At 35.2% G+C, this 72,089-nt stretch overlaps 1 protein-coding gene across 1 annotated transcript; it reads right to left on the bottom strand.

Annotated features, from left to right (window-relative positions):
* Nucleotides 1-11,995: 11,995 nt before the first annotated feature.
* LOC135843372 (zinc finger and SCAN domain-containing protein 30-like) lies at nucleotides 11,996-69,042 on the bottom strand. Its single transcript, XM_065361238.1, has 2 exons — nucleotides 67,115-69,042; nucleotides 11,996-14,811 (listed from the first exon to the last, which is right to left on the bottom strand). Exons 1-2 carry the CDS (start codon nucleotides 67,458-67,460, stop codon nucleotides 13,607-13,609), a joined length of 1,551 nt encoding a protein of 516 aa, XP_065217310.1. The 5' UTR covers nucleotides 67,461-69,042; the 3' UTR covers nucleotides 11,996-13,606.
* Between the last annotated feature and the right edge of the window lie 3,047 nt (nucleotides 69,043-72,089).

Genomic DNA, 72,089 nt, shown 5'->3' with positions numbered 1-72,089 from the left:
TCCATCATGTCGGACTTTTGAAAACAAATTTGAAAAGTGGTATGTATTTTCAATACGTCTTCAATAGTATGGGTAAGTATCAAATGTTTAAAACTTTGAAGAAATTGTATCAATTAATCCCTGCTGGAAGTCCAATTTGAAAGTATTTTTTAAAATCTCTGTCCGAAACGGGACTCAGACGGGACGCAAATGGGTCTCAGATGGGACAAGTATTTGAAAATTTAATTTGGGAGTTATACTTTGTACCTAATTTGAATTATGATATTGAGTTTGGAAAATGAATTTGAAAATACAAATAGAATCGGAAGACCTACGAGTGTTTTGCAATCACTTCTGCCATCAACTTACAGTTTTCACCAGTTTTCTGATGCTTATCAGGGCAACGTGACGGTGGGCCAAATTCAACGCCATCTATACACATATTGATAATCTTTTCTGTTCATTTTGTTAAAAAAATTTCCAAGACTTATCTTTGTCTTTAATAAACGCTCTCATGTGATTCTGAATTTGAAAACTAGTTACACCTACAAACACAAACCCAGATTGTGAGAAAAATTTCATAAAAGAACATTCAATTTGATACAGTAAACGAAAGAGAAAACGCAATGAAAGAAAATTCAGCAGAAAAACACCTCGTACAAGATATCCCTCTGTACAATGTCTAGATGAAGAGATGAAAAAGAAAAACAAACTACCAACACCGAACCATACAGAACACCTTTCGGTACATATTTGGCGGTTGGCGCTGATAGCTCTCAAATTCTCATTATCTTTTAAATACACCAATACACCGCTGGCCAGGCCAGAGCATCTGTACGGCAAAGTAGGCTACACCTGCCACACATGTACACTTCGTGCTTACACAGGGAAGAAAGAGGGGAACGGCACAACATACAACAAGAGGAACGAGCCACGAGGAAATTGCCAGAGATTTTATCGCTTTCATTATGGGTCTTGTAATGTGCGCCGTGATATACGATCTTTTCAAAATAACGATAGGGGACGCGAGGTCACACCTCCGGTCTTCTATCTCACCTCTTGGCCCTCGTACTCTTCGTCGGTTTCTATAATTCCCCGAAATACCTACCATCGAATACCGGTGCGCCGTGTGGCGGCAGCAGCCGCCAACCCGCGATACAAAAGCCAAAAGATGTGAAAGGTTACTTTCCTCGTTTAATTCCGCCATCCAGCCAGCTCCGTATCTATAGGTATTTTCTTCTTGCTCTATACCTCTCGTGAGAACAGACAGTTTTCTCTCTTTTACCTTATGTTCTGATCGGCAAAATGTTACCACCCTATTGCTTTTCTCGATGCCAGGTCGCGTCGGTTTCTATTACACTTTCTCAGTGTTCTTTTTCCTCCTTTTCTCTTCCTCATCGCGTCTTTTCACTCAACAAGATGTAAGTGTCAACGACGCGCGGTTTTTCACAACTTTCTGTTGTGGTTCCCTTTTTCTTTTTTTTGCTTCATTTCTGCTTTGTTACATATCACCTACACCGAAATACTTGTTAGTGGCGAGAGATGTAATATCTTCATAATGTTTTCTCATTTCTTGTTATACAAGCTGTGTCTATATTGCCATCCATTACAAACACGTAAAATGTGTCGATATACTTACGAGTAAACATCCTGAATCCAAGAAAATCTGACATCATGCTGGAGACTCCAGAATTGTGAAAGTAATGGAACTTTGTTCGGAGAAGTCGACAATATTAGCTTCAAAATTTATTTTCAGCAGTTCCACTGAAACAACGACATTTTGAATCCTCTACTTTCAAAAATTGTCCCATCTTTCCAAAAAACAAACACGAACACGAACATGACGTCAGATTTCTGATTGGACCCCATCCACAGCCCCCAACACAAATGAAACAAACCAAACTGATTTCGGGTTTCTTTCTTATTGGATGGGTAGACACTGTAAAAAAAATTTGACCAAAATCGAAAGACATGACTTTCAAAATCTCATTTTTTTTGGTCGAATTCACATGGAATGACCGCAAACGCAGGCCAAACCTTCGAGAAATCCCAACCCACTCGTCACAGCAGGTTAAAAAAACACTCGAAAAACAAATCTCGCACCCGGAACATGAAAACAAAAAAGGTAAGTATATACAGGTATCCTCTCGACCAAAATTCTTCTTCATTCAATTTATCGTACTTATTTCAACGATACCCGAGACACTTAATAATAGTCCACCAGCTTCGAATACATCAACTTGCACACGCAGTATCTTTAACAAGTTAAACTATAGGTAGGTACCTACGCAGCGAGAACGTAACCAAAAAAACAGCACCTCTTCGTATAACCCACTAACCTCAAGGTGTGAAAATTTGTTAACACTTGAAGAGAAGGAAGAAAGAAGAAAACGAGAAAAGAAAGAAAAGGTTTAACGAGTTTATTACTCGATCCCACGAGTCGTATAAACTGTTTAAAATTCCTTTTACGATACTTCCAAAAGAGTAGGGCGGAAAGAAAAAAGTTTTTCGTTACGTAAGTGGTATATAAATACGTACGACGATATACTAGATGGGTGTGTGTGTGTCTGTGTAGCTGTCGTGAATTTTTTTCCTCGAGTTTTTGCCATTATATAGCATACTGTTTTGGCGTATCATAAACACGCTAATAATATGTACTGCGATATTATACGATGAGAATACCACATTGGACTCGAGCAATTTCTATGATAATCGCTTTATTCCTCGTCTCGTGTCTTTGTCTGGTTGAATATTAGCTGGAAAATAAAGCGAAGAAATCTTTCAGCGTGAAGCTTATACTCACCCTGTTTACTCGTCACCTTTTGTCGTACTTGTATAAAATTTTGAGACAAAAAAACATCTCAAGAAGCTAAAATGCTTACAAATTCTCCCTAATTAATAATTAATAAGGTCTCTCTATAGGTACTAAATACATACAAGGCCACTTTCGACTTCATTCTACATATCTGTTCCACTCACGATGAAGCTCTTCGTATGCGAAAAAAATCCTGAAAATAAGCCTATTGCGAAAAATATGCCAACTTTTCCCCACAAGCACTTTTTTTTCACGTTGCTTTCTTCGGTCGCCGCGATGAAACAAGTGGGAAAAACTGCTACTCGAAACAAAAGCCAGCTTGTAGCTCGAGAGAAAAAAAGACAAAGACGGAGAATCGCCCTTGTTATAAGATACAACAACTAGTAGTGAAATACCTGTGGCGTGGTAGTGGGGTTAGAAAAAAAAAAAAAAAAACGAAACGAGGAGATTTTTATCGAATCGTGATCGTCGAGTTTCTTCTCCTCTCGAGAAAGAAATTATTATTCGCTTGTTACATGCGAAATACTTGAGAGAAAAAGAGGTGCAAGCGCAAGAAGGTATTTTTTTTGTTTTTTTCAAACATACCACCGGCGGGAACTTCCTCTAGCGAGTTATTCGGCCTCTCAGTGTTGTTGAAATTTCAAAGCGTTAATAGGCTGCTGCCTGCGCCTTATACGCCTCCGAGTGTCGAACAAGAGAAACAGACGGAAAGAGAGAGGCGAAAAAAAAACCATCTCAGCTCTCTCGTGCAACACGACAATAGCTTACCAAGTACCATATACTCTACCTATATACTATAGTACCTCTATTCAACACACCAAAGAACTTTAAAGAGCTCATTAAACGCTATCCATTATTCTGCTGCGCGCCAAGTGCCTCAATTTCGCGGCGTAAGAGATTCTCACTGCTTTCGCCGGTGTTGCTGTCGTTGCGCCTCTCGCATTCTGCTACCTACTTACACTTGGTCGTCGTCGTCGCGTTCTGGTTCTTCAACGCCTACCACGTATTTCCTCGCACCAGCGAGTCGATTGTTCCAAGCTAATTCGAGATGGAAAAACAGAGAAAAAGAACAGCCGACGTGCAATTTTTTAAACCACCAAGGATACTCGACTTTCGTAATGTGAAATATGTAGCTAACAAGCTACAATGCACCACTGCAATGCACGTGTTCGTTCATTGGAAAGAAAAGAGAATAGGGTATGAGAGGCATGCAGCTCAAATTACCTAACAAGAGAGGAATTCCTCAGCGAAGATTTACAATCTCAGTGTTCTGGCTTGAAGATCACTTTTTCATGCATGAAGAAACGAACAAATGCACCTCTCGCCTATTGCTCGTTCAAATGTGATCATTCCTGGCGCCGAATCCGCTTACCTTCTTGGTAAAATTTCTTATTACAATTCTGCAGCCACTTGTAAACTAGAACCGAACATCTATTTTACATAATAATGGTATTTTTCTCAAATCTCTAAATGCAATTTGTTATGAATTATCGTAACATGATTTGTGAAAAATTGTCATATAGGGCAGGGGGAAGGAGGCAAAAAAATTTTCGATTCCGAAATTCCAATTCAAGAGATTACTTTTTTCAAACCGACATCTTTATTCTCTGCTCATTCTGAGGCAAACGAGGATTAAAAATTTTTCATTCCAGGCGTACGACCATCAGCTTACCTTTTAGGTAAAAATTTCTCATCACATCTCATCAGAACTTCTGAAACTAGAATCAAATATCTACCTATTTAATTATATTTTTCTCAAATCTAAAAACGCAACTCGAAACCGTACACGATCGATTATCGATCATTCAATTTCGATTTTCGATTATTCAATTTTGTTCTTATCGATCATTCAAGTTGATTCTCGATTATTCAATTTCGATTTTATCGATCGTTCAATTTCGATTATCGATTATCCAAGTTCAATTATCGATTATTTGATTTCAATTATCGAATATTCGATTTCAATTATCGAATATTCGATTTCGATTATCGATTATTCGATTTCGATTATCGATTATTCGATTTCGATTATCGATCATTATATTTCGATTATCTATTAATAAATTTCGATTTCATCGATCATTCGATTTTGATTCTCTTCGAATTCAATTTTATTGATCATTCAATAATTTCTATTAATGGTCACGCAATTTCGATTGTCGATTATTCAGTTTCGATTTCATAAATTATTACCTACGAGAATACCGATTTTTGAGAAAAACGTGATTTTGATCAACTTTTTACAAATAAAAGCGAAAATGAATTTGAAAAAATCGATCACTTCTGAAATTGAAGGTCGAAAAATCGATTTTCACAAGATCACTTCTCGGTTCTTGGGATGAAAAACGAAATTTGGCCAATTTTTGACAAACAAAAACAAAGACAATGAGATCGAAAACAGGGGATAATTCAATTTTTGGGGCTCAACTAGGTACTTGATTATTGATCATAATAGTCTTTGAACTTATTTTTTTTTGGGGGGGGAGGTCTATTTCTGAGGATAGAATTGAGTTTTCATGTTCAACATGATCGATCATGTGAGATCAAAAATCGAAAATTTTTTCATTCAAAACATAATAGACCCTTATGGAATCCAAAATTGAAAATAAATAACTCGATTTTTGTGATTCGATTAATCGATTTTTTGTGATTCAATTATTCGATTTTTGTGAATCGATTGATCGATTTTTGTGAATCGATTGATCGACTTTTGTGATTCGATTGATCGACTTTTGTGATTTGAATGATCGATTTTTGAGATTCGATTGATCGATTTTTGTGATTCTAATGATCGATTTTTTTGATTCAATTAATAGATTTTTGTGATTCGATTAATCAATTATTGTGATTCAATTTATTGATTTCTATGATTCGATTGATCGACTTTTGTGATTCGATTGATCGATTTTTGTGATTTGATTGTTCGATTTTAGTGACTTTAAATTACTCGATTTCTGTGATTTGATTAATTTATTTCCTATGATTCGATTGATCGATTTTTGTGATTCGATCAATCGATTTCTATAATTTGACCAATCAATTTTTGTGATTTGATCAATCGATTTTTGTGATTTGATTAGGTATTTAATTTTTGATCAAGAAAACCATTTTTTAACGTTAAATTGATCTATTATTTTGAATATGATAGATCAAATGGGATCAAAAATTGCTCATATCAATTTTTTTTTCAGGTTAGATTCAATTTCAATTCTCGACGCTTTCAATTCTAGATTATTCAATTTTGATGTTCAACTATTCAATTTTGATCTTATCAATCATTTGATTTTGATTATCGATTATTTAATTTCGATTATCGATTATTCAATTTTGGTTATCGATTATTAAATTTCAATTTCATAGATCAGTATTCGATTTCGATTTCATCGATCCTTAGATTTCAATTTTATCCATCTATGTATGTATTATTGATCATTCAATCTCGATTATCGATTATTCAATTTCGATTATCGATTATTCAATTTCAAATTCATCGATCTTTTGATTTCGATTTCATCAATCATTCGATTTCCATTATTGATTATTCAATTTTGATTTCAATTCTCGAATTTCGATTTTAGATTATTCAATTTAGATTTTTGAATATTCAATTTTGATCTTATTAATCATTCGATTTCGATTCTCGATTCTTCAATTTCGATTTTATCGTTCATTGGATTTCAATTATCGACCAATCATTTGATTACGATTATTGGTTATTCCAGGTCGATTCTTTCAACTTACAAATTCATAAATGATTTTTCAATCACTTGGTCTTTGAATCAGGACTCAGATTTAGTCTCATTGTATTGAGCCCCTCAAACTGTAAAATATTAGAATTTTTAATTTTTGTTCATTTCTTGTTTTTTTCTACAGGAAGGGGGAAAGGTTTGCGGCACAATTGATTTAAAAATTGAAGAAAAAAAATGGAATAACTTTGCCATAAAATCCTGCAACATGAGAGGATGGAAGTGCAAAAAGCGAAATCATATCTCATTTTGGATCACGAGTTATGGATCTAAACAGATGACATTAAATTATTTTTCATAACATTAGAAACCCCCGTCTCCGATTTGATTTAAAAAATATGATCAAAAAAGGCCCACTTTTGATGGTAGATATATTGCAAACATTATCTCCAATTCAGTTTTACTCGATAATTTGATAAAAATGTCATAATAAAAGTTAAACCAAAAATAAAACACACTCGTCGATAACTTTTTTTTATTAATAAAAAAAAAACTGAATGAATAAAATTAAAACGTAGTAATGATAAAGTACCTATAGAATAATTCGAAAAAATAAATAACAAGAGAAAAACATAGTACAGTATATAAATAATAAATATAGTACGTAGGTACGCATTTAAACAATGAAAAAATTACATAAGAGAGACTAGAATAGATACACAATATACATAGAGAGAGACTAGAAAAAATTCCACAAAAAGGACAAAAACAGAGAGAAAAGAAAAACAAAAAAGTAGAAATTTTTTATAGTAGACGAACAAAAAAAAAATAGAGAGAAGAGAAAAAGAACAAGTAAGAACAAAATATCGTACATAGTGTAGGTAGGTATGTATAAGTACGTAGTAGGTACGTATAAAATACAATACAACAATGTACGAATAGTATATAGTATATAAGTCGTGAAAGAATGAAACATTTATAAATCGCGAAATGAGTAAAATAAAAACACAGAGAGAAAAAAGACATGTAGAATATAGTATAGAGGAACGGAAGAGAAACTTTGTTTCATTCTCCCGTCTACCCGCTTAAGATAAAAACATTTAAAACTTAAGACGAACGAAATATATAAGAGAGAGAGAAAAAAACTATATAGTTTTTTTTAAAGATTATAGTATACGAACCTTGGCGTATACTGCAGTATAGACTACGTATATATACATACGATACGTATGTGGTACGTATAGTACATATAAGTACATAGCTTAAGAAAAAGTAAAGAGGAAATACTCTCCTCGTACGTTCTCATAATACCAAGTACCAAGTACGCCGTGCTATGGTACACTAGACACTATATTTTTATACATATTTAAATAATGAAGGTACCATTAAGAAGTCCAGATGACGAGGAAAACTTTATTCACGTGGGAAGAGAAGAGAGCGAAACTACAGACAGAGGAGGCAAGCAATACAACAAGTATATATTCAGAGATCTGAATTTGAAATTTAAAAAAAAAAAGAAAAAAAAAGAAATAAAATCTAAATTGTAGTTGATAAGAAAAAAGTTGAGGTAAAAGAACGAAGGCATTACTACGAAAAAAAAATTATTACGAGCTATGATATGAATCTCGAGTACTAAATAAATACATCAAATTACATAAATTACAATAAGTACCTAATATACTTATTAACGTGATCACTATACGTATGTTGTATAATATTGTATCTAAGAATAATAATGTTTAAAAAAAATCTTCATCGATCGTATAAATATATAAAATAAGTATAAAAAAATTCGCGTATAACTATCGCGCAATCTAATTCGGCGATTATTGGAGAGACTCGAGGTTGGAGGGGAATGAAACAGGACGCTTATACGAAGCAAAGCTGTGATAATTTAATACTTTTTATTGTACTATGCATTTGTGGATGGTTGAACATTGAAAAATTTGAGCTTCTATGACTGAATCAAAATGCACTTCTTGAATTATTTTTATGCATTTTGGTCAAAACTGAAATTTTTTTGGATTGCCTCATTTTTAATAAAATGATTTCAAAAATGTTCCCAAACAAGAGTACACAATATTTTGAAGGTGATATTTATACAAATCGCCGATTTAAAAAAATCATCATCAAAAAAATTAAAATTATAATAAGAAAAAAAAAATTGAAAAATGCATTTTAATTGGGTTGAGCAAGGATTTTAAGCTCCTAATAATTCGACTATAAAATAGCGTTGTTCTTTGAGAGGTTCGAAGAGCGGAGGAAAAATACTGGGAAGAAAAAACTAAAGTATTTTTTTTAAGGGTCATTCTCATTATGAAGCTTGAATATGAACTATTTGTAAATCAGTACGATTGATGGTTGAAAAATCTGTTCAGTCAAGGTGTAAGAGCTTACCAAAGACCTAAGTATTTTTTTTATTAAAAAAAAAATACGTAATAGCTAATGTAGGCAAAAAGGATTAATATAATTGGAGCAGACAACCGAAAACAGGTATTACGTACATTTGATAAATACAAATCAATTAAATATTATTCCTGAATTTCTTTTTGAATTATTAATAACACTTTAATGAAAGAAAATAAAAAACAAAAAAAAGGAGAAAAAAAGAGACTGAACTGTAAGTAAAAAATTATTGCTTAGTGAAAATTTAACAAGAATAAAAATAAATTCATCTGCCTTATCTCTGGATATTTTCATTTTTTTTCTCACTATCACCTATGCCATTGCTTACCAAAAAATATCTAAAACAACCGTCTATTTTTTTTTTTGAGTTTCAACTCAATTATCTATACTCGAACTTGAATAATTCATGGCGAGATTTTTCCCACTGTAATGTACATATCTTCTCTTTTTCTTACTTGTACATATTTTACTTGGATTTTTTGAGGGATCAGGGGATCTGGATCATTAGATTTATATCAGTTCGTGAAAATTATTGCTAAGGTTCCTTTATTCTACTCAATCATTTTTTTTCAAGCTCATGTCATTAGACAATAAGTGGAAAAACACCATACTTAATATTGAAGTTAGAAGCTCACTCCCTTCTCGAATGAGCTAAACAGCTCAATAAAGACATTGATAAGTGAGGTGACTTAACAGCATTTTGTAGGAAAGCCAATTTGAGACACTGCATTTCATTTTTTTTAAATTTTTGACGAATTTTTGAAAATCTGACGAAAAAAATTATGATTTGATTAAATTGAAGTATACTTAAAGAATTGAAATTTGGTTCATGGTTTATTTTTGAGCTCAGAAATCGACTGGAGGTGATATTAAGCTATATTCTGGAGCCTCCAGCAAATTTTCAAATTTTATAGTTCTGGAGAAAAATTAATAAATGAAATTTATCACCGATAAACTAAAATTTACTGTCTTATTGGTGATCCCCTTGAGCGATTTGGGTTCCGCAATCCTAATCCGCATTTGACATTTTTTTTTTTGAGAATTTCAAAATCCAAAAATTTATTGTAGGTTGCAGAATAACTGAAAGGAACCACTTATTGATTTCCGAGATCAAAAATAGAGCCCAAACCGCGAATGACTAAATTTTTCCATTTTTTTTTCAAATGGAATTGCTTGAGAATTTTGAATACGAACAGATAAGAAACAAATTTTGAAAATTTTTAGGTAGCTAAGTCGATCGAAAAAATTGGAAAGACGACAAAATCGGAGTTTTCAAACTCTAAATTTTACTTTTGACTTTTTTAAAAGCAATTTTTTCCAGAATTAAAAAAAAACTTCAATTTCACTAAAGGCTCCAGAAATGGTTCAAAATCAGCACCAATTGATTTGTATGATTGAAAATATCCTGGTTAAACTGAATTTCAGCTCTTTAACTTTAGATTCAGTTGAATTTTGATTTTTTTCACGAAAAACGAGAAGAGTTAGATTTATCTACTGAAAAACCACTAATTTGAAAAAGATCTTGAGATCGTAAAATTTAGCCTGGTGAAGTACTTAGGTATTTTTGGTCATTTTTTCTATTTTTCTGGATCCAGTTTTTAAAAAAATCAGTTATTTGGAATGTTTTTTTTTGTCAGTGTCCCTGCAGCTTCACATCTTGAAAACAAACGAGCAGGCGAACAATTTTCCATAAAACTGGGAAATTCAAAAAATCTGGCGAAAGCTCCACAAAACCTTAAAATCATCTTTCTGAGGTCAAAACCAGGCCATAAAGTGAATTTCAGATCTCCCCAACAATTTGATCAAATTTTAATTTTTACATAGAAAAGGGGGCCAATTTGTAATTTTTCCAAAAAATCAAAATTTGGAATTCAGAACCTGAAATTTGGACTGGTGGAGAATTTTTGGATGCTTTTTTGATTTTTCTGTATCTAGTCAAAAAAAATTCAGGTTGGGAAACAATGTTTCAAATTTTTTAAAAATTGAATACGGTGGGAAAAAAGTAACGAATATTTAGAAATAATTATATCTACAAAACATTGAAAAAGCGTAAAATTTCTCAAAATTTGTTTCTGTGGCACAAAAAACATCAGAAAGGACCCATTTTGCATTTTTGTTATAATACAATATTACTGGGAGGTGAGTGGAGGGGGTGGGAAGAAGGAGCACAAAAACCGAAAATTTTAAAATGGGATATCATGCAACCGATAAAAATGGGTTAAATTTCACGAGAAATTCACTACCCAAATTTCTTGTGTTTTGATTTTAATCCAAGAAGCAAAAATAAAGTCGAGATGGAGAGGGTGAGTAGAGGAAGGAAGGTGCATTTGGAGGGGCAGGGAGGGAGGGAGTAAGGGAGAGAATTCAAAAGATCAGACTGAAAAATAAGCGAATACATATTCGAATTCACTGTCCTAAAATCAGTAACAAAATCAATATTCCACTTCATTTTTGATTTTTTGTTTGAATTTCGTCCAAAATTGGGTACTTTTCTTCATTCATCATGAAAAGTTGGACTCACGTCTTAAGAGTTCAGCTTCGAGCTTTTCAAATTCGTATCACTGCATTTGAATATTTTTGTCAATTTTTTGTTTACTTTAAAAGCAGAGTTTTCGCTCGGTTCAAGCAGTATTTACTTTTCAGATGTTACTTATTTTCCTTCAAATTTCAACACTTTTTCAAGAAATTACATCTGCATGAAAATTACAACCTCTTCAGTACCCCTCCTCAATTTTGTAGGACTGTAGTTAGGAATCGTGAAAAGTTCTTTGATATTAAGCTATCGAACAGAACTTGAAAAAAACGAGCCAATTTATGTTGTTCTTCAAAATTGACCTCAGGTGAACTTGATGGATACATCCAATGCAAATTTCACGTTTTTTAAAGAAGGATGGAGGAGACGGGAGTGGCGAAATCAAACTTTAAGTTATGTTTCAAATTCGATCCCTCTTATTCACCCTACAATGGTCCGGATAACAAATTTGACCAAACAACTCTGAGTAAGTATTAGAAGTGAAAATTTCAGTGACAGAGGTTTTCGAGGGCGCTGATTTTATTCATTGATCGCAATTTGACTCCAAACCCTGAAATATCCCCCAAAAGAGGGTTCTAAAATTTCAAAAAAAAAAAAAAAAAAAAAAAAAATGCAGCATTGGTAAGTACCGAAATAATACTTCTACTTTTTTAAAAATGAGTCAGAATAGGCGAAAAATCACAAAAAAGTGCTGGTTTTTGTTCACACATGGTTAAGAATTTTTTTGAATGTCTGGCCATATTTATCATCAGGACCACTGTGGTGTTCTTTCTTGCTCTTGTCAATTCATTCGCCAAATTGATAAAATAAAAAAAATATGTACTCGTTTAAATTTTTATTGATGCCAAGTTTAATTTTTGAATTTTTTCCCAAATTAATCCAATTCAGTTTCAGTAATCCTCTGCCAAACAGCCAAATATATACGCCACAATTTTAGAAAAAATATTAAAAATAATTCTCAAAATTGAACATTTGGAGAAGAATTTTCGGATTTCCACGTTTTTTAATGACACATGCTTGCTAAAAATTTTCGAATGAAATCAAGGAACACAAAGCATAAAATTGAACGAATTGACATCTCATCTCATGAAGGGAATTGATAGGTTCTTATCAGATCTGAACATAACGAATTTCATCAGAACTGTGATTAAATTGGGTCTAGAAAATGTATGAATATGGCGAACTATGATCTAATCAGGTCGATCACATTCTAGATAGTTAGATCGGTACCTATTCAAGTTATGATTTCAATCTTTTCGGTATAAAGTTCATTTTAAATCAGATCCTGCTCAGACAGGGGAAACTTCTTGATCTCAATAAGTAAATTTCATAAAGGAAGTGAAAACAGGAAGAATTTCACAGTTTAAATTTCGGACTATAATAATCGAATCATTTGAAACTCACCACGAGCACAATACATAATAAATAATGATTAATGCACGATGCAATCGTCCTAATGATAACAAATCTTAACAAATACGTAGGTAAACAAATTACAGTGCAACCATCCGTACTAATGGTTTTGGAAGAACGAAAAAAAGTACTTACGCGATATTTTCTCCTCGTAAATGTTACAATTACATCCTATAACATACGTACTCTATAATATAACGTAAGTATCGTACCAAAATAAGTACATACGCTAAAAAAAAAAGTCTTGAATATTTTACGAATAGTGCATCTATATAAAAAAAAAATCAATCAATGAGTAAAAAAAACCAACTCGATATACGAGACTGTAGTATACACATCCTAATCTCTAAGTAATATTCCGGCGCAATTAATATAAAAAAATTACTTTTGATTCGAAAAAGGTAACAAAATAATCGAAATTGGGAAAAAAAACCATTATGATAAAAACTAAATTAGGTACTTCGTCTATTACCTAGAATTATTTACGAATACGTTGCTTATTCTATAAAAATGAAAGTTCACAGCTATATTATGCGGCACAGGGGCTAGAGGGAGACCGGAAATCCGGTATTTTAGGAGAGGAGCCTACAAGGGAATGGGAATTACGAGTAATATCTTCGACTGGGGTATCGGCCCGATCGTCGTTTTGGGAACCACACAGACACACTCTCGAGATGGCAAAAATTGAGCATGATTGTGTATTTTTCACGACGATTTAGAAGACGTGCCGACAAACTGAATGACGCTGAACCTACGTTCAGCTGACCCCATATGCTAATCATCTATATCGATAACTAGTTCGGAAATATGACTATCATCGTTGTTATCAATAACATCGTCGTCGGTTCGATCACCTAGACTTTTGTTGGAATTATCATCGCAGCCATTAGTCAATTCTTCGTCATCTTCGTCATCGTCACCAGGCTCACCATCGGCTCGATCTTTAACGCAGGCTATCTCCAGATGCTTATTGAGGTATGATTTCAAAGCGAACGTTTTATTGCACCTGGTACATTGGTAATTCTTATCACTCGAATGGGTTTGCATATGTGCTCTCAGGTTCGACCTGTCGGCGAAAGCTTTTCCGCAATGAGCACATCCGTAGGGTTTCTCTCCGGTATGGGAACGTTGATGACCTTGCAGCAGCCAAGGTCGAGAGAACAATTTACCGCAGATTTTGCACTGGTGGTTGAGCTTGTGGGTGAGCAGATGCATCGCTAGAGCAGGCATACTGACGTAAGCTTTGCCACAAGTCTTGCATTTCTTCGCAGATTGCGAATCCAGGCTGCGATGAGTTTGCTTATGTCGAGATAAATTCGAAGAAGTCGCGTACTGCTTCCCACACTCAGTACATACGTAATTGGCTGCCTTACCCTTTGAGCTGTTCACTGACGAAGGAGTCTCAACTGCTGTATTATTATTCGTATAGCTCGTCTCGACTGCCTTGTTCTTAGTTCGACCGTCTATCAGCGTATCGTAAGTGTAAGAGACGAATTTCGTATTAGCCGATGAATTGGAAGAATCATTTTGATGGTTCGGATTGTTCTCAATATCAGAAGAGCATTCTGACGCAGGAGGTGTAAGAGCTGGCTCACTAGCGATACTGTTAGATCTACCAGATGCAACTACCGCCTCTCCGGTGACTGGCTGGATGTAATACTCTTGGTAATCGGAGCTCGTTATCGATGAGCTGATCGGGCTATAGTTGTATTGACCGTTGTTCGCGACGTAAATGTTGTTTGACCACGTGTGCAATGTGCTGCCATTGCTGACTGTGGCTGGCATCACACTGCTGACTGGTAAAGGTAAGAGGGCTGGGAGCGAACGGGAGAGCTCGAGGAGGTCGTGAGCTGCTTCGGTTTCTTCTTGGCTACGTTCGCGGAATATTGGAATGCCACCGTCTTCCATGTAGACTGTGCCCATCTCGGTTGACTCGTGGTGCTCGTATCGGTCGTCTGGGATGTAGTTGGTGATGTATTCTGGAACAGAGAGAAAAATAACGAGGTGGGTTAGTATTGTTTGAGTGTGATTGGAGGAAGTTATAATTGAGAAATCAATGCATGGAGAGAATTAGTGTCTTAAATGCTACCATTTCATGTAAACACGTGTTTTAAAAACGTAAGGGAAGAGAAGGTAAACATCACATTATATTTAATAAAATTAATGGTTTATTCGGATACTGATTAGATCTGATTAGGGCAGGTCAAAAAAAGACATTCTCCCGATGAAATTTAATCAGATCAGATCCAACCAAATCTGAACATTACTTCGATTTAATTCAGTTTGATCAGATCCCATCAGATCTGACCACATGCATTTAAGTTCTAATCAGATTACACCAACTAAGCTCTGATATGGTCAATATAAGCAAACATTCCTCCAATCCAATTGAATCTGACTAGATTCAATCAGATCTATTTTTATTGGATCGGATCCGTTTTAATTTGATTAGATCAGATCAGATAAGATAAGATCAGATACGTTTGAACCATACATATCAGATTACATCAGATCATGAGATCAGATCAGATCATGAGATCAGATCAGATCATGAGATCAGATCAGATCATGAGATCAGATCAGATCATGAGATCAGATCAGATCAGGAGATCAGATCAGATCATGAGATCAGATCAGATTAGATAATCAGATCCGATCCCATTATATCATCAGATCACATCAAATCAGAGTGGATTATCAGATCAGATTAGATTAGATGGGATCATCTGATCAGACCAGATGTATTAGATCTTCAGATCAGATCAGATCAGATCGAATCATGAGACCAGATCAGATGGGATCATCAGATCAAATTAGATTAGATCTTCAGATCAGATCAAATTAGATCACAAAGTCAGATTAGATAAGATCATAAGATTAAATTAATTAGATCATAAGATCACATCATATCATATTAGATCATCAAATCAGATCAGATCAGATCAAATTACATAGATGGGATCATCAGATCAGATCAGATTGAATCATGAGATCATATCATATTAGATCATCATATTATATCAGATCATCAGATCAGATCAGATCAGATTGGATCATCAGATCAGATCAGATTGGATCATCAGAACAGATCAGACTGAATCATGGGATCAGATCAGATTGGATCATCAGAACAGATCAGATTGAATCATGAGATCAGATCAGATTGGATCATCTGGTCAAATCAGATTGGATCATCTGGTCAAATCAGATCGGATCATCAGATCAGATCAGTTGATCAGATCATATTAGATTGCATCATAAGATCAAATTAGATTAGATCATAAGATCACATCATATCATATCAGATCATCAGATCAGATCAGATCAGATCAAATCAAATGAGATTGGATCATCAGATCAGATCAGATTGAATCATGAGATCAGATCAGATTGGATCATCAGATCAGATCAGATTGGATCATCTGGTCAGATCAGATTGGATCATCTGGTCAGATCAGATTGGATCATCTGGTCAAATTGTATTGGATCATCAGATTAGATCAGTTAATCAGATCAGATCAGATCAGGTTAGATAATAAGATCAGATTAGATTGCATCATAAGATCAGATTAGATCAGATCAGATCGTATTTGATAATCAGTTCAGATTGAATTAGATCAGCAGATCAGATAATCACAGGCTTGTTAACTGAAAAAAAAATATTTCCTGTTAAGGTTACGGTTAAAAATTAAACAAGAAATTCAAAATTTCGGTTGAAGGTTACGGTTAAGGTTATTCATTTTTTAAAGTTACGGTTAAGGTTCAAGTTACGGTTATTGATGACCATTTTTTTCGGGTTAATGGTTAAGGTTAAGGTTACAGTTTTTGGTGGTAATTTTTCTAGTTGAGCTTAAAATTTCGGTTAATGGTTAAAATTACAGTTGAAAATTTGAAAATTTCCAAAAATTCTTTCGGAGTTTGAAATTTTGAAGTTTAAAAAATTGTAAAATTGGTAATATTTTTAATCTTTAGATCATTTTTTTGATTAAAATTTCAAATCACTACAAATCACATTGAAAAATAACTCAGATAAAAAGAAATGAATTTTAAAATTTTGTAACCGGTTTTTTTCTAAACATTTTTCGGTTAAGGTTATGGTTATGGTTTATTTTGATCTCAGAAAACAGTTACGGTTACGGTTATGGTTAGTGATATTTCAAAAAAAAAAGGTTTTTTGGTTACGGTTAATTTTTTTTTTGGTTAATTTACCGGTTAATTTGCGGTTACACCCTACCGGCCACAAATCTCTAATAGACAGAATATTTATGTCTGCAACAGCTTTTCAGCTATTCAGCCATTCCGCTATTCATTAGCTGTCTTTCAGATATTTGGAAAAGTTGTTAAAATATTCTGTTGAATGGAATATCAAGCAACGTCTAATAGTTAGCTATAAGCCCAAATTTACAATATCTATTAGAAAAAAATTATATATAGCTAAAATATATTGTCACCAGATATTAAATAACTAAACAAAAATTTATAGCTACTAGATGTCTAATAGATGTCAGAATTCACTCAGTTACTACCAAAACTTGAACAATAACTTTAGTATTGCTCCAGTTGTCATGATAGAAGGGAGAGTGTGCATCGGAAATAAGTATTCTCGTTATTTTATGCTTGAAAATGGCCGCAATTGCAATAAATTACAATTAAGGGCCGATTCCGCATACACGATTGCATACCCGGTCCGCCTGATTTTCGAGTGTTGAGATCTCGAGATCTATCCGACGAAAATCGATGAAATTTGAAATATATATACTATGAAGCAATTAGAAAAAAATGTCGGATGGGATTTTTAATTACTTGAATAGTTTTGGAATTATCAATGATTGAAAAGTGTTCAAATTTCGTTCATTTTCAATTTCAAATTCTGCGAAAAATACTCAATCAAATGAAAATCGCTTCCGACATTTTCTTTTAATTGTTTCAAAGTATATATATTTCAAATTTCATCTAATTCTGTTCAGTAGATCTCCAGATCTGAAAATGCATGCTGATAAGCAAGGTTTACACGCTGCTAGTTTATTCAATTCAAACTACCGCAAGTAACTTGATTTTTTAATTAATTGACAGATTATCCATTCTATTTCACGATGAAAAATAATAAATACAAGTAAATTTATTCGATCAGAGATGATCAAGTACTTAAAAGTGAATGTACTTGAATTAAGTAAACTTGCAACGTGTGAATCTTAGTCAAGGATTCTGCCTGCTGCTTATGCAATAAAGTATGCGGAATCGGCCCTTAATTGAGTTCTTAAATTACATTTAAAGTTGATATTTCTTCAATTTAGCTTTTTGATAAGAAAATATGTATCGTAAAACGTGTTTATTTATGTTAAATGTAAAGAAAACTCAAAGTGTTCAAAAAGTGACAAACTCCGAGTGATTCAGGTTCGATTTGAGAAGAATTCGCGGAAAATAATGGAAAAATTGAGTCAGCAGCATGTTTATCTTACGTAGTAAGTAGGTTTATAACTGACATGAAATTATGAAACTCATGATTATAGGTAGAAATAGTTTATGAAATATATGATAATGTGTAAGTATAGATCTGTATAGTACCTACCTAACCATGAACTTCTTATTTTCATGTTAATTATATTAATATGTACTAACTTACTGATAAAGTGAATATGCTGCTGACACCATTTTGCTATTATTTCCGCAAATTCTTCTCCAATTATACCTGAATAATGTAAAACTTTGCCACTTATTATAATACATGTAGATGTAGATATTACCTATTACTTTTTGAACACTTTGAGTTTTCTTTAAATTTACTCAAATAAACAAGTTGCAGATTGTTAAAAGCACTTTCATTTTGCAGGGCGAATTTCAGTCGTTTTAATAGCTGAGAAGCATCCTATAGATATCTGTAAAACATTATGGCTACAAGGCATTGGAGAATAGATATCTATTCTTTAGCGCATTGCAGCCATAATGCTTTACAGATACCTATTAGCCTTGTATTTACCATGTAATACTACATAAAAGGTACTTTCCAGTTATTAAAACAAGGTAATTTCAGCTATTCCAGTTATCCATTAGCTGTATCTTTGGCTGAAAAGAATATCTAATAGATGTCTATTAGACGTTTGTGGCCGGTAGGGCAGTTAATGGTTAAAAACTGGTTAACAAGCCTGGATAATCAAATGAAGCAGGGAAATACAATGTCGGCTAAGTGCCAATCACGTTTTTTACGGGAGAGCGTAAACGAGTTCGCATAACAGGTACATCTTATAAAAAGCTCTATCTCTCGGTGTTCCATAGTACAACTTGGACTCCAAGTTGTACTATGGAACACCGAGAGATAGCGCTTTCTATAAGATGTACCTGTTATGCGAACTCGTTTTCGCTCTCCCGTAAAAAACGTGATTGGCACTTAGCCGACATTGTATTTCCCTGCTTCAAATCTGATCATCAGATGAGATCATCAAATCTGATCATCAAATCTGATCATCAAATCTGATCATCAGATCGGATTATCAAATCTGATCATCAGATCTGATCAGTGATCATCAAATCTGAGCAGAAGATCATATTATCAAATCTGATCAGAAGATCAGATTATCAAATCTGATCATCAGATCAGATCATCAAATCAGATCATCAAATCAGATCATCAAATTAGATTAGACGGGATCATCAGATCAGGTCAGACCAGATTAGATCATCAGACTGGGTCATCAAAACAGACCGGATTACATCAGATCAGATCAGATCAGGTCAGAAAATTCTTTTATCTCAATTTGTTCTCACCTGTGCTATATGAGATTATAATTAGGATTGGATTAATGTATTCAGATTAGGGTGAGTTTTGATCAGATAGGATCAGTTCAGATCTGATCAGAACAGATTTGAACATGGCTGATTCAATTTGATCTGATCAGACATGATATTCAGACATTTTCCTGATCCAATTTGATGATCAGATAAGATCAGAGTTTTGATTATAATTTCACATATGATCAGCATTACTCTGACTTGATTTGATCTGAGATTAGCTCTGAATAGATTGAATTGGATCTAGGGAGTATTTGAACCTCACATCAGATCAAATCTATTAAGGTCAAATTGTTTCAATGATGTATGAATAATTATGTTCTGATCAGATTTGAACTCATCTGGTCCGCATAGATGTAATCTGATCAAAGGTCTGATCCAATTAGGTTTGAACGGATCCAATCTGATAGGAATTCAAATCCTAATCGAATTTGGTCAAGTTAAATTGAACTGTGAGAGCGTCCCGATGTAATCTTATCATATCAGAGCAGATCTATTTGGATCAAAGCAGATCTGATCGAATCCGGCCAGATTTATTGATCGCAACAGAGTTTTTATTTTTGGATTGCACCAATTCAGATATGAGTTGTTCTGGTTAGATTTGGTCAGATCAAATCGGATCTTGGGAATTTTCGCATCTTCCTTCTGATCAGATCAGAGAAGATCTGATCTGAACAGTTGTATAATCCAATCAAAACTTCAATGCAATTAAATTTGATCATGATTAAATTTGATCGAGAGAATCCTTTGACGCGATCTGATGATTTGAACGGATATAATCTGATCATAACTCTGATCTGATCTGATCTGATCAGATTTGAGTGGATCTATCCGATAAAAATTCAGATTCAATTTTGATTTGATCATATCAAATACGGTTGTGAGAATGTTCAGATCTAATCTGATCAAGTCAGTGAGAACCTCATCAGGTCAAATAAATCTGATCAGATCAGATCAAAGTTTTGATTGGTTCATACCTATTTGTTCAGATCTGATCAATATCAGATCCAAGTTCACATTATATTTCTGATTAGATCTGATCTGATGATGAGATCTGGACTTTCCTTCGATCCAATTTGATCTTATCTGATCAGATACAATCAGATCTGTTTTGATGGGATCCGCACATTCCATGGATGTCATTTCACCTGATCAGAGCCAATCAGGTTAGAATAGATGAGGGTTTTTGGATCATTTCTATCCGAATCTGAATTCTGATATGATTATTCATCCGGTCTTAAATGCTGAGGTCAGATCCTGATGCACCAGATCTAATCCGACGTGAGATCCGAACATTCCTTAGATGCTAAGATCTGATCAAATCACATCAGAGTTTTGACCGGATAAGATGTAATTTCACACGAACTGGATAAATCAAACGTGAAGTTGAGCTCTCAGACTCTGTTCAATTAGCCCCATTGCCCATGGAATTTTTCAAAAACCACCTCAAATTCTAATTCACTCTTAAGCACACTGCAGACTCACGCAATTCTATCGCTACCAAGAGTTTTCGTTCATTCACCTTCTCATTCGATATAAACAACGTGAAAAATAACGCTTCAAATAAAAACGCCGCTCGAAAAGTGCAAAAGAAGAAAAGCCTCGCATAAAACGAAATAAAAAATGAAAAAAAAACTACAAAACAGGAAAAAAATTCCTAGAAAGGAAAATTTCTTAATTTAAAATTCTGCTAGGCATTTTCCTCTTCCGTTCGTCCATTTGTATTGTACGATAACCCATACAACAAGAAGAGTAGGTATAAAAAAAGAAAGGAAAATACTCGCGAAAACAACAACAACAACAAAAAGCTGAAAAAAATTACGTAAAGCGTACATAGGAGCTGGTGAGAGGTACGCTGGAGAAGACTAAAAAAAAGAGGAAAAAAAATGAAAATGAAGAAATAGTCGCGCGAATGATAACGATAAAAATACTTCGTTCGATGTTCATTTTCTTAAATTTGGTTTACTTTGATTAAATGGGGAACGCCTAGCCACGCCATGGTATAGCGATAGAACGAAGGAAAGTTTCATCACTCTCAACCTTCGCTGTATGCTTGCTCTTCTTTGTCTACATCTTACTACGTATACAGCCACCACCACCAACCAGCATCATGTGTACTTTATGAAAAGCATTCCAAGACGCGAAAATCGTTTAACTATATGTAGACATACAATTGGTTGCGGGGCATAGACTCTCTTTTTTCCACCGTAAGAAAATTGGTTTTCCGAGCAAACGGCTTATATCTTTGTACAAGTTTTTTTTTTCTTCTTCTTACTCTCATCTAACTCTTTTTACCCTTCCTTCAGCTTTCTCGACGGTTTACTCCTCTTATTATATAAAACACAACAACGTTGCAATTTTCTTTTCTCATACCCCTTCATCTAAATACCCCTCATCGTTCGCCATCCATCCTCGTACTCTTATACATACTATAACGGCGGCGTTATTGTTGTTGTTGTTTCGCAAATTCATAAAATAAAATGGTCGGTCTAGGTTGTTCGTTTATTCTTTTTATATTTTCTTATGCATATATAGGAACCTTCGTGTTATAAAAGCGTCTCTAAGATATACGTGCGCAGGTTCTAAGAGTAATTTTTTTGTGTTGCTGGGTAATAAAATGTTGATGTTTTTTGCACACAATTTCACTTGGTTCGTGGATAATGTAGATTGATTTTTAAAATTTATATTTTCAGAGTACCTAATAGATTTACATAAATTCTGATAACTACATAGTATATACACTATACAGGTGATCATTCTAGGAATATCTTCAATTTTCATCTTGGTAATTTTCAAGTAGGTACTCGAAATAATCTCATTTTGAGTACCACTGTTCGAACCAAATTGCCTCACATGTTGTGTCTGCGTCTCGTTATCAATCATCAAGATGCAATTTCGATTACTTAAGTGAGTTTCTTCTCGCGAAAAATACTCGAATACGTGAAATGATACGATACCGAATCGTAAACTACGTGTATTTATTTCAACACGTTTCGAAGCTAATTTTCCTATTCGAATGAAAAATCACTCCACGACATTGTCGTTTTGACAGCAACCATTCCTACAAAATACTCGTACATTAGCTGGAAAACAATCAAACTCCTCGTATGCATAAGTTTGATAAATGATTTTTCATGAATCCCATCAATCCAAGATTTTGCTTCTGTGAGGGGTCATTCCGTACCAAATCAGCTAAAATTTGTAAGACAGAGTATCGATTTTTTCCACATTTTGAATATTGGTAAAGGCCCTCGAATGATGAGGAATGGCTCAGGCAGGAGGTACCTTCAATTTTTTTGAGGGCAAGAAGGGCCCTTGGATCTGAATATTTTCAAAATGACTGCCAAATGAAAATTTCAAATGTCTTTGGCGTGAGGTTTTCTCTTTTTAAAATTTTTATTCTACATTCTAAGGGCTAATAGCTCAAAGTGTGAAAATCAGTGTTGCCACTTTTGATGATACATCACTATAAAAACTTGCAATCAAGGTGAATTTTCAGCATTTTAAAATTTTTTTCAGTAAATATGAAGTTACAAATATTTTTTAGATTCTCAAACGTTCAAAGAACAATTTTTTTGTAAATTTGTTCTCTGTGTAGGCAAGAAAAAAAAATTATTTGTCCATCAAGAAAAGAAAATATCCCAATTAAAGAATTTTTTTTGGAAATTTTCGGCAACCATTTTGTGTACCTCCACCAGAATTCTATTCCACAATACGTGTTTACCCACATCTTAAAAATTAATGACTGTTTATATGTATCAAAGAAGTAACACCTCGTCATTCAATTCATCATTACAGCCCTGATAAGTCTACAATGAGTTTGCAAATCCTCCTCCCCTTCAAATCTCCGCTCTTCCACTGCAGATATCTCTGTTTCACTTTCACTGTCTCAGCTCATCTAATCGTAACATCATTATGTCATTCTCAAATCCTCAATATACTTACCTAAAGAAATTCTCGCGATGCTGCATGTTGATATTTTCTTCCCCGTTCCCTCCCCTTCGCCTCTTTTCATCCGAGTTCAAACTACCAATTTCTGTAGGTATAATTAAGTTAAAACTCGGTTGTGTTTGCGACGCCATAGCGTCAGCTTCTGTATATATGTGTATGCGAATTAATCGACAGCCTTTTCACATGTTGTTGCAATTCCACTTGGTGTTAATTTTCCGCAAGTGGCGTCGATTTTCTCCTATTGTTATCCCACGTTCTCTTTTTCTTTCCTTTATATGTACGTATTACTCGACAGAGTTCTCTTTTTAACGTAATTTTTGTTGTGGTCAAGTCACGAAAAACTTTATATCGGTTTGATATTTCACTTTTGTTGTAACGATCTAAACTTCACCTTTTTCTGGTATCATTTGGAAACGAGTTGTACTTACATTGAGCTCAACTGTTCTCTAATTTAATAATACAGAATTTTTCTCTTCGAAATAATTCCAAGTTTTGAGAGTAATTGTATATCGATTTGGGCAAAAAGAAAACAATTTTTGATGTAATGGTTTTCAATTTTCCTCAAATTGTTTGCTAAAATGAAGCAGGTGAGGTATGCTGAACAGAGGATGGAGGTAGGGGGTGTCTTACACCCCCTTCCCCTCACTACACAAAAATTTAGGCGAGAAGTTTAGAATTTTTGAAAAAAATTGGGAGACTTGGAAAAGGTTGAAAAATTTGGGAAAGTTGGGAAGAAATTGTAGCTTGAGGGATCTATTACGAAGCTCAGGGGGTTTGTTCCAAAAAAGTATGCCAGAAATAAAATTTAGCACCCTTGACTCCCCTCTCCTCTCCCAAAAACCACGAGTCACCAAAATTATTGTGAAACTTGGGAGGGCTGAACTCAACAAATCAGTTGAAATTCGAAATCAGTGCCTTTGAAAACCAATCAAAACAAAAGCAACTTAAATTTATGATTTTTTTTTTCAAAAATTGGGAGCTTATTGTAAGGAGTAGAAGGCATGTGACAAAAAAATAAGTCTGAATTCGAAATCAGCGTTATTAAAAACATTACAAACAATGTGTCACGTGATTTACAAATTTTTTCAAATTTTGATCAAAAATAGAGGGAGAGAGGGGTGGTACAGCTTCAGAAAATCAAAATCTCAAAACTAAACATAAGTATTCAAAAAACTTGTATCTAATGTGAATTTTTCCAAATTTTTATCATTTAATCTTCATTTTAAAATAGAGCTTTCATTTGAAAAGTGCAACTTTGAACTTTGGAAATTTTCAATAAATTATTTTGAATATTCTTTCAAAATGTTCTTTTAAAAGCACGTTAAATAATTTGCTTTATTTTATGCCATAAAGCTCACAATTCCTCATTCAACTTCATGAGGGAGAATGAGAAGAAGGAAGGAAGGGAGGGGGGGAGGGAGAAGGTTGGAAATTGAACGATGATGATGCTCTAATGTACCTAGCTGGTCACATTCTTAGAAATTTTTGAACGAAATCAAAAAATCTGTGGCTGTAAATCGTTTGTAAGGGGCATGGGATCTTGTGTTAATAGTTGGTGTTAATAGATTTGCATAACCAGTTTGCCGTAAATACTTAAGGTAACTAATTTCACACGAACTCGATTTAAAAACGAAACCGGGTCTTTTAAATTTGCTGACTTTTTTTGGTCAGTTCCTTTCGATGATTTATAAAATGCGGACCCATAATTTGCACCCTATAACCCCTCAGATAGTCGGATAGAAGGGGGCTGAGCCTTGTTAATTCAATTTTTCAAGTTTTGAAAATCTACCTATCTTCGAAGGTTTATATGTAGAAATCAGTTGCACTTTTGAACGAATCTGTTTGTGTTCAAGTGGGTCACCTGCATTCACTGGGTGAGTTCATTGATGTCAAATTTCATTTCGACATATTTTGTGAATTTTTTTGAAAAACTGGAATTTTCAAAAACCCACTGGAAGTTTCGAAACCGCTTAAAACCATCTCCAGTTAACTTGTGACATGTCAAAAGTAGTGCCTAAACTGAATTTCAGGTTTTGTTGTCTCACAACATGGGCAGTTGGGCACAGTGAATTTTCCAAATCATCAATTTTCTGACTGGAGGCTCCAGATTGACTTGAAACCCCACCTTCTATCGACTCAGCACGATAAAAACAAGTTGTAAAGTAAATTTTAGCTATCCAACCTCATCGAGTGAATTTTAATAAAAATTACAGCTTACAAAAATTCGTTGCTGAGGGCTTCAGAAATGCTCAAAATGGTTCGAAACCGTTTCCAATCAATTGTGGGAGGGAGGGGGGGGGTGAAAAGAATATGTTAACGTGCCAAATTTTGGCTAACTTGGCCAATTTGATGAAATTTTGATTTTTGTTTTTATTTTTAACTCAAATTTAATTTTCCAAAATTCATCATAAATTGAAAAAATGTTTTCAACAATCTAAAATTTTGGCAAGTGATGTACTTTTACATGCTGTTTGATTTCGCCCTGTCAGTTTGGATACCACTTTTCCTGCAGTCTTTTCAGTCTCTTATTCCATTATGAAAAAAAAAGAAAAAAAATACTTGGTGAAAAGTTTTGAAAATATAGGTACTCAGAGGTGTAGAGGTTAGCAACCTCCCTCCCCCTCCCTCAACTGCTTGGCACACCTCTGAATATAGTGCAACACTAACGTAAATTTTCAGTGATCTGAGGTCGCCGAGTTTATTTTTTTTGCATCCCCTTTTCAATAAGCTAACTTCAGAAATGGGATCTCAATAATCCTGAAGGTTAATCGAGGAGCCCACATAAGGTTCTATTGGCTTTTTCGATTTTTGGAGATTTTTTGAAAATCTTTAGGCCAAAAATGAGGGAAAAAAATCAAAATTTTACCAAATTGACCAAGAAAGCTGCGATTTGAGATATACCCTATTTTCGATATGCCAAATTGATTGAAAACTGTTTCAAACCGTTTTGAGCTGTTCTGGAGCCTCCAGAAGATTTTTGAAACTCGAAATTCCCACAAAATTCCATATAATTGGGGTTTGTAAAGCTGAAAATTATTCTAAAAACTAATTTCAATACGTTACGAAGTACTGCAGGTAAATTTCAAGTCGTTTTGGAGCCTCCAGCGGCTTTTTGAAAATTCCTGAAGCCTCCAGCAGATTTTTTAAACTTTAAATTTCTTCAAAATTTCATCAAACTGAGATGGAGAGTCGAAATTCATTCTGCAAATTAATTTCAATATGCTACGAAGTACTGCAGGTGAATTTCAAGTCATTTTAGAGTCTCCAGCGACTTTTTTGAAAATTACCGGAGCCTCCAGCAGATTTTTAAAACTCGAAATTCCCACAAAATCTCATTAAATAGAGTTGGAAAGCCCGAAAATCATTCTGCAAACTAATTTCAATACGCTACAAAGTTGAGTGCTGGTGGATTTCAAGTCATTTTGGAGCCTTCAGCGACTTTTTGAAAGGTTGTATGGCGTTTTTGAGAAATTAAAATTTCCAAAAGTAGCTGGAGGCTTCAAAATCATTTGAAATCATCGTGCAGTCGACTCCATATCGTATTGAAATTAGTTTGCGAAGTAAATTTCACGTTTCCAACTCCATTTGATAAAATGTTGTGGGAATTTCAAGTTTCAAAAATCTGGCGGGGACTCCAAAAATTCACTGGAGGCTCCAAAACAACTTGAAATCTACCAGCAGTCGACTTCGTAGCGTATTGAAATTAATTTTGCTAAATTAATTTCGGCTTTCCATCTCCATTTGATAAATTTTGGGAAATTTCAAGTTTCAAAAATCTACTGGAGGCTCCAGTAATTTTCAAAAAGTTGCTGGAGGCTCCAAAACGACTTGAAATCCACCAGCAGTCGACTTCGTAGCGTATTGAAATTAGTTTTGCTAAATGAATTTCGGCTTTTCATCTCCATTTGATAAATTTTGGGAAATTTCAAGTTTCAAAAATCTACTGGAGGCTCCAGTAATTTTCAAAAAGTTGCTGGAGGCTCCAAAAGACATTAGTTGCAGAGTAGATTTTGTGTTTCCAACTCAATTTGATGAAATTTTGTGGCAATTTCAAGTTTCAAAAATCTGGTGGAGACTCCAGTAATTTTCATAAAGTTGCTGGAGGCTCCAAAACGACTTGAAATCCACCAGCAGTCGACTTCGTAGCGTATTGAAATTAGTTTTGCTATATGAATTTCGGCTTTCCATCTCCATTTGATAAATTTTGGAAAATTTCAAGTTTCAAAAATCTACTGGAGGCTCCAGTAATTTTCAAAAAGGTTGCTGGAGGCTCCAAAAGACATTAGTTGCAGAGTAGATTTTGGGTTTCCAACTTAATTTGATGAAATTTTGTGGGAATTTCAAGTTTCAAAAATTTGGTGGAGGCTCCAGTAATTTTCAAAAAGTTGCTGGAGGCTCCAAAACGACTTGAAATCCACCAGAAGTCGACCTCGTAGCGTATTGAAATTAATTTTACTAAATGAATTTCGGCTTTCCATCTCCATTTGATAAATTTTGGGAAATTTCAATTTTCAAAAATCTACTGGAGGCTCCAGTAATTTTCAAAAAGTTGCTGGAAGCTCCAAAAGACATTAGTTGCAGAGTAGATTTCGGTTTTCCAACTCAATTGTAAGTGAGGCCACTTTATTTTGAAGGCAAGGGCTAGAAATGTTCATTAGGAGGGAGGGGGTGCAATAGATCCTTATACGGGCTCCCCGACTAAGAGGCCTCAATTTTCGTCATAATTTGAAAAAAAAAATAGGTAAGTATATAAATAGCAAACCTTCCCCCATTAATTAAATATATAACATCGCATCTATCTCGCCACTCTGCGATATCATTATCACTAATGGAAAAGTTTTAAAAATTAAAGCCTTTCTTTCAAAACACAAAAAAAGTCACCGTAAACAACTTGATGAGAAAGAAAACGAAATCCGATACCTTGTATAAAACATCATCTTAAAAAAGAAAAAAAAAATGAAGATGTAAAAGAAAAAGAAAGCCAATGTCGTTGGCGGAAAGAAACCAGTACGTAGGTATACCTTTAATATATATACGAACATTCAAGTTGCAAAAAAAAAAAGAAAAAAAAGAATAGAAGCAAAAAGTACAAAAAACCGTACTCGATTTATACAGTTGGGGGTCTGGAGGGGTCCAGGATGCGTAAAGAGAGAAGACTATACTAGGGTGTGGCTGGACACTGGACCGGTAAGAGGGGTGGCTTTGAAATAGTAAAGAATAATAAAGTATAACAAGTGTCGTATATAGTGTTCTTTTAGGATTCCAATCCGTTGTAATAAAATGTGTAACTGCGGTCACATAATATGTAATGGCTTTATGTGGGTACCCAATGATATTGGCGAATGCCGTTTTACGAGTAGCACGGTTGTAAAGTTACCGCAGAAATGCTCTTTATGTAAGTTACATAGTATTCTGACATTTATGCCACTACCATATTCGAACAACGCGTTCACGTTTCCAACGTAGGTACGTATATGTGTTACCTATACCTCTCTAGTACTCGTACTACGAAATGTACCTAGTGTAGATGCTCGTTCGTCCTCCTCTTCTCTGTGTCTGTACCTACAATATCTCGTATAAAGCGTTTATGGATACACAAAAGCGGTATTCTATGGTATTTTTTTTTCGGTCGTCATTTTATGTAGTACGGAAAAGGACAAAAAAATATGGCGAGGAAGGAGGTTCAAAAAAAAAAAAAGGAAAAAATTGCAACGTAGCTATAGCATCTCTTCCTAGCTACGTTAAGCATACTCGATGGGCCGCAAACTTGGTTTAAAATATTACGTACTATCGTATTCTGTGACACGTTGATGCTTTGAAAAAAAAGACCTCGTAATACCCCATTTTATTGCTCGGAAATTTTGTAATGATAATGAGTATCTACGATGGTGGCAAAAACTCTTCTCGACTCGTAGTTTGAAGCTGATTGATTTTGATTTTTTACGAACAACAGTAAAACATCAGAGACTATACCTATGTAGAAGGTGAGATGTTTTATAGCTTATAGTACGACTATACACAGCTCTCAAAAAAGACGCAACAGTTAGTTCGCACTCACACAGAGAGAACGACGATAATATAAAGAGAAAGAGCGAGATTATATTTAGAAGGGTTATAACGACGAGACAAGACGCAGGGTAACCCATCGTCATCTCCGTGTACCAACTGCTGAGAAATTAATTCGCGTATAGAGAGAAAGACACGAGAGGAGACAGGCAAACAGGGGAGGAGAAGTACGAGTATTAAAGGCGTACGCTGCGTGTGGATAGTACACGACTGCACAGCTGTGTATCGTTTCCAACTGCGAATTTAAATATAAACGAATCTCTCAAATTGTATCGTTCTCTGATGACTATGATGAGAACGATGATGACGATGATGATAACGATGCTGCTACAAGAGATGTATACGCGAGATTGGATTCGAAATCATTCCTTTCGTTTTGTTTTTAGATACGGAAGGGAGGGGTGGTGGAGGTGGATCGTTGTGTTTTATAATACTGGTACTACCTACGAATATGCACTAAACGAGGATAGCATCGTAGTGTAGCCTTATATTTTTAATCTGCCTATCGTGCGAGACTACGTATATAACTTGGGTAAATTGAGGCTTGACGTGGCCCATTGGCCCAGCCTGACCTCGTTCACCTTATAGCTTAATTGTTTTTCGCTGTTGCTGCCAACGCGTTTCTATATAGTCGAATAAAACATGCTTTTATAGCTTTATGGTGGAAACACGAAAAAATGATGTGGAAATTTCGACGATGTGTGTGAATAGTTATGAAAATTTTATTTACCTAACTTTGAACTGTTTTAGATGTTGGCGTTGGTGAATTTATGTTTTGGAAAAATCTGCTGCTGGAGGACTCGAGGGATCAGATCTAAAAAGTTAATAGATTTGTATTTTGAAGTGAGCAGCAGAAAATTTTACCAAATTTACCAAGAAAGCTGAAATTTGGTATATACCTTATTTTCGACATGCCAAATTGATTGGAAGCTGTTTCAAACAGTTTTGAGCAGTTCTGGAGCCTCCAGCAGATTTTTGAAACTCGAAATTCCTATAAAATTTCATCAAATCAAGTTGGAAAACCGAAATCTACTCTGCAACTAATGTCTTTTGAAGCCTCCAGCAACTTTTTGAAAATTATTGGAGCCTCCAGTAGATTTTTGAAACTTGAAATTTCCCAAAATTTATCAAATGGAGATGGAAAGCCGAAATTCATTCTGAAAAACTATTTTCAATACGCTACGAAGTCGACTGAAGGTAGATTTCAAGTCGTTTTGGAGCCTTCAGCAATTTTTTAAAAATTACTGAAGTATCCACTAGATTTTTGAAACTTGAAATTCCCACAACATCTTATCAAATGGAGTTGAAAAGCTGAAATTTCCTTCGCAAACTAATTTCAAAACGATATGAAGTCGACTGCATGGTGATTTAAAATGATTTTGAAGCCTCCAGCTACTTTTTGTAAATTTCAATTATCCAAAAAAACGCAATACAATCTTTTAAAAAATCGCTGGAGGCTCCAAAATGACTTGAAATCATCTAGCAGTCGATTTCGTAGCGTGTTGAAATTAGTTTGCAGAACGAATTTCGGCTTTCCAACTCCATAATAAAATTTTGTGGGAATTTCAAATTTCAAAAATTTACTGGAGGCTCCAAAATTTTTCAAAAAGTCACTGGAGACTCAAAAATGACTTGAACCCGCTGACAGTCGGCTTCTTAACTCGATTTGATGACGCTTAGTGGAAATTTAAATTTTCAAAAATCGACTGGAGGCTCCAGAATTTCTCAAAAAGTCACTGGAGACAACTTGAAATCTACCTGCAGTCGACTTCATAGAGTATTGAAATTAATTTACAGATGGAATCTCGTCTTTTCAACTCCTCTTGACAATGTTTTGTGGAAATTTCAAGTTTTAAAAATCTACTGGAGCCTCCAAAAATGCTCAAAAAGTCGCTGGAGACTCCAAAATAACTTCATCCCGCCGGCAGTTGACTTTTCAACTCGATTTGATGAAGTTTTGTGAAAATTTAAATTTTCAAAAGTCTACTGGAGGCTCCAAAACGATTTGAAATCTACCTGCAGTCGACTTCATAGCGTATTGAAATTAGTTTTCAGATTGAAATTCGACTGTCCAACTCCATTTGATGAAATTTTGTGGAAATTTCCAGTTTCAAAAATCTACTGGAGGCTCCAGTAATTTTCAAAAAGTCACTGGAGGCTCTAAAACGACTTGAATTCCACCTGCAGTTGACTTCGTAGCGTGTTGAAATTAGTTTGCAGAACGAATTTTGGCTTTCCAACTCCATTTAATGAAATTTTGTGGGAATTTCAAGTTTCAAAAATCTGCTGGAGACTCCAGAACTGCTCAAAACGGTTTGAAACAGTTTCCAATTGATTTGGCATATCGAAAATAGGGTATATCTCAAATTTCAGCTTTCTTGGTCAATTTGGTAAAATTTTGATTTTTCCCCTCATTTTTGGCATAAATTTGATTTTCAAAAATTCACCAAAAATCGAAAAAGGTAATAGATCCTTATGTGGGCTCCTCGACCATCTCGTACCTTCAAGAGTGTTGAGATTCCATTTCTGATGTTAGCTTATAGAAAGGGGGATGCAAAAAGAATAAACTCAGCGACCTCAAATCACTGAAAATTTACGTTAGTGTTGCACTATATTCAGAGGTGTGCTGAACAGTTGAGGGAGGGGGAGAGGTTTCTAACCTCTACACCTCTGAGTACCTATATTTTCAAAACTTTTCACCAAGTATTTTTTTTATTTTATTTTTTTTTCAGAATGGAATTAGTGACTGAAAAGACTGCAGGAAAAGAGGTACCCAAACTGGCAGAGCGAAATCAAACAGCGTGTTGTAAAAGTACATCACCTGCCAAAATTTTAGATGTTGGAAAATTTTTTTCAATTTTTGATGAATTTTGGATGATTAAATTTCAGTCAAAAATAAAAACAAAAATCAAAATTTCATCAAATTGACCAAGATATCCGAAATTTGACACGTTAGCACATTTTTTCACCCCCTAAATGATTGAAAAATATGGTTTCGAACCATTTTGAGCATTTCTGAAGCCATCTGCAACGAATTTTTGTAAGCTGCAATTTCTATTAAAATTCACTCAATGAAATTGGAAGGGTGTTAATTAGGGTCCGCATTTTATGAATCGTCGAGGGGAACTGACCAAAAAAAAAATCAGCAAATCTACATAAAAGACCCGATTTCGTTTTTAGATCGAGTTCATGTGAAATTTGGTACCTAGTTACTTTTACGTATTCATTTACGGCAAACTGGTTATGCAAATCTATTAACACCAATTAATGACACCCGCTCTCATGCCCACACAAATGATTTCCAGTCACAGATTTTTTGATTTTATTCAAAAATTTCTATGGATGTGACCACTTGACCAGCTAGGTACATTGGAGCAGCAGCATCATTCAATTTCCAACCCTCTATCTCCCTCCCTTCCTCTCATCCTTCCTCGTGAAGTTGAATGAGGAAGTGTACCGCTCATGTTTTCTTTTTCAAAGCACAAATCCAGATCTTTATGACATGAATTTGATTGAAAATAGAGCAACTATTTTAGTGAGCTTTTAAGGAAAATTATTGATGGAATATTCAAAATAATTTATTGGGCTTACAAAAAGCCCTTTTAGAATTGTTTCATCACAAATCACATATTTGTTTACCTATTTAGTTTTCATTTTCTTTATTTAAATTATCATTTTTTAAAGTCTCATTATTGGAATTCGCATTGCGCTGAATTGTTTTTTTTTAAATTCAGAACTCGCATCACAGTGGATTGGTTTGTTTGATTTGACGTTGCAAAAATCAAATCAAAACACGTGTAAAAAAAATTCAGAGAAGAACTGGAAAAACAAAAGGAAGATGAGTTGGAAGAAGAAGGTATCAAAGAAAAGTGGCAAGCATGGAAACAAAAGGTTAAACCAGCAGCAGAAAAGTCAATTCCACTCAATGGAAAAAGAAAACACAAACCATGCATGACTCAAGACATACTAGATCTGATGGAAGAACGAAGAAAAGCAAACAGACTACATAAGTAGAGAATACACTGTGCTAAATAACGAGATCATGGGAATGTACAGAAGGGCTGAAAAGGAGGGGTATGAGAAGTGCCAAAAAAAAGAATAACCTGTGAATACATTTTTTCAACTGTGTTAAATTTTGAGAAGTTTGAAACAAAAATTGAAAATTTTCAAAGAAAATTGCAAAATTGTCTCAAATTAATCTGACTTTTCCAGGAAGGCTGAAATTCCCTAACTTTTCTGAGTTTTCCAGATTCTTTGATGACTGAACATTTGAACATCCTGAGATGATATTAGCCATGAAAATTACTCAAAAATTCCAAAGAAAAATAATTCAATTGCATTGAAAAAGAACGAGAGAACATTTTAAATATACCTTTTCATAATTAAAATTTTTTTTAAGGGTTTTAAAAATGCATAACTGACCCCCCCCCCAACAAACAGGGTAATTTGAAATTATATTTCAAATGGTTCATTTTTGCAGACAAATTTTTTCAGGATTGAAAGGCGAAGGGGGAGGGGTCAAAATGAATAGAACATTTTTCGAAGAAAATGTGTAGATGCTTTACAAGAGTTTGAATAGTTGGAAATGGAATTTTTTTAACCTTGATATAGTAGGAGGGTTCTGCGCCAGGAATGAAATAATTGGCTCTAAGTGTCTCAAAAACGAACCGGAGGGAAACAGGGCTGTTTTACAAGAGTTTGGGGAAATTTTCGAATTCTCATAGAATGCGGATTCTGCGCCAGGAATGAAAAAATCAGCTTCAAATGTCTCAAAAATAATAGGAACGAAAGGTAGTCGTTTCAAAAGAGTTTCATTAATTAAAATGGGAAAATTCTCGACCACCTTTAGTGATCTGCTTCTACACCAGGAATGGAGGCCCCTTAAAATGACCAGAAGACCAACGCAAAGAGGGCCATAACTATTCGTTCTTCTTAAAATTTGAAAAAGTTATCCATGAGGTTGAAAATTGTAATTTTCTGTCATTTTTTACTTACCTCTTCCAACAAAGGTTTTTTGGTCATTCGTAACTTTTGCCAAAAAAGATTGGCGGGTCTTGCGCCAGGAGTGAAAACTTCTACCCACAATTGCCATAAAACAAACAAGAAAGGAATAGGACAGTTTGTTTTTCTCTCTCTTACGCTTGAAGAAGTATCCTCAAGGTGAATTTTCTCCACGAAGTTTAATTCTGATTAAACTGGTAGACGGGTTCTGCTCCATGGAATAAAACAATTGAATTTTTCATAAATAATTTAAATATATCTAATGTTTTTGTGAAAAATGTGAATTTTTAAAATGAAATTTGATGGATTTAAATCTTAAAAATTCGCAAAAAATAATCCGCATAGCTGAAATTTCAGTTTGATATTTTCTCTCTCCTTTTCCCGCCACCATAAATTTAATTCGACGAATAGGTAAGATGGTAAAAAAAAGCTACAGCTAGTTAGCCTGTTGTATTTAGCTAAATATTCAAAGACCGGAAATTTCCACCAAGCCTCCGAACACTCGCTTCCTGTATTCTCATTCCACTTTGAAGAAAGGAGGGAAAAAACGCGTACAGGACGTCTTTACCTCGACACTCGCGTCCTTCCAGCCGTGATAATTTGTAAACTTCAAACTCGGCTAACCTATTAAACGCTCTTTACGTCTCGTAAACCGAGCTGCTGTTCGAATTACGTTGATCTTTTCAAATTCTACGTGTACGGTATCTTTTACCTCGCCAAATCGTTTCACAGCTAGGCAGGTTGTGTAGCGTGATGGTAGAGGCGCCCTCGTTAACAGATCTCTTTTCATGTTTCGTTCGAATAGTTCGGTCTTTCGTGCCTTTATACATGTATACGTCGTCGTCGTCGTCGTCGTGCTTCTTTTTAATGAATGATGCAAACGTATATGTATAAGATGGCAGTGGTGGGAGCTGAGGCAAGGGGTGGTTGACTCATTTCTATACATACCAACTCGAACATGTATACCTATACACATTCACCTTTACATGGTAGATTGGTTAAAAGTACTCTGCGAGAGCTTTTCTTCTACGCTAACTACCTATTTTCAAAACGAGCACGAGAGAGTAAAAGAGAACGTCTCCGCCACCTGTTCCATCTACAGTATAGGTAGCTGTAGCTATCTACAACCTACACAAACACACATCGTCTTCGTGTACCTACTCGTCGAGTATACACATACTAGTAATTCCTTATCAAAGAAACCATATTAACGCTCATTTAGTCTTTTTCACCTTTCGCGCTTCGTTTTCTTCTTCGTTTCGCAGGCCTATGAACGACGTCGGTCGTCGTCGCACCATCAACACACAGCAGGTACACAAGACGAGATATACATACATCAACATGTGCTCGTCGTTAGTATACCCCCCCCCTCCCCGGTAGTCTTCATGCCTCGATTTTCTTTCATTGTAAATACCTACGCAAACATCTCTCAGCCTCGTATACCTACCGGAGGCAGTAGTCGTAGAGCTGTTTCAATATATGTAGGTACGGTACATATAGCATACGAGTACCTACGTAGTATAAACACCGCATCCGAAGAGAAGAGAAAAAAACCGCCATTATACATAGGCCAACGTTGATGAAAAGATTGAACGGTTCGTTAGGTACGAACCGACGTTCTCACGCCAAAAGATTATCGCGTCTATATAGGCTTTCGCAGCAGTATTTTCTTATAAACGTACGTATAGGTACCTCGTACTCAGCAAAAGGTAGAAAAAAATAAGAGCGGAAAATTCGCATCTCGTTCAACATTCACCGTAATACGTGCATCGGAGTAATTTTCACTTCACAGCGAATCGAATACCCTATACAGTATACCGGTGAAATTAATACGTTGATTTGAACCTGCGTTTGTGTGATTTGATGTTTGTTAATAATACTCGTATGGAATACGACAAGGTGTCTCATAGGTTGCTTACATGAACAGGTAACTGGTGATTAAATGTATATCTAACTCATAAATTATGAAATACGTTTGATTTGTCTAAATGATTCAAAATACATGCAATATACACCTATTGGTCAACTGGGTACTTTTTAAAAAAGCATAAATCACATAAATTTTCAGTTTTTTGTAAACTGGGCCCCTCTTGTTTTTTTTTTGAGGCAAATTGAAGAACTAATTTTTTATTCCTGGCGCAGAATCCGCCAGCCTTTGTGATTGAAAATTTTTCACTACGAAATTTCAGATTTTTGCAAACAGGTTCATTTTTGCTCGATTCGAGGCAATCTTTTGGAGACATTTTTCATTCCTGGCGCAGAACCCGCCAACCTTCGTGATCAAAAGTTTCACCACAAAGTTTCAGATTCTTGTATGAACTAGGTCATTTCTGTTTGTTCTGAGACAAATTGAGGCAAAATTTTCATTCCTGGCGCAGAACCCGCTCACCCTAATTGTCTCTACACAGTGTAATTGCCCTTAATCTTTAACCAACACGTGTCTTAAGTGAAGGAAACTGCTTCCATATTAACGATATCGTATTTTCTGTTTTCTATAATGACGATAAACAATCCTGTGAAAATTTGTGAATTTCATTGAACGGCGATAAAATTTCAATAGTCTGAAAATCGTGAACGGTTTCGCCCGATTTTCTCAACTTTTTACCCTAAACCCCCCTCCTCAGCCAAGTACTTTTCATGCCAATTAGCCAAATGTTGTTCGAACAAACTTCGGAAGGGAGAGTTGGAAACCAAAATGTTGAATAATTTTAAATGTTCAAAAACGATGCTTTTATACTTGACAACAATTTTTTATTGTTCTATTGCAAAGTTGATATGGAAATTCAAAATCAAAAATTCCCAATTTTTTTAGTGCTTCTTATTAGCCTTTTGGACTTCGAAAATCAAATTTGAAAGGAGAACAGAACATTTTCGAGTTTGCTTCAGCAAAGCGAACGCTTCAGAAAATTCACAATAATATTAACCTTCCAAACTCGATAGATTTTCAAGATTTTAAAAATTGAAATAACCAGGCTCAGCCCCCCTCCTGTTAGACTATCTGAAGGGTTAGTTCAAAGCTGCACTTTTTAAATGAAAGCTCTATTTCAAAATAAATGTCAAATTCGAAGATTACATTTTAAAAATTTGGAAAAATTCACAATGGAGTCAAATTTTTCGAATATGCTCAATTTTGAGATTTTCATGTCGCCAAGCTGTACCCTCCACCCCTCAATTTTTGGTAACATTTTGAAAAAAATAGTAAATCATGTGATAAATCGTTTGTAAAATGCCTTTAATAACGTTGATTTCGAATTTCAACTGATTTTTTTGTTACAAGCCTGTACTTCTTACAATGAGCCCCTAATTTTTGAAAAAAAAATGAGAAATTTGACTGACCTGTGGTTTGATTGGTATTCAGATGGGCAAATTCCGAAATTCAACTCATTTGTTGAGTTCAGCCTTTCTATAAAGTCATACAATAATTTAGTTCCCAACATTTCAAAAAATTCACGTGACTCATGGTTTTTGGGAGAAATGGGGAGGGGAGGGGAGGGAACGGAAGGGGGTTAAGGATTTTAATTTTGGCATTCTTTTTTGGAACAGGCTCCCTGAGTTTCATAATATGTAGGCCCCTCAAGCTACACAAATAAGCCTCAAATTTCAAAAAAAAAAAAAAAAAAAAAATAGAATAAAAAATGAAAAATCCGAATGACTTTCATAACGAGATATTTTGACTGAAGAAATAGAAAAAAAACAAGCGCTGTTTAGGAAATTTGTCGAGAAGTGTTTTTAATTTTTTTTGAAGAGGGGCCGGGGTTGTCAAAGTTTACTTAAGTTGAAATTTTTTCATTTTTAGAAAATGAAAACATAACGAAAAAAAAATCAAAATTCATACAGAGGAGAATATTTTTTTTGAGATTTCAGAGGTTCTGATTTCAAAATTGTGCCAAATTTTTTGAAATGAGTCCCTTGAGTCTCGCAGTAGGTTCGCAAATTGAAAAAAAAATGAAAAATTCTTGTGTCCTGTTGATATTTACTTATGCTGAATTTTCAGAGCAGCTGATTCCGGATTTACCTCAATTCTTCCATGCGAGTTCTCTTAACTCCTCATTAGTCCCCAAATTTCTAAAAAACTGAAAAATGTGAGTGAACTAGGGTCAACGAATCTATTTTTCATCTCCTTAAGAACGCAATTCATGGAATTTTTTCAGATCTAATAGAGTTGAAAAAAACTGAAAATCTCATTGAAATCAGCGAATATTCATTGACAAGATTCAGTACTTCGTCACCCTAATACGTAAAATATCTAACTCCATTTTTGTAAATTGTTCAGGAAATGCGAAAAACAGCATTATCAACTATTGATGGGTGTTACGCAGTTAAGATTATTTATTATAGTAAAAAAAAAATTCTGGTAAACATTTTTTTCACTTGACACCTTTTAAGCCAATTTGAGTGGAGTTAGATAGTTTTCTCGAATTCAAACGTGGATGGTACACCAATGAATTCACCTGAAGTAATTTTCAACATGGGAAGTTCCATACGAAGTGTTCACCTTTGAAATGGTGTTCATAACTCATTTTCATGTAACGTAAAAATGAAACAGTTTCACGTAGCTAAATAAACAGTGCGTTATCCTTTAGTGGAGTTAGATAGTTTTCCTGACTTTTAACGCGAATTGTACACCAATGAAATCGCCTAAAGTAGTTTTTAAGGTCGGAAGTTCCATATGAAGTGTTCACCATTCAGATGGTGTTCATAACTCATTTTTGAGAAAAAATGGAGTTAGATACTTTACGTATTAGGGTGACGACTTGCAAAAACTTTCATTCTGTTGAGTTGACCAGAAAAAATTATTAATTGAAGAAAACGAGTTCATTTTTTTACCCCCTTCTCCCACAGATTATTTTCTCGAATTTTCAACAAAAAAATTCAATAAACGTATTCCTTAGCTTCAAAATTCCTCGAACACCAGATAGGTAAACACTTTGTTTTCCACAAGAAACTATTTTTTTGGAAATTTTTTTCGGACGAAATTGGTGAAAATTTGCTGTGAATATTCTTGCTCTGATTATGAATTTCTGAGTTTTAAAATTTGTCTCTTTTTCATGATATTTGGGGGGCATCAAATTATTTATCCAATTTTTTTGGATGCCATTACTTGCAACAGTTCAGGACCATACATGAATATGTAAGTACTTTCCCAAAAATGAATAAATTTTCAAGACTCACCTCTAAACAGTCGTCAGCGAACTAAAATTCTGGAAATGCGGGGGGGGGGGGTAAAGAAATTAGAGAACGAAAATGAATATGGGTTTTCCATTTTTTACTCAGGAAAAAAAATAGAAAACTGGGCTCGAATATTTTTCCATTTTTACCCCTCTCCCCTCCAAAAAATCCCAACAGTTCTGATAAAAAATAACTATCGAGCTCATCTTATGGACCACATTGTGTAGAATTCAGATATGTACTCACAAACTCATTCTGGTGGAAATTAGTGCATCCAATACTTAAAATCGAAACACACTTTTTAAAATTTTTTGAAAAGAAAATCGGCAAAAGTTCGTATCAAACTTTTCAGTTTTTTGAATCATGAACACTGAATGTAAAATGAAATTGTTCAAGGGCATTGTATTCCAAAAGAAGCACAAAACATATTTCTTTTTTTGTTTATTTGGAATTATTTTCACTTCAACCTTTTAGGTTATTATTAATATGGTTTTCAAATCTATTTATTACTTTGAGGTCTTATTTTTCACAAAATTATTTTGGGGGGGGGCGAGAGAGGGTGAAAAAATGGTGCTGTTACCCCTATGATTGGTTAGGTTTTCGGAGGTGCTCTTTTCGAATTTCGGCTAATTTTTTTGATGCGAGTCTCAGCTAGACTACATCAATAAGTCCTCAGACAACTTACAGTATGTTCAAAAATCTTCTAGAAAATTTCAATTTTTTAACAATCATTTTTAAACATTTTTTCCATCATTTTCTTCACTTTGTTTTCAAAATTGAACTCATTTATTCATAAAAAAAAATTGAAGTAGGCATTTTATTTCGATAGGTAACATTATTTTATCGTTGGAAAAATATCCAAAATAAAAACTTCCAAACCAATCAGTGCATCTGAAACTTTGATCACAATAATTACATCTAAACATTCTTTCCCCGAAAATGTATTTTTTGTTGCATTCAACCCCCTTAACCCCTCCCTCCCTAAAAAATCTGAACTAATTCCTTGTAAATTCGACCTCATTGGCTAAATAGTGCAACTATTTCAGTCCCAGTTCACGAGAGAGAGAGAGAGAATCTCTATCTGCTTAATTATTGCAGTAAAGGATGTCGCGTCGCATCGTCGTCGATGGTTGACCATCATCATCAAGGGTCACGCGTTCGCAATTAAATTATAACTGCGGTAAGAAGAGCTTCGGGGGAGAGGTGCAGTACGGTGTAAATAGCGTAGCACGACGTTACATCGGATGAATACTTTATGAAGTGTGCTAATCGAATATAACTTTATCTCGGGCGCAGTTTACACGTATGCAATGAATACCACCAGTACGAATTATACAATTTATACATATACTCGTACGATCATTCAGAAAACGAATACGGAAGTATGCATACGAGTACAAAGCCATAATATGAGTATAATCCAAGCTTATTTGAAATGATATAGACGTATGTAGAATCTAATATGGTACAGCCAAGAAGTTATTTCACATTTGTTGATGTTCAGCTTATACGTACAAGTCTGCAAGTTAATCGGAGACTATTGGTTCGTGCAAATGGTATTTTGAAGAAGCATTGATTCGGAAATGTTTCCATTGAAGTTATCTACGCAAAATACCAGTACACAGCACGTGGCTTAGGAACTCTGTATACACGATAAGAGAGCTCTCGTCGGTGAATAGATTATGTACATACAAGGTCTGGTTACGTGCGTAGGCATTTTTCTTGCCAATGATCGCGTGTGTATGACATCGCCAGATATAGCGTACGGTATCTTGTTCGGGTATATTATTTTCAGCTTACGAGTTTACCATCATTGTCGTTGTCGATTGTGTAATTAAAATCAGAAACATATACGCAGCTTTGGATATGAGAAAAGCGATAAAAAAAAGTGTCGAGTGGTGTGTGGGCGACTTGACGCAATCGGGTGGGCATTAAATGAAAATCGAATCCGGAGAATATTTCGCTCGTACGTGAAGCGGAGAAAATACTCAAAAATTGCGAAAATTGGTATTCAGTCGACATTGTCGTTTGTCGGGTTGTGCACGTCCCTACAGTTCCAATCTCTGGGTATGGGTATTCTTAATATTCAGCGTTGAAGATACTCCTGTGTGTGTCGATTTGTTTGAAATCGCGAAAAACCGTTCTCTTTTTATTTGCCTCATCCCAGCAGACAAGTCTGCATGAGATGGGTGGATGGGGGGGGGGTGAAGAGGAAAGTAGGCGAAAGTGGAATTGATTTGCTCTTCAAATAAACTTTGTTCTTTTCGAAGGAAAAACCAAAGGTACGAAAAACAATTCTCTTTGCCAATAAATGAAGTGATGTTTATGGCTCGAGAGTGAAAAGATAACGAGAATTGTGGGCATTCGACTTTCTTGGTTCTTTTCAGATTTTTAACCTTTTTGTAAAACTTTTGAACCATTTTCTCGTCGAAATATTTTCAAAAAATGAGAAAAAAATTGTAAACGAATCATCACTTATGTAGACTCTAATCTTTGAATTTTACCTCGACCACTGTTCTCATCAAGCAAGGCATTCGTTTCCAAAACACCAAAATAGAAAAAAAAAAAATTCGAATCGATAACAAGGTCTGATTGTTATATAGCGCAAAATGCCGAAGAGTTCTTTATATATATTGGAAAGTCATTCGGTGTAAGAACTCGTATAACACTCGAAGATTTATCCGTTCGTGAACGTCTTTGTTTGCTTATCGCCCTCATCTCATTGGCACCCCACCTTTCACCACCCCACCCTGAATTCGTAAGGTCGCGGTAACGCTATACACAGCGAAGAAGCCAACGTCACGACGGCGGTTTCCTTATCCTCTTTCTATTCTTTAACTGTACTTAAGGGTGTGATTTAATACGAGTAAAGGATCATCAAGAGAGCTTTTATAACCTCGATAATGCGGTCTGTATAAAATGCCTGTGTGTTCCACCGCCGCCGCGCCACCACCACCTACTCCCCCCTCCATTGAACGGAATTTGACATTGCTCTGTTGCTATATACGAGAGCTGCAGCTGTTGTTGTGTTGCTGCGATGCGATAAAGCCAACGATCCGCGACGAAGCAACAAGATTATTCGCCGATGAAAATGACATTAGTTGTTGATTGTGGTGTGGTTTTTTTTCGTCGGCGACAAAGCGTCGCGTCACGTAGTGCTTCGGTTTAAGGAGAATGGAGTGTATTTAAAATTATGAAAAATTATCAAATTTGAATTTTGTTAGAAAAAAATGGGTGAAGAGCGTTCATATTTTAGATAAAGCCGAGGTTTTAGGTTCCATTTTTGGTATTGATGAGAAAGAGTGTACTTTGGTGGTTCAATTTTCTAAAAAATATGATTAGGTAGCTAAAAGGCTTTAAAATTTTCTGGAATCGAAATTGGACCTCGAAACGTGATTAATCATTTTTTAAAATTCGAACTCATTCCGGATCCTCAAAATTTCCCATCAGTAGGTACTTACTCTTTAAACACATTCATCTTATGTCTAAACATACATTTCGAAATACTTTTCCCCATTCGATGAATATTGAAGAAATTTCAGCTAAAAAAGGTAAGTGAGTTCTGCGCCAGGAATGAAAAAATCAAATCAAGTATTTCTCTCTATAACTTAAACGAAACCATGCAAGTTTCAAATTGCTCTGGAGACTCCAAAATATTTTCGAAGTTGTCCTTTTCAGGTGGTGCGTTTATGTAGACACATCAGAAGATCATCTCAACAAATTGAAATTACTCTGGGTACCTATGCCATTTTTGATAACTTTGATTTTTTTCTTTTTCTTCTAGAATTTACAGATTGGACAAGAATTTACTTCTGAACTAGAACTTCTGAGATTTCTCAGCCAATAGACACCAACCAGAAAAATTATCGGTGCCCAAGTCAATTTTTCTGCTGCCCAAAGCGATTTGAAATTTCTGTAAAAATTTAAAATTGGCTGAAGGTTCCAGAATGGCCCGAAACTGGAAGTTTTTTGAGTGTGTGGGTAGGGGGGGGTGTGAGAGATGGATGGGCAGATGGAGGGAGAAGAGGGGGACAACGAGTGGTTGAAATGGAATGATTTTTCAGGCGGTTTTTTTTTTTTTTGAAGAAAAAACATGCAAAAGTTTAAAAATTGCAGCGAAGACAGCTTTTCTAAAATGTTGGTATTTTCAAAAATTGACTCAAACTCCAAAAATGAATTTCACGACTTGGAGTTAGATGTGGCAATCACAATGTTCCCATATTGTAAGGAAATTAGGAATTTGATTTTTTATTACCTAAAGATTCCTATAGTTTTTTATTCATAAGCGAAAGAGAAACCGGAAATTTTCTGCGTTCAGTGTTCATTCTGAGCCAATTGGAATAGAAATTGTTGTATTCCTGGCGCAGAACCCACCAACCTTTGTGATTGAACGATTCACCAAAAATTAGGTAAATGAATCGATTCGTTCACAAACAAGTCACTTATAGAAATCAATTCGTTTGCGAATGATTCGGCAACAATTATACTAATCAATTCGTTTGTGAACGAATCACCAAAAATTAGGTACATGAATCGATTCGTTCGCGAACGAGTCACTTATAGAAATAAATTTGTTCGCAAATTATTCACCAACAATTTATCAATTCGTTCGTGAACAATTCACCAAAAATTAGGTAAATGAATCTATTCGTTCGCGAACGATTCGCCAACAATTATACTAATCAATTCGTTCGTGAACGAATCACCAAAAATTACAAATTAGGTAAATGACTCGATTCGTTCACGCACGAGTCACTTATAAAAGTGAATTCGTTCGCGAATGATTCACTAAAAAATTATTCAATTCGTTCGCGAATGAATCACCAATAATTAATCAATTCGTTCGCGAATGATTCACCAAGAGTTATTCAATTCGTTCACGAATGATTCACCAAGAGTTATTCAATTCGTTCGCGAATGATTCACCATCAATTAATTGAATTGCTCGTGATGATTTAATTTGTTCGCAAATGATTCACTAAAAAATAATTCAACTCGTTCGCAAATGATTCACCAACAATTTATCAATTCGTTCGTGAACGATTCACCAAAAATTAGGTAAATGAATCGATTCGTTCACGAACGAGTCACTTATAAAAATCAATTCGTTCGCGAATGATTCACTAAAAAATTATTCAATTCGTTCGCGAATGAATCACCAATAATTAATCAATTCGTTCGCGAATGATTCACCAAGAGTTATTCAATTCGTTCACGAATGATTCACCAAGAGTTATTCAATTCGTTCGCGAATCCCGACAAACCACCTCGACACAATATCGAGAAAAAAAAAGGGTCGAGTTGACTCAAATTTTGAGTTGAGTTTGGCCCGATTTGTTTCCTTTTCATCAGTTTTTTCGGCATAAAATCGACCTATTCTCCAACATTATCGGTATAAAATTGACCCAAATTTACCATCAAGCATATTTCATATTGAGCATCGCCACATATTTTGTGTCGATAATTTGAAGAGTGTGTGTAGTTTTTCAGTTGATTTTTCAACACTTTTTTGTGATTTGATGCAAAATTGACTCAATATCTGTGTCGATGGTTTTGAGTACATTCTATTGACACATTTTTCTGATCAATTTTGTGTCGAGCTTATGAAAAACGACCTTAAATCTTCAGAAAATTGCTCTTCATATTCTAGTGCATATTAATGCAAATACATAATATTATATTGTGAATTGATATTCAAAATGATTTGATGGGGAAAATCCCTGCACCTCAACTCTTTTTCGACTCAAAAATTGGATCTAGATGACCCCTGAGAGCGAAATGTTATAACACTTCTTTTCTCCAACATTGAAGTTTTTTGAAAAACTACTTATAGTTTTTGCTACACACTTTATCTGCGAGTAGTAAATTGATGTCAGTGATGAATAATTGATGTCTATTTTTTATCAATTTTGGAATCATAAAATTTTGAAGCGATTTTCATACTATTTTCATTTCTCAGCAAAAATGAGTCAAAATCAACTCCAACTTCAATAAGCAGAAAAAATTTTATATTTTTAAGGAAAAAATTGATGAATATTTTGTGTCAAGTTTTGACTATTTTCAATTTATCAAAAAATCGATGAAAAATTGATTCAAATTTTGAAGCTTAAAAAAACAATTGACTACAACAGCACAAATATGCATTAATTTTTAATTAATTTTCACGCCATTTTCATTTCTAAGTGATAATTGGCTTAAAATCAACTTCAACTTTTATGTGCTAAATTAATGTCTATTTTCAAGGCAAAATCGATAGATATTTCAAATCAAGTTTTCATAGTCTTATCATTTTGACAAAAAATTGATGAAAAATAGATCCAACTTATGATTTAAAAAGTAATCAATTTTACTACCATTTTGCAACAATTTTGAATCGATTTTTGACATATTATAATTTGAGCAAAAAATTGGTAAAAAATCGATCCAACATTGAAATTCAAAAAAAGGCATCGATTACGATATCACAAATTTAGAACAATTTTTAATCAATTTTCACATCATTTTCATGACTTGGTAAAAATCGTCCTATATTTGACTTCAACTTTTATATGCATAATTGATGTCTATAGAGAAAGAAAAATCAACAAATATTTGCAGTCAAGTTTAGGTCTTCATCAAGAAATTGACCTAAAATCGATTTGAATTTTCATCTTGAAATCGTTGTCGATTAATGTACTCCAATAGAGGAAGATTTGGGATCAAGTTTTCATCAATCTTACTTTTTGTTTAAAATTGTTGAAAACTATCAGTCGATTATTTGTATATTTTTTGTCGATTCTCAAAATCGTCAAAAAAATGATCAAAAATATCCGCCGATTTCTACTCGATCAAAACTCGACCTCAAACTGAAAGTCGAGATGGTTTGTCGGGATGATTCACCATCAATTAATTGAATTGCTCGTGATGATTTAATTTGTTCGCAAATGATTCACTAAAAAATAATTCAACTCGTTCGCAAATGATTCACCAACAATTTATCAATTCGTTCGTGAACGATTCACCAAAAATTAGGTAAATGAATCGATTCGTTCACGAACGAGTCACTTATAAAAATCAATTCGTTTGCGAATGATTCACTAAACAATAATTCAATTCGTTCGCGAATGATTCACCAAGAATTAATCAATTTGTTCGCGAATGATTCGCCATCAATTAATTGAATCGTTCGTGATGATTTAATTTGTTCGCAAATGATTCACTAAAAAATAATTCAACTCGTTCGCAAATGATTCACCAACAATTTATCAATTCGTTCGTGAACGATTCACCAAAAATTAGGTAAATGAATCGATTCGTTCACGAACGAGTCACTTATAAAAATCAATTCGTTTGCGAATGATTCACTAAACAATAATTCAATTCGTTCGCGAATGATTCACCAAGAATTAATCAATTTGTTCGCGAATGATTCGCCATCAATTAATTGAATCGTTCGTGATGATTTAACTTGTTCGCAAATGATTCACTAAAAAATAATTCAACTCGTTCGCAAATGATTCACCAACAATTTATCAATTCGTTCGTGAACGATTCACCAAAAATTAGGTAAATGAATCGATTCGTTCACGAACGAGTCACTTATAAAAATCAATTCGTTTGCGAATGATTCACCAAACAATAATTCAATTCGTTCGCGAATGATTCACCAAGAATTAATCAATTTGTTCGCGAATGATTCGCCATCAATTAATTGAATCGTTCGTGATGATTTAACTTGTTCGCAAATGATTCACTAAAAAATAATTCAACTCGTTCGCAAATGATTCACCAACAATTTATCAATTCGTTCGTGAACGATTCACCAAAAATTAGGTAAATGAATCGATTCGTTAACGAACGAGTCACTTATAAAAATCAATTCGTTCGCGAATGATTCACTAAACAATAATTCAATTCGTTCACGAATGATTCTCCAACTATTAATCAATTCGTTCGCGAATGATTCACCAAGATTAATAAATTTGTTCGCGAATGATTCACCAAAAATTAGGTGATAAATGAATCGATTCGTTCGCGTACAAGTCACTTATGCAAATCGATTCGTTCGCGAATGATTCACTGAAGAATTATTCAATTTGTTCGCGAATGATGCACTAAAAATTAACAAATTAAGTAAGTAAATGAATCGATTTGTTCACGAAAAAATCACTTATACATATCAATTCGTTCACGAATGATTCACCATAAATAAATCGAGTCGTTCGCGAACGAGTCACTTATTCAAATCGATTCGTTCACGAATGATTCACCAAAAATTAAGTAAGTAAATGAATCGATTCGTTCGCGAATTAGTTACTTATACAAATCAATTCGTTCGCGAGTAATTCACCAAAAATCATTCAATTCGTTCGCGAATGATTTACCAACAATCGATCAATTCGTTCTTAAATGATACACTTAAAATTGAATATTTCGTTCGGGAATCATTCGCCTAGAAATCAATCAATTTGTTCAATCACAAATTGGTTGTGAATGATTCGATTCGATTCACTTCGATTGAAAACAGATGAGTTCCTAGACAATAGTTTCACAAAAACTGAATGAATCGTTAATTTATTGATCCGTTTGCGAATGATTCGTCAAGAAATCAATCATCTTACTCAATCGCCAGTTGTTCGTGAATGATTCGATTCGATTGTATAAGTGATCAATTGCTAAACAAAAGTCTTAAAAAAGTGAATCAATTCGTCCGTAAAAAATTTTCGTTTGAAGAAAATTCGGTCTTCTCACGCACTTGCCTGCATGTTTTTTTTTGTGTGCGAAGTTTGATTTTTTTTTTTGTTTTAGTTTTCTAGAATTTGAATGATGGTTTTTTAGAAATTCCAACTTTAAAAAAGAAAAGCAAACAGGCTCGAACAAAGTGAGTGCAAAAGACTTCGAAAATTCCAGTTTCAAAAAGTAAAAAAAAAACGTTATCTCTCATGTGAGAGGTCCACTTTTTGATTTGAACATTTCTTGAATGTGAATACCTAATAGATTTTTCAGTAGTCAAACTTTGATACCTGCGGAGGGGTTGGTCTACTCCTCTCACCCCTTTCCCTTCCCAGTTTCATCTGTGAATGGATCCAGAGAGAGAGAGTTCAAAAATCCCCGAAACATTTCGCAAGGTTCCGAATGTGCTGCACAATGTGTTGCTATCATTAGACCTACACAGTGAGAGAGTGAGGAGACATATTTGAAAGGGTCATAGTCGTTGTCGTCGTCAGACGACGAAATGGCATCACATTAATCGAATAGCTCGCCTCGTCTGTTCAAAAAAAAAAAAAAACCACCATCAGCTATTTGTAGCCAGCTCCCAGAAGGTTGCTACAACAAACGACCCGGGGAAGCGAAAAAAATCGTACGTCGAACCATATTAATTATGCTATTTAATCACTTTACATAAATTTAAGGCTTAATTTGCATATAAAGTTTCGCATTCGGTGTTTGTGTGTTCTGTACGAGAACTTTCAATACGCGATTAATTTGTAATACGCAGTACGCATACGACCAGTCAATCATTATCACTCGACGAATTCGATATACCACGAAGGATGGTTGTTGCAACCACAATAGCAGAATGACACGTATGCGCGCAAATGTGTGCCTCACATATGCTTAGAAGACGAGGTGAGGGTGATTTTTAAATGGAAATTCATTGACAGAGGAACACGCCGACGATGTCACGTTGTGGTATATTTAAGCAAACGTTACGTTTGTGGCGCTCTCGTTCATTTATCAATCAATAAACACGGATTGGCGGGATTCCTTCGTGGTCTTTTATTGGTTCAATTAACGCGGCTGCTGCGGTGGTGAAATTATGGAAAAATTGAGTATAATGCGAAAGATTTGAATGAGGGAAGGCAGAAGATGAGCTGTGTGGATTGGAGAATCGTTCAGTTGAATTAGATATGGGAGAGTGGGTAAGGAATTGGGTGCATTCCTCATCTTATTCTCCTCCTCCTTCCAAAAAAAACCCTTGAAAAAGTGAAGTTTTGTTTTATTCTTACAAGGGAACGTTTTGAACTGTCACTCTTCGATTAGGATGAAACCAAGCTAGATTGAAAGAACACTTCATGAAACCCCTGTAACCAAAATTTCAGGTCTCAAAGTTCATTTTTGGACTTTTGGTGAATTTTTGAAAATTTAAAAAATTTAAAGAAACTGTTTTAAGGACGATTTTTGATCTTTTATGTGGCGTATAAATTTTTTTGAGCAAAAATTCTTTCAACATTCAACTCCTAAACATCAATAAAATCAATTTTGAGCTATTCTGGAGCCTCCAACAATTTTTAAATTTTCTCCAGAAATCCGAAATCACTCTGCAGGGGTCAAAAATAAACTTCAAAACTCATTATTTTGGTATGCACAAAAAAAAAACGATACCAAGTTGGGTAAAAACATATTAAAATAACTCAGTAAGTACGTATTATTCATGCACATGTTATTATGAGAAAGGTATTCGTGTTTTGTGAGAGACAAATAGCTGCTACTACTCGTATATATTGAAATCGAACGATAGAATAGAGGGTGAAAAGAGAGACAGGGAACCCGAGAGTGAAAGTTCTCAGTATAAACGTTCACGATTTCCAGAGTATTGAAATTTTATCGCGGTTCAGTGAAGTTGACATATTTTCATAGGGTTGTTGTTCGCTATGATAGAAAATAGAAAATACGATATCGTTATGGAAGCAGTTACCTCTATTTAAGACACGTGCTGGTTAAAGATTAAGGGCAATTATTAGGGCCAGTAAGGGTTGGCGGGTTCTGCGCCAGGAACGAAGATTTTGTTTCTAATTTGCCTCAGAACAAACAGGAACGACCAGTTTATACAAGAATACGTAAATTTGTGGTGAAAATATTGACCAAAAATTTGGCGGTTTCCGCGCCAGGAATGAGAAATTTTACCAAAAGTTTGCCCCGGATCGAGCAAAAATGAACCTTTGCCCGTTTGCAAAAATCTGAAAATTTGTGATGAAAAACATTCATCTCAAAGGTTGGCCGGTTCTGCACCAGGAATGAAAAATGTGTCTTCCAATTTGCCTCTAAACACACTGGAAGGGACCAGGTTACAAGAATCTGAAAATTCAAGATGAAAAATTATGATCACAAAGGTTAGCAGGTTCTGCGCCAGGAGTAAAAATTTGCCAAAAGTTTGCCTCAGATTGAGCAAAAAGGGACCCGTTTGTAAAAATCTGAAACTATTCAGCGAACCATTCTGATCACAAGGGTGGAGGGGGCCTGTGCCAGGAATGAAAAATGTATCCTCAAATTTGTCTTAGAATGAGCAGGAATGATCCAGTTCACAAGCACAAGATTACGGAAATTTGTACGTGAGAAGTTTTGATCACAAAGGTTGGCGGATTCCGCATTAGGAATTAACATTTCAAGCTCAAATTTGCCTCAAAACAAACAGAAAGGGCCCAGTTTAGAAGAATCTGAAAATTTATGGAAGATTGTAGTGGGAGAAAATTACAGCATTTTCTCCTACTTTAGTGGGAGAAAATAATTTTCTTCTGTCACTTAAGCTGGGAGAAGCCTAATTTTATATTTTTCTATCACCTATATACTGGGAGAAATTTATTTCGTCGTAATTCTGTCTGCCTACGTGGGAGAAAATAATTCTATCTCCATACAGAATAGATTTTCTCCGGTCTTTTAGGTGAATGAATATTTTTCTGTCCCCTTAGCGACGAATATTCGACTATTTTGATGACCATTTATGACGTCATTGACCAAATGCGACATTTTTCCCAACCTATCTAGTGGTGGTGGCGCCTACGACCAATTGCAATCGCGAGATTATCGAATATCGATGATTATACACGATCATAACTTCGTACTTCCGGTGGTGGCGCTGAATTTACCTCTACTTCCGATATATTAACCAATAACAATCAAGTTTTTTACGATTTTTGCCGAATATACGCGAATATGACGTAATACGAGCGCCGGTCACCTACGTTAGCGCCGCTAGATGCGATATACGCATGCGCCACTTACCCCACCCAGCTACTGCACGATTTTCGACTACCGGAGGTTATAAATACGCCGATCCGAGACGAAACCATTGATATTCGTTCTATTAGCGCCATAGCTAGGAATGATATCCGCTAACCAGTACACAAGCGCCATAGCTTCGGTTAGCTATCAATGAGTCGTTCTTCAAGAACTTGTAATGTCAAGTTACAAGTTGTTAGTTGGTAAGTACTACAACTTCCGATGTCGTCATCATCATCTACTTGGATTGATCTGCAGCTCAATCCAAGAGATGAATTAGATCCAGTACAGTTCGTGTTCAAGTTAAGTAGGCAATTCTGTCATACGAAACCTACAATACTAAATGGATCAGACATCCACGACTCGGGCATTTTCGTCGCCATAGACGATTTTATGTTCTTAGCACTGTTTCCATTGAGGATAAGTCTTTGATTCTCATCTTCCTCGGATCAGTTTCTGACAATTTAGTACAGAGGTAGGCACTTTAGGGCTTTTCTTTTCCTTTTTTTTTCCAAAATTTCCTTTATTCTGATAAGTTATTTTGATAAGTTTATTCTGATAAGTTTTATTCTGATAAGTTTCCCTTTCCCAATAAAAATCCCTTTATTTTGATAAGTTTTATTCTGATAAGTTCTCCCTTTCCCAATAAAAATCCCTTTATTCTGATAAGTTATTCTGATAAGCCCTCATAGAAAATCACTAAGGGTAAGGTACCCGAATATCGACCACCATTTTGATTTTTCAATTTACTCAGCCCCAAATTTATGTAGAAAGCCCATTGATGGCTCAAAATGACCGCCAATTATTCTAGTTTTACCCCCCAAAATTTGAACCCAAAATTTTTTTTGTTTGATTTTTGCCGATCGATTTTCTGAAAAGTGCGAAATTTAGATACTGAAAAAAAGTGCTCCTAATATCGACCACCTATAAAATGGATAGAAAGGACTGTGTGATTACGAAAAAAAAAACGATTTCAATTGAAAAAACGAGTTAAAATTAATTAAAGCAATTTACCACAAAGATTAAAATTAATTTAAACAATACGAGCACACATATTTTTTTAATTTGAGGCCTCCTCAACAGCGTTATCGCAGACCTTGTGAGCCCAGAAAAAGCACTTCGTACACTTGATCCAGATTTGGCCATTTTGGTCGTTTGAATAACGCCACCCACAGAAAGAGACCATTTTTGCCGAGTTTTAGGTTCTTTCGGCATAACTGATGGATAAATGGCAGATAAAAAATTTTTTGCATAATGATAAGCGGTGGTGGTCGAATTTAGGAGACTCTTTAAAAAAAATTTTGAAAAAAATTCACGAATACCTGCACGAAATTGTTTTCCAAACCGATGAAGTGTCTTCAAAATATGGAATCTTCTTTCTTAATTGCAATTTACAGCATTTAATTACATATAACTGCTAAAATTTAATGACGAATTGAAAAAACGCTCTAAACTTTTTTTGGACTTCTCGAAAACGTTTTTTGTGAACACCTTCGCGAATTTTGGTTTTAGAGCTATGATTTTGGTCTCAATCGATTTGTCTGTGAAAAATACACCAGGAAATATTTTTTCCGCGGAAGTCGAGGGATTTGGGGCCGAAATCGGCTGGTGGTCGATATTAGGAAGTGGTCGATATTAGGGCACCTTACCCTTACTAGCGTCATTACTAAAAAAAAAACACTAGTAACTTTTTCGGCAAGTAGCGTCACTACTACTGACAGACGTTACTAATGACTAGTAACGTTTGTCAATAGTAGTGACATGCGCAAATTTGCGCATTTTGCACTGAAAATCATGACAAAAACATGTTAATGGCAGCTATTTACTCGTAGACCCTCCTAGAACAACGAATTCTTCCCAAAAAAATTTTGAAAATCAAAAAAAATTTCATGCCTGGGGTGGGGTTCGAACCTGCAACCCTTCACTCTCTAGTTACCTGCCTAACCAACTGGGCCACTGAGGACGTTGGAAGTTGAGGTGTTTGAAACATTTATATGCACTTTTTAGCACTCTGGACTTTGAAAAATTTCAAGTTTGATGATTTTTTACAAAATTAAAACTGAGTTTTTGGTGTGTTAATATTTCTAGATAAAAATTAAATGGGTATCATACACTTGTATTCGATATTTCTTTGCGAAAATGGACCCTTCCTTATCCCCTTCCCCTCGTTCCCCCTTCCGAGGGGGCTGGTACCTCGAAATTTTTTTTTCATTTTTCGACTGGAATTTAGGCTTTATTCGCAAAAATGGACTTTTTTCCGTTCCTCTCCCCTCCTCTCACCCCCCGAGGGGGCTGGTACCTCGATTTTTTTTAATTTTTCGACTGGAATTCAGGCTTTATTCGCAAAATTCATGAATTTTTTCCGTTCCTCTCCCCTCCCCTCCCCCTCCGAATATTGAAAATATAAATGGGGCCAGAGCAACTGAGCAAGCCACAACAAAAGTTCTTGACAATTGACAATTCTTCATTTTTTTCAGGATATAATTTCTATATTTTCACAAATAACCAATTTGGCAAAAAATTGAAATGTTAAATGATTATTTCCAGATATTCGGCGAAAAAAAAGGGAGTTTTAGATTGAGGATTTCTGGTAGTTTGACTGAAATGCAGCGGAGGATCTTTTTTTGAAAAAATCCTAAAAACATCGCATTATTTTGTGATGTGAGAAGTCAATTTTGCTACTATCTAATTTTGGTCGGAGAAAGAAAAAGGAAAATGATCTGGCCCAAGCGGAAAATTTTCAAAATTATGGTTTTTGGTAATTCTTTAATTTTCACTTGTTACTAGTGTCGGCTCGATCATTAGTAGCGTTAAATCATTCACTAGTAACGTTGAGACAGTCGCTAGTATCGCCAAACTGATCGCTAGTAGCGTTGAGCTGATCGCTAGTAGTGTCAAGTCAGTCGCTAGTAGCGTCGAGCTGGTTGCTAGTAGTGTTGAGCTGGTCGCTAGTAGTGACGAGTTGGTCACTAGTAGTGACGAGTTGGTCGCTAGTAGCGTCAGTACAAGCGCTAGTAACGTTTTCGGTATCACTAGTAACTTTTTAAGAAACGCTAGTAATTTTTTGAGGTCACTAGTAGTGATTTTCTATGAGGGAGTACACAAATCAAAAAGGACAATTTTGTATCAAAATGTCCACAATTTATTCTTGGCATAATTATAATATATAAGTTATTTCACGAGTTCTTTTCTTATTTATCAACGATTGTCGAATCGTCGAATTATTGTTCTTGGTAAATCATTCCATTTACGACAAAAGTAAGTATTTCTACGGTATGAGTCAGTGTTGTTATACCGGTATTACCAGATACCAAAATACCGGGGATTTGTCCCGGTATTGGGGCGGTATTCCCAATACCAGTGGTTACCAATGGGAACTGGTATGTCTTCCTGGTATACCAATACCGTATACCGGGAACAATTGGATTTTTCCCAGTTTACCAATACCGCATACCAAGTTCTGTAATGAGAGTACCAGATACCAAGTACCAATACCAATGGCAAAATCATAGATACCAAATACCGAATACCAATACCAATGCAGGGAACATGAATACCAAGTACCCAATACCACATACCAATACCAGAAACTCAATATGGTATACCCATTACCAAATACCGGTATCAGATATTAACTGCTGCATACCAATACCGCGTAATTTACCGGTATTTTACCGGTATCCGCAATGTAATGTTCAAAAAAATTTTTTTTTTGATATTTTGGAATTTTTAAGGGTGTATGGTGCAGGTGGGGCTTGTATTTCACTCTAGAGAGGATAAAAGACAATAAAAAATTTTAGAGTAGATTTTGTACTAATTATTTCATAAAAATGCTGGTAAAATTATTGCTAGAGATGGTAGAGTGAAAATTTTCAACAAAAAAATTGGTTTGCAAACAAAAAGTGCTTCTATTTGTATGTTTTTATTGAATTTTCGTCATCTAGAGGATCCCTCTCCACCCCAAGTCACTAATTTTTGAAGAAAAAAAAATATTTGCCTCACTATTACCAGACCGGATACCCAAAAACCGGGGATTTGCCGCGGTATTGGGATGGTATTCCCAATACCAGGAGATACCAATAAAAAATGGTTCATCTTCCCGGTATACCAATACCATGTACCAGGAAAAATTGGATGTTTCCCAGTGTACCAATACCGGATACCAAGTTCTACAATGAGGGTACCAAATACCAAGTACCAATACCTATACCAAAATCATAGATACCGAATACCAAATACCAATACCAATACCACTCTATACCAATACCATATACCAATCCCCAATACCACAATTCAACAATACCGATACCATATACCGATCCCAATACCACAATTAAATTTTACCAATACCATGTACCAATCCCAGTACCACACTTTTTTTTTGGTATACCAGTTTACCGCGGTACATACTGTGGTGCGGTATAACAACCCTGGTATGAGTAAATATGGTATTTTGGCGTTTGAGACTACACAGATTCGTACAATATACGAAGTATTGTATCGTGTCCCCACGACAAATATAAATAAATTTAAATATTCCGGTGGGAATTAGGAATAATTCCTCGTCCGCGATTCATACGACCCTAAGATTATTGCACTGAGCTATCATCCGAATCGCGAGAGATATTAATTATATGCACACGACCACATCCATTAGAACTAGGAGAGTGCATAATAGGATATCCAGTACACTGAAGTGGATATGAGGTTATTAGTTACAATTAAGTTGTGTATCGTCGGCTCTCATATCTTCAAAGAAATCAGAAATTCCAAAAATCAAAAACCTCAAAACCTCAAAACGAAAAAATTTTCAGAATTTTTTGTTTTATGGTAGTTTTTGATTGGGTTCCAGTTTTTTCTCCCACCACAAGATTTTCATTTCAAAGGTTGGCGGGTCTTGCGCCAGGAGTGAAATAATTATGTTATTAAATATTTGGCTCAGATTGAGCAAAAATGGATCAGTCTGATCAAAAATTTGAAAATTCAAGTAAAAAATTTCGGTCACAAACATCGTCGGTTTCTGTGCCAGGAATGAAAAATTTCACAGTCAATTTATCTCACAATGAGCAGGAACGATTCAATTCACAAGTACTCGTATCTGAGAATTTGTGAATGAAAATTTTCAATCACAAAGACTGGCGGATTCTGCGCCAGGAATGAAAAATTCCCTCCAATTTGCATTGATACAAACAGGAAGGGAGTTTACAAGAATCGGTATGTTTGTGATTAAAAATGCTGATTACTAATTGAAGGTGGGTTCTGCGCCAGGAATGAAATATGTCACCTTCAATTTATCTCATAATGAGCAGGAACATGAAAATTTGTTGATGACAAATTTTGAAAACAAAGGTTGCTGGGTCCTGGGCCGGGAGTGAAACAATTTCACCTTCCATTTGCCTCAGAATTTATTGTGGTGTATTTTCAATCAAAAATGCAGGCGTATATTGTGCACTAGGAATGATGAATTTCATCATTAGTTTACCTCAGATCGAGGGAGAAAGGCCCAATTTACAATAAAAATCTGAAAATTTGTGGTGAAAAGCTTTATGGTCACAATAGTCGGTGGATTCTGCGCCAGGAATTGAAACATTTGCCTCTCAAATTACCTCAGTGCAAGCATGAAGAAAGTCCCAGCTTACCAGAATCTGTTAATTTATAGTGAAAAATATAAGTGAATCATTTGCGAACAAATCAAATCATCACGAACGAATTGATTGATTGTTGGTGAATCATTCGCGAACAAATTTATTTCTATATGTGACTCGTTCGCGAACAAATCTATTCATTTACCTAATTTTTGGTGAATCGTTCGCGAACGAATTCATTAGTATAATTGTTTGCGAGTCATTCGCGAACGAATTGAATAATTTTTTGGTGAAAGTACTGTAGAGGAAATAAAGTGAATTTCATTATTTTTGAGCCATATATAAACTCGTAAAATTGTGTAAACATGTTACACTCATCAACGAGTAAATACCACCACCTTTCAATTTATCTATTCCTTAAACTGAAATGAAACCGAATCCACGAGCTAATAAAGACACTCTTGATATCGTTAGAAAAAAGGGTTTCGTTTGCTTCCAAGAAAAAAAAAAAAAAATAACTGAAAAATCCGTTACCATAATAACGAGTTAATATTCTTCGAATGTTGAAAGAATTTAAGTGGGCCTTTCTCAGCTCTGACAATAAAAATTCATCGTTAAAACGAGAGAGAGAATAGCGTTGCGGCTGTAATAAAATACCACCACGATTACGATTACATAACTAAGTTGGAAGTTTTTAATGTCCCGCGTATCCTGTTTTTGTTATACCAATTAAGCTTATTTTTCCTTTTTATTTGGCTTTTTTCCTTATTTCATTTCTGCACGAGCGACCAAGAGGCATCTTTCAATTCGAAACAGATCTGTACAATTCTCAGTTATAATACTTATTGCTGCGGTTAAATACTTAACCCAATTCGTATACAAAAGGGTGAAAAACAACAAGATGGCAGCAAAAAATAATAATAACTCGTCGATAATTACGACGACGTACTGTATAGGTATATTCAAAAAGACACAAAATATACGATCGATTCCGAATAGAAAGTTTTTCAACAAGCTTTTAATGTCGTCTATATAGATAATAATCGCAGTCGCTGCTGATGCTGTAATTTCCTCCAAGGGTGGAACAAGTATAACAGGGGACGGTTTTTTTTAACCACTGGCGAAGAAAAGTGGGAATTTTATTATTTGTTTTCGCGGAGAAAATATAATTTTTATTGATACGGCCACAACAGCAGCAGCTTGGACGCGGACGGTTGGTGGAGGATTATTTTGCAACTAGAACGAGGGAGCAGGAAGAGGCCTCGTTGAGGTACCATTTTAAAGTAATTAAGTTTAAAAATGAAGCATCGAAGCACTTATTTTAATTAAACTTTTTAATGTGCGGTATATTTTTGTCGACGACTGAAAAAGCGCGGGATGCGGGAGTCGCTATGACGATGAAGATGGTACAATTTTTTCCATGCATTAAAAAAATTTAATTTTAGGCTTCATCGTTCAGGCAGGAGAGGCTTTTATTACAAGATAGCGAATGGGTTTACGACTACAGAGTGTAGTGTGTCTAAAAATGCCCACTTGATAAGAAATTTAACTCAATGAAATGACGTACGAATTGCTTCAACTTGCAGGTTTATTAGATAAATGTACGAGAAGCAACATATAACAGGTCGAATTGAGCTTATTACCTACGTGGAGGTTGTTTGGCTCCTGTATCGGTACTATTTTTGGTATCTATTGGGAAAGAGCACGATATAGTGTCTCGAAGGTGTTACAGTTTCCAAGATAGATGATGCCAGAGGTCTGAGGTTATTTTAGTCGAAAATATACGAGTGTATTGAGATTTGCTCAGATTAATGGTCGTGCTCGTTGCTCGAGGTGTTTTATACACGTACAAACGTTACTCGTTTGTGTGTAGTTATCATTATAATACCTGTGGCTGTAAATTGCGTGAAAAGTGAGATGAGAAGCATTTTGCAGTATCGTGTATTTTACCCCCATTTTCAACGAATTACTTTCAAACATTTTCTCGTGTCTTAGAAAAAAAAAATGGACCAAGTGAATCGATACAAGATTGACATTTAATGTAGGATCAATACTCGAACGACGACGAGTAAGTATTTTTACAAAACGTCAGCGAGATTTTAATTCTTGACCCTGCGTGTGGAAAAGACCTACAATCGGTGAAAGGTTAGTTGAAACAAAAAAAAGATAATCCAATATCGTATATGTTCGAATATATCACCCTTAATAGATTCTACGAGTGAGACTATTTCAGTGCAAAGAATTAGTTCGAGAGGGTGGTTGAAAAAATACCCACATCAGGTTGTGAAGCTCGACTAAAAAGCATGAAGAAAAAACACACACTACGGTATTAAATGTAAACGCAGTGTAGGGGTAGGTAGGTATGTGACGCGGAAAGAACGAGCGTGAAAAAAAAAGGTTAAATCGACTAAAATATTCAGTAGTCCATTAAAGTAAATTATTATTCGTACACGTTAACAAGCGCACGTCAGTCGACATTACCTGTGTGACGTTACAGTAGGTAATGATGAACGACAGAAGGGGGCAGGGGAGAGGTTGAGGTACCTACTTAGCTACCTAACTACGTATACGTATACGTATGTATAGTCGAGTGAAGAGAAGAGCTACCTATATGGTACACACGATAAGTATGTTGTGGAAAAAAACAGACCTCAAATTAACGTACGCCAACGTGTGTCGAATGTTAATAGTTTATTCGGGATGAAGACGATGCTATAATGTTGAACTTGAAGTTAAATGAGATAGGATGTGGTGTTTTAGTTTAAATTGGGCAAATAATTTTGGAAAACCATTGATCAAATTACGTGCTAAATTTCATCTTCGCTACGTCGAATTTTCCTGTCAATTTTGTAATAGGATACGAGAATTTTTTTCAAACTGAAAAATGAAAAAATCTGCAGGGAATTGTAGGATGACTAAAAATCACCATCAATGAATGAGAGGGTAAGAGGGGGAGGGGGTTTTTAAAATACATATTTCAACAAAATGAATAGAATACTTGCATTGATAAAACGCGTTGAAAGTTTTAAAAATCCGAAGAAGTTTTATGAAATGTCTTCAAAATTGGAGGAAAATCATTTTAAATTGTTATAACATTTCAAAGAATCTATGAATGCTCGAAATTTGTTCAATTACTGGGAGGATCAGTGAGAAAGAAAGCTTGACATATTTTGATGAATTTCAAAAAAATATAATAAAAATTAGGTACCTACTGAAAATTTGTGGTGAAAATATTTGGATCTTCATGAGGTGGCGGGTTCTGCGCCAGGAATGAAAAAATTCGCCAAAAGTATGCCTCAGATTGAGCCAAAATGGACCAGTCTACAAAAATTTGAAAAATTTCCGAATTTCTGATACTCCTGGACAAAAGCGACGACATGAGGAGACTCAGGAGAGTCCACACGTTGGACCTAATTAGTCTCCAAGTGCAGTACTGTACTGATGGTAATTAAATGTAAATTTTAGGTCATTGATTTTATATTTACATAGTTCCTTAAATGAATAATTTGAAACAAAAACCACTTTGCCTCATATCGAGCCAAAATGGACCAGTTAACAAATTTAGGTAGGTATGTATTTGAAAAGAGTGAAAAATTTTGATCACAAAGATTGGCGGGTTCTTCTGTGCCAGGAATTAAAAATATGGAGGAGAAGGTACAATTATGGACCCAGGTAAAAATATGGACCCCCCATGGTTTAGTGTACAACCACTAGCGCTACGGTCATGCTGGGTACTAAAAATTATATGTACTAGTAGTGTAGTATCGATGATCTATGTACTTATTTCGGATTCATGCAAACTTGGGTGTCTCTCATCAGCAATTGTTTTTTTTTGCGCATTATTTTCTTGCCAATGGAAAATTTTACAAGTTTTTCATTCAGTAATTCATCAACTTCAAATAAAGTTTGGAAAAAAAATTATTAGCGAAGTAAGTAGCTTACAATGTGTACTTTCAAAATATGCTTTCATATTTGTCTGTACTTCAACTGATTTTCATAATTTTTTTCATTTTTCATAAACTGAGCCGATTTTTTGCATTGGTATAAAAAATATGGACCCCTAAATTTTTTTACCTAATTTTGATTCAATATTTTTTAGAATGTCGAGAAAAGTGTTATTAACAAAGAAGACAAGTCCAAAGTGTCGAAAATGGAACCGTGATTTTTTCATTTTTCATAAACTTGGCCATTTTTTGCATGGGTATAAATATGGACCCCTAAATTTTTTTTCATCTAATTTTGATTCAATGGCTTTTAGAATACCGAGAAAAGTGTTACATATTAATAAAGAAGACAAGTCCAAAGCATCGAAAAACATCATTAAGTAAATAAATTGTTGTTCAATTTTCTGAAATTTTCATTAATTTTTTGAAGGGGGTCCATATTTGTACCCGAGTCCATATTTGTACCATTTTATGTCACTTTTCTAAATTTCAAATTTCTCCGTGAGTTTTCAACAAAAAAAATAAATTTTTTCACACAATATACTAGAGTCTTTGGCCTTTCGAATGGTGTACTCGAAAATTTTTTTTGATAATTTTTTCTACCCTTTAAAGCCAAAAAGCTAGAGGGCACAGTGGGCTGTGAGCACCCTCAAAACGGGCGTAATTCAAAAACTTACAATAAACCCAAAAACAATTGTAAAATGATATCCTCCCTTATGTTTTTGGGGTCGCAGAATACGAATTTGATAATATTTTTTTTGTAGGGGTATGGGGTGGGGGAGTGAGGGGGGTCAAAAATTCAAAATTTGACCATAATGACGTGTGATATGTCGAAATGTATGTTTTCGAGGGTGTAGATCACGAATCTGACAATATTTTTTTCGTAGGGGTGAATGTTGAGGGATGAAAGGGGTAAAAACGGTGAAAAATTCAAAATTTGATTATAATGATGTGTGATACGTCAAAATGTACCAAGTAGGTATGAATAATTTAACTGAAAGTAAGTACATTCCATCAATTTACTGGATTTTAGTTTTTATAATGTAATTATAGAGATAAGATTCATCTTGAAACTCCGTTTTTCTCCTACTCGACTGCACAAATTGGAATAGAACAAATTTTCTCACGTACTCTCACGGGAAATTCCAGTGGGTGGTAATACTTGAGATAGTGTATTTCAAGATGTCAATTGCCATTTTTGACCGAAAGTGACCCAACGACCCCCATAGTCGATTGCAGTAAAAAATCATAGTGAATTTTGTTAAAAAGTTACAAATTTTTGTCTTAGTAGGACTTTGACGGCTCCCCAACATTCTTCATCCCACACCCTTCACCCCTCCTACACCCTCGAAAACGTACATTTTGACATATCACACGTCATTATAGTCAAATTTTGAATTTTTCGTTGTTTTCACCCCCTTCGTCCCCCAGCATTCACTCCTACGAAAAAAATATTGTAAACTTCGTCATCTACACCCTCAAAAACATACATTACGACATATCACACATTATTATGGTCAAATTTTGAATTTTTCACCCCCTTCATCCCCCACCATTCACCCCTACGAAAAAAATATTGTCAGATTCGTGATCTACACCCTCGAAAACATACATTTCGACACATCATACGTCATTATAATCTAATTTTGAATTATTCACTGTTTTCACCCCTTTCATCCCCCACCATTCACCCCTACGGAAAAAATATTGTCAGATTCGTGATCTACACCCTCGAAAACATACATTTCGACATATCACACGTCATTATGGCCAAATTTTGAATTTTTGACCCACCCCAGCCCCCCACCCCATACCCCTACAAAAAATTATTGTCAAATTCGTATTCTGCGACCCCAAAAACATAAGGGAGGATATCATTTTACAATTGTTTTTGGGTTTATTGTAAGTTTTTGAATTACGCCCGTTTTGAGGGTGCTCACAGCCCAATGTGGAGGGGGTCCATATTTGTACCTTCTCCTCTAGCATTAATGTCATCTCAGAATGAGCGAGCATAGATTAACTCACAAGAATCTGCAAATTTATGATGAATAAATTTCATCACAAAGGGTGGCGGGTTCTGCGCCAGGAATGAAAAAGTTCACTTCGGATCAAGCTAAAATTGGCCAACTTATCTACTAAAAATCTAAAACTTCGGATGAGAAATTTTGGTCGCAAAGGTCGGAGGATTCTACGCCGGGAATTAGAAAATTTCACCTCCTGTTCGCCTCAGAGTAAGCAGTAACAATCCAGTTTGCAAAAATCTGGTGACTTGGGACGACAAATTTTTATAACGAAGGTTGGCAGGTTCTGCACAAGGGAAGCTAAAGTTCTCCTACAATACCCTCAAAAAAAATGAACAGGAAGGAAAGAAGATTGTAAGTAAAATTTGTCCTCCGATTTGCCTCCAAACATACAGGAAAGGTCCAGTTCAGAAGAATTTGAAAATTAATGAAAAATTTTGATCATCAAGGAAGGCGGGTTCTGCGCCAGGAGTGAAAAATTTCATCCGAAGTTTGCCTCTGATCAAGCAGAAAAAATGGACTAGTTTACAAAACGTTTTAAATTTGTTGAAAAATGTTGTTCACAAAAACACTTAATTCATTTCAAAAAAATGAGCAGGGACTGTCCAATACACCAGAATCTGAAAATTCATGCCGACATATTTCAATCACACAGGTTGGCGGGTTCTGCGCCAGGAGTGAAAAATTTCACCAAAAGTTTGACTTTGGTGGAGCAGAAATGGATCAGTGTGATCAAAAATTTGAAAATTTGAGTGAAAAATTTTGGTCAAAAATGTTGGTGGGTTCTGCGCCAGGAATGAAAAATTTCAACATCAATTTATCTCACAATGAGCAGGAATGGCCAGATTCATACGAATCTGAGAATTTTTGAGCGAAAATTTTCAATCCCAAAGGCTGGTGGATTCTGCGCCAGGAATGAAAAATGTATCCTCCAATTTGCATTAAAACCAACAGGAATTGCTTAGTTTACAAGAATCTGAAAATTTATGATGAAAAATGTTGATCATCAAGGAAGGCGGGTTCTGCGCCAGGAATGAAAAAGCTACCTTAAATTTATCTCATTAATGAGCAAGAACGGTCGAATTCACAGGAACTTGAAAATGTATGGGTGAAAAACTTTCAATCAAAAGTGCTGGCGGATTCTGCGCCAGGAATGAAAAATTTGTTTCCTCTTCAATTTGTTTCAGCATAAGCAGGAAGAACGCAGCTTATGAGAATCTGAGAAATGACAGTGAAAAATGTCGATCACAAAGGTTGGCGGGTTCTGCGCCAGGAATACGAAATTTATCCTCCAATTGGCTCACGATGAACAGGGAAGGAAGAAGATGCTCAGTTTCTTTTTCTTTCATGCATAAAAAATAGGAATCTAGAGGTAGGAAATTTTTTGCTGTTTGCTTTTTTTGCTTTTGTGACAATATAATTTTATTGCTATTTGTATGTATTTACACTTGTTACAGGATGTGCTCCAAAAGTTGAAGAAATTATCATCAAAAGTCTTACTGAAGAAGTCTCTGAAGAGTTTCAATCGAAAATTTTCGTTACAATGTATTGAAGGGGGCCGGGGGGGGGGTTCTGCATCAGGAACTGGAAATCAACTTCTCAATTTCTTTAGGGGGGAACATTTTGACTGGCATTCTATGACTTGAGTAAAACCAAGCCAGATATAAATATTGTGTGTCCAAAACCTAAAAAAAAAAAAAAAAAAAAAACTGCGTGAATAATCATTTTATCTTGACCACTCTTTCTCTTCTACCCCTGCCTTCCCCCCTCTAACCTCTTTCCCACCCCTCTCAAAAAACTTCCAGTTCCAGGCCATTTCGGAACCTCTAGCAAGTTTTAATTTTTTTCACAGAAACTTCAGACTGCCCCAATAAAGGCCAAAAATTGACTTGGCTCCTGATAATTTTTCTGATTTTGGTGTTTATTCACCAAAAAATTTTAGAAGTTTCACTTCAGAAGTAAATTCTCAACCAATTTGTAAGTTCTAGAAAAGAACTGAAAAAAAAATAAAAATTTTCAAAAATGGCATACCTAAGTCTAGAGAGATTTTAATTTGTTGAGATGGAAATATTTTGGAGTCTCCAGAACAATTTGAAACCCTTTTAGTTTCATTCAAGTCACTGATTGTGGGTTCAATAGATTCTCATAGTAAGCAAATTGAAAATACTTGATTTGATTTTTTCATTCCTGGCGCAGAACTCACCTACCTACGTATTTAGCTAATATTTTTTCAATATTCATGGAGCGGAGAGAAGTATTTTGAAATGTATGTTAAGACATAAGATGAATGTGTCTACAAAGTTCTAATGGGAAATTTTAAGAACTAAAACTAATTTTTGAGGTTTGAGTCGATCTTTGAAAATATGAAAATTTTGGAATAGGTAGGTAGCTGTTGTCACTGAAATGTTTAAACTTTTTCATATTTTCTCTTCAAAAAAACAAACCTGCGTGAATAATAACTTCATTCCAACCAGTTTCTTCCCCTCCCTTCATGATCATAAAGATGGGCGGATTCTGCGCCAGGAATGAAAAATGTATCCTTCAATAATTTTGTCTCAGAATGAGCAGCAACGATCCAGTTCACAATCGTGACATCATTTGCATCCAATGATATCTGACCACATCTGATCTGATCAGAAAAAAAAGATCGGAGTTTTGATCGGATTAGATCTGTTCATGCTTCATCAGATTCAATGGAATGGGTCTGACCGGAGCTGATTATTTGATGTCATCAGATTCGATTGGATCAGGCCAAATCTTGTCAGGTCACATTACATCTATGAAATGCTCAGACCTAATTTCATCTCATCAGAAAAAATTACATCAGTTCGACCAAAACTGTTGTCTGATTACATCTGATCAGGTGTAATCAGATCCAAAAAATCAGAGTTTTGATCGGATTAGGTCTGTTTATGCTTCATCAGATCCAATGGAATGGGCCTGGCCAGAGCTGATTAATTGATCAAATGTAATCAGACAACAGTTTTGATCGGACTGATCTAATTTTTTTTTGATGAGATGAAATTATGTGATCAGAATAGATTGAGCAGACCTGATCTGATCAGGACATCATCCGCATCCAATCATATCTGAACAGATCTAATCAGATCAGAGTTTTGGTAGGTTCGTTTATGTTCATGTTTTATCAGATTCAATGGGATGAGCCTGACTTGTGCTGACTAACCTAAAGAGATCAGATCAGGCTGAATCAATCAAACCTGATTCAATCCGGGCATTCCTTGGATCCAATCACACCTGATCAGATGTAATCAGATCAGCATTCTGGTCGGATTATTTCTATTCAGACTGATCAGACTTGATTGATCAGAACAGATCAGATTTTTTATCAAAAAAGATTCTTTCAGACCCCATCAAACCCATAATCATTTCCTCCTTGGTGCTCAGATTAAAATTCTGATTCTATTCCTGACTTGATCGGATACAATAAATTCCCTTGGGTGAGTAGATCTGATTAGTTTCCATCATAAGGTTTATCTGAGAAGATGAAATTATCTACCCAGACATAAGGGGCCCGACCCAGATTACTTCACACTTGTCTGATTCAATTCGAAGGGATTCAATCAGATCTGGATTTTTCTCACATTTCCAGTTTGATCATATAGGTACTTATCAGATCTGTTCTGATCCAATAATTTTTGTCTTTGAAAATTGGCGATTGGTTAAATTATTAAAATAGATCATACGAACTGTCTAAAATTAGCCAATACAATAGGTGGTAATAATATAGTTTTAAATCAAAATAATGTTTAAATCACTCACCATCATTATTATTCGAAACATTATCGTTACTGACAGTCTGATAATACTGATGATCCGATATCGCAACCGGCGTAGCAGCATTCTCAATATACACATCTTCATTACCATCATCGGAATTATCAAAATACTGCACAGATACATTCAACGGCGTACCAGGACCTTCAATGTAAATATTATCCGTATCATTGCTCACATTACCACCACCGTCTTCTCCATTTCTCGAAGACGGCTCCACCACAACAACCGTATCCGCAGCATTCGACTCGTTTTCGTCGCTATTCCACATCTCGTTCATTTCAGCCTGGTATTTGGCGGCCCATTTCTTCACCATATAACAACGCGGCATAATTGGACGCAGCTCGCAGCAAATACCAGTATAACACAAGGAAGGAGTATTACGAGTATACTCGTATTTTTGAGCACAACAATAAAACAATAAAGAAAGGAGAGAAAATAATCAAACAAAATAATAATACAAGGGTAGGTAAAATTTACGCACAGTTTGTCTCTCTCGTGACGATGATAACGACGACGCAACAAACACAAGGGGTAAAAATAAATCAGTCTTTGGTATATCGAGTTTATTATTGCTTTCGGGTAAGAAGAAGGAGGGGGAAAAGAAAAACAACGGGTTGAAGAAGAAATAAAAAATAGACTAGAAGAAGACAGGAAAGAAGATTCGCAGAGATAGAAAGAAACTGCGTTAAAGGTAATCAGGCTTTTAGGCTCAATTGTGAAAATGGATACGTTGCCAACTCTAGTTGAATTTTTTTTCTTCTTTTTTTCTTCCTAGCAGTTGAGCACATCCGCGCGTATTCCTATCGGGTAATATCACAGATTATGGCTGTGGGTATATCACAGACTATATCAAAGACTAGAGAAAAACAGTGACTGGAGAATAATACAAGTATTAGTGAAACACGCTGCGAAATTCTGTCGAGCAGCGCGACGAACAATGCTGACTCGGAATACTCTTCATAATTTCACGTAGCTCGAGAACGATGTGAAATTATTGCACAACGATTCGAATAAACAATACGTACTGCCGGTGATAAAATTATCTCAATTTTCAAACTTATATTTTATCGTATGATATATGCGAAGACAACGTCGAAGAGTCGAAGATGAACGAGTGAAACAGCAGCAACAAGTACTATTACAGGTGTGAAGTTTCTCTCCAGCAGCAGCAGTAGCAGCTCAAGAAGACAGCAACAGCAGCAGCGGTGACGACGAAGAAGGCGCGGTTCTTGAAATTTATGCGAGTGATCTTTGCGAAATACTCGAACAAAAGAACCAAAGGCACAGGCAGAAACGCAGAAACAAAAGAGACAGTAGAAAGTGAGAATCTATATGCGAAGTATTAAAGTATAAGAAGAGAAACGACTGCTGCGACCGTGTCGAAGACGACGTTGCTTTTCTCACAATCAGTCCCACTATATACGCAGACGAGGGGCTGATGAGGTGTTTTTCGCGGCTCGGCTGCAGAACCAACAACAGGTGTTCACAATGCGTATATAACTAGCACCTAATGAATGAGGAAGCCTTTCATCTGGCGATGCGATGTGTAGAGCTGGTGTAGGTATATACGTATAGGAGAGCGAAATGAACACACGCAGAAAGTGAGACAGGACGAGGTGAAAATTCAACGGCAGAGAAAGAGCTTTTGTCGAGGTGTGTGTGTGTAGTATTAAGGTAAGGTAGCTGTGTCGATGTGTAGGTACGTGTGTATTATGTGGAGAGAAAGGTATACGTTCTCGTCGGGTTGAAACCCTCAATAATTCATCGTCGCTCGATGTTTTCCGCTTGTTTTTCCCTCTTATTTATGGTTAGCTCTTCGGGCTGTTGCCGCGCCTTTTTCTACTGCGCTTTTTCCTCGTCTCAGTTGACTTGCGGAAAAACAGCCTGGACGGCGAGCCGTTCGACGAGAAAATCCTGCCAACAGAAAGCAAAGAATACAAGGTATGAATAAATCAAAGCTTTTTGTTTAATGAGCACCGCTACCTCCCTCATGTCGTCGTCGTCGACTCGATGCTATAGTGTGTGGTGGTGGTGATGGTAGTGTTTCGTATAGAGGTATTTTGTAGGCTGAGGGAGTTCTACGCGAGGCCAGGATGATGTGAAATATTTATAATATATTCGAAGGATGAAAATCAAATCCCAAAAAAGCGCGGATTTGAGGGGGAAAAAATCTCTGCAGCCCTTCGAGTAAGTTTAGTCAATGTAACTTGTGCCATTACCAGAGTTATAAAAATTAAAAGGTGAAAGCTGATTGTTGAAAATTCATCCGGATTTTTAAAATGAATTCCCCTGTTTTTGAGATAGGCCATTTTTCTAAAATTATCATAAAATTCGTGTTTGTTATGGGAATGTCTCTAGTAGGTGCCTACAACATACTAAAAGGTTGAGAAAATGGGCTCACATGGAGCTGAAAAAATTAATTTTATGCCTACCTACTTAATAATTGTAAAAAGGGAATCTTATCTCAAAAACGAGGGGGAGGGGTCTGAAACTATCCCCACGCAGGGTGCTCCATGGTACTCACCTTCTAAGCTAATATCTACACTGAAGCTCTCGAGGGCAAATTCACCCTTTGATCATCATCAAAATCGATTTTTACAATAAGTTCTGGTTTTCTGGTCTTTTCTCTGGGTTTTAAAATTTTTAACCAAGATTCAGTACTCAAAAAAAATCTTAAAAAATTACTGAAAATAATACGGTCTAAAACACAGTTTTTGATGAGGAAATTTTGCCCGAAACTCTTTTAGGTGCTGAGCTAGGGCAATTCAAAATTTTCTTATGAGCTTTTTGGCTAGAATTCAGTGTAAAAAATATCTGAAAAAATTTCCAAGTCTCCGAATTTCCTTGAATGTAGAGGGAGGGGGAGAGGAAGACAACTTAAGAATGTTTTTTTGAGTTTCTAAAGATATCTTTGGATTATATTCAAAATCCGAGCAGAGGGTCGATTCATCACTCTTAAACTAAGGGTAGGTAGGTATACCTCTTGATGGTGGTTCTGGTGAAGAGAGGGGGTAGGAGAAGTGCAATTTAAATATTGACTCGATATTTGTGTTCAGAGGCATCGAATCATACAAAAATGACACCTTTATCATCAAAATTGATTTTTTGAAAAAAATTATGTTTTTACTCGTCCCCCTCCAATTTTTCTAATTTTTGACTACGGCCCACCCAGAAATTGTTTCTGAAAAATATAAATTTTGGAGGGGAAGGGGAGGCCAATAACACGTTTAAACATTTCAGTTTTGTAAGTGTGCTCATTTATGTATTATCATAAATCTATCTACCTAAAAAAATAAACATAGTTGAAAAACATCATTTTAAGGAGAAATTATAGGTGGGGGGGGGAGAGTTGTGAATGTTTTGAGGGATGACCGTCATCATAAGTACTAAAAAATTGCAAAAATTGGTTCTCAAGGAGCTGAGATTACTTTTTAAATTTTTATTTCTCAAAAAGGGGGATATCTTAAAACTAAGGGGGAGGGGGTGTTGGGGTCTAAAATTTTGCACGTGAATTCTTCTCGATGATACCTTATCATGCAAATATCAACCCCAAAGCTCTCAGGGGCCAAATCACCATTCTTATTCTCCTATTGGCCTTCGACTCTTCTATCAAAAAAACTACTTCCTTGAGAATTTTGATGAAAGAACATTACAATTTCTTGTCAACTCGCCAAAAATTGACACTCTCTGAGAATTTTGATAGGAATTGTGAATTTTTTGACAACTTTTGTGAAAACAGGGTTTATCGAGACAAGAACAGGACTTTTTGGAAATTTTGGCGAAATAGGTCCTTTTTAAATATTTTAACAAAATGAATTTTTTTAAGAAACAATTTTGACAAAAATGGAAATTTTTTAACAATTGTTTCTAAGATGGGTACTTCTTGACTATTTCCCAAGAAATTTACGTTTTTGAGATTTTCCCCCCAAAAATAATACCTACTTTTTGACTTGGGCAAATTTGGCATAAATGGGACTTTTTTTGGCCATTTTGAAACAGAAAAAACGCACAAATCAATTCTTTCTGGACATTTGGAGGGGTGAAGGAGGAGGGAGGGGAATATGGACTTACAACTTTCGAGAATTCTTGAAAATCTATCATTCAAATTTTAAGAAATGTTCGAGTCAAAAAACGCACCAATTCCGGTTTTTGGAATAGGTTGATATCAGTTTTAGTACGAATTTTGATCATTTTTATAGAATAAATAGGCACCTAAATTTTTTCAATAACCTCTTTTTCCTTTTTCAAAATTCACCAAAAATCAAAAAAATGAATTTGAGCAGCCGAAATTTGGGTTATGGGGTTTCAAGTCATGCTATTTTGAAAAATCACAGTCCTATTCAAATTACTTGATGCAAGCAAATACAATTTTTTAGATCATTCTACAGACAGAGTTTTCGGAGATTTTTTCAATATTCTCTAAAAATTTCAAATTTAGGATGCGAAGGAGGGGGGCAGAGACGAACTTTAGTTGATGCTTATTTTAAAATCTACAAAATCATTTCTGGTAGGAATAGAGACCATGTTAGTTAAAAAGTGAATTTTTGCCAAATAAATAGGTACCCAAGTAGGCAGATCAAAACATTATCAAGCCGAGAAGGTCCTCAAGTAGGTACTCTAATCAAAGTTATAATCTCTAAACATGATTTCTGGTCATTTCAGAGTTTTTTAAAATTCCTAGATAGAAAAAAAAAACGTTGCTGGAGGCTGCAGAATTGCACAAAAGTTGGTTGTTGTTTTTGAGTTGACTGAGATGGTATGAAATACTCGTCAATATTCAAATTGTTTCTTTTTTTTATTCAAAACATTTCCTTTAGTTTGCTCACCAAAAGAATTCATCATTCACATCTCCAAATCAGATTTTAAGCAGACGAAGTTGATTTTTGATTTTTAGGCAAAGTTTTGATCGGTGTCTCAAAATGAGCAAACAAAAAAAAATAAATTTATAAATCGCACG

Source organism: Planococcus citri, chromosome 4 (assembly GCF_950023065.1).
Source record: "Planococcus citri chromosome 4, ihPlaCitr1.1, whole genome shotgun sequence".
Taxonomy (NCBI): Eukaryota; Metazoa; Arthropoda; class Insecta; order Hemiptera; family Pseudococcidae; genus Planococcus; species Planococcus citri.
This window is presented reverse-complemented; position numbering and strand designations above follow the sequence as displayed.

Excerpts from the sequence above, each read along its gene's own strand:
- LOC135843372 (XM_065361238.1), bottom strand. The coding sequence starts at position 67,460 with ATGCCGCGTTGTTATATGGTGAAGAAATGGGCCGCCAAATACCAGGCT. Across the intron at positions 14,812-67,114 it reads TGTTTCGAATAATAATGATG|AATACATCACCAACTACATC; the intron begins GTGAGTGATTTA and ends TCTCTGTTCCAG.